Source organism: Equus quagga, chromosome 5, assembly GCF_021613505.1.
Source record: "Equus quagga isolate Etosha38 chromosome 5, UCLA_HA_Equagga_1.0, whole genome shotgun sequence".
In the NCBI taxonomy this organism is placed as follows: domain Eukaryota; kingdom Metazoa; phylum Chordata; class Mammalia; order Perissodactyla; family Equidae; genus Equus; species Equus quagga.
The window spans coordinates 34,054,169-34,123,227 of NC_060271.1; the positions used below are offsets into that span (position 1 = coordinate 34,054,169).

Genomic DNA, 69,059 nt, shown 5'->3' on the forward strand with positions numbered 1-69,059 from the left:
GGGAAACTAACAAACTCTCTGCAGAGTCTGGATCCAGAATCTTCAGGGCATGGTACATTTGAGTCTGGTCTGGGTTGACACTGCAGTATCCCCGGGCTGGATGCCGGGGATGGGGTGGCGGCAGCAGGTGATTTCCAGACTGTCCTTCCCAGTTGGGAGGATGAGAGTTGCTGCCTTTCTCCTATGATTTGTCTGCAGGTGGCTGGCCACTCTTGTTAACAGTGGGCTGGGGCTGGAGCTGACCCAGGATGTCTGTGGGTGGTACTTGATGTGGATCAAGACTGCCCCAGGGAGAGAAGCCCAAGGCGTCCTGGCCTACATGCCATCTATCATCCTCCGGGAAGTATAGGACGTCCTGGCCTGATGCGACCTGATTCGTATCCCAAGTTATACGACCACCAGATAACCAGACCCCACCTGCACCGATACCATTTTAATGACTTTTTTACATGATTCTTCCTTTGTCTTGTAAATAAATAACTCATACCTGTGCCTTACAAATTTAGCCCTACCCTCAACCCATTGCACTGCCCATGGGTCCTGTCCCCATGCTGCAGCCCTTCACTGCCCATGGGTCCTGTCCCCAGGCCTACAGCTCTTCACTGCCCATGGGTCCTGTCCCCATGCTATTCTCTGAATAAAGGAGCACTGCTACCAGACCTTGAGAGTCCCAGAAATCTTTCTTTCAACTCCTCGGCTCGCCAAGCCTGCATCAGTACTCACCCAAAAGAGTAGACCCATGATCCCTACCTCTCCTCAGAGGGCCGATGTCAGAGAGGCACGGTCCTCAGCTGGTCACAAAAAGGACCAAGGCCTTTACTGCACACACCTCTTCATTGTGAAGAACAGGTGCGCATGAAAATTATGAAACTAGGAGCTTTGTTAACTAGGCCAAAGGACAGCGGTTTTATTTGTCCTCCAGAGGAGAAATGCATCCCAATGCTGCATTTGAATCAAAGGAATGAAGGGAGGCAAGAGAGGGAGGGAAGGAAGAGGGGAGATAGAGATAAATAATGTATTATTTTACTGGAAGAAGGATTTCTTAAGTAACCTTGGTCTGTAGTCATACCCTTAGAGTTAGATGGTAATTGATTTCGTTTAACCTACACATTAAGTGAAATAGCAACCTTTTTAGTTGCATTTCTTCTTAATTAAAGCAATTAATAGCATTGGATTCTCTGTACACTCTGTCCAAAACCCTTCATGCATTTCCTTCCCATGAACATCGCTGCTGGGCAGTGTTTTTCCCCTGCCCACTACGTGTTTGTCTTGTTGCTGTCATGTTTGTTTGTCTGTTTTTGCAGAAAAAGTCCACATTGGTGATATGGTCAAGCTAAGTCCACTTGGGTAAATCCCAACTTGTCAAATTAGCTTGCTTTTTTTTCCCTAAGAAGATGAATTATGTGTCCAGAATCTGACCACTTCTCGTGACATCTATGGCTACCCCTGGCCCAAGCCAGCATCGTCTCTCCCCTGGTTACTGTCAAGGCCCAGTAGTTGGTCTTCCATTTTCCCCGTGAGCCCTACAGTCTACTCAACACAGCAGCCAGCGCTCCTCTGAGCAGGACCATCAGGATGAGGCTGCTTAATTGTGCCCATCGGCAGTTGTCACATCAGTTGTTCAACCTCTTGGGGTAGGATTTAAGTGTGTCCCAAAACACCTCCAGAGATCTGTTCTGCATCGCCTGGGAGCGCGGCTGCTTCCGAAGCTGTCGCAAGGCAGAGCAGCACAGAGGGACGTCAGAAAGGGCTGGCAGAAACAGCCCTAATCAGGAGAGGAAAATGTCACATCACCAGTGTAGACAAAATAAAACACCCAACTTTATTTTTGTAACATGAGTTACTGTCTTGTGTGTTGGCGAGTCGCCGAAAGTCCGCTCCACTTGGCTTGCCTCCTCCGCAGTGGCCTCTGACCTTCGCTGCTGATATAGTGGGGTTTGGGTTCGTTCTGGTTTCGGGGCGAGGCTAAACAGGCTCGAGAACTTTTATCTTCATTGTCGTGTGTTGCCTTAGGGGACGAAGAAAACAGATGGTCCTGCTTAATTCTCAGAACGATTTCCAAACCAATGCTAAAGTAAAATAACCACGTTTTCTTCGCAATTCTATTTAAAAGGTAGAAAAGTAGATGATCTTACCATATAAAGGGCTCATCTAAAATAACCCCCAAACCGCAGGAAACTGTGCATCTTTTGATCTCACCTTATTAGGAAGACCTCAACAGAAAATCACGTAAAGAGAAACTTCTTTGCCTCTCGGGGTGGGTTGGCTCTATATGACGTTAGAAACCCATTTAAAACGGTGATGAAAGCATGAACAAGAGCAAACTTCAGTGCCTGGAATGCCTACTTTTGCAACACATGACAGCGATAGTGATCTCTCACCAGTGTGTAAGGTTAATTGGAGCAGGAGCCTCAAGACTTGGTTTCTCTGTCTGTAAAGCATCTTACGCAGCAGGGAGCTCTGGGGTACTGCTGGCCACGGTCAGGTTCACCGGGTCTCTGCCGCAGGACTGCCCTGGCTTGGCGGCTGCTGGCTGGGTCTCCAGGTCCTTTCAGGGCAAGGACTGTTGTGTCAAAACCACCTGCCATCTGTTGGTGAAAACTTTTTGGATTCTCGATGAGTCACTTATTTCTTCTGCTGTTCCGCCTGCTGCCAGGACTACTTTACCTAGTGGACTTTCCCAGGGATATACTGGACTAACTCGTCATGAAGCTTTGTCCTGTGCAAAGTTCTGTCCCTAATGAGCAACCTCTTGTGCCAGCACGAGAAAAGGTGGAGACAAGTTCCCCGGGCACTTCCACGAGGTGGGGAGAAGACAGGGCAGAGAGCCAGCCTCATCCTCACGCCTTCCCGGTGAAGCTCCAGCTACTGCCTTCCAGTGCTTTGAGTTCAGAGTCCAGAGGTGTTTCAGATTTTCTTGCCCATGCTCTCTTGCTAGGGCACCAACGCCTGACACCAAGTGTGGCAGAGGGTAGGCCCTCAATGACTGTTGGTTAAATGGATGACTGAGGTCTGTGACCACAGAGTGGGCAAACTGACCTACCCAGGGCCACCAAGAGTAGCGCACTGGGCCCAGTTTAGCCCAGTAGGCCAGGGTGCCTAATTGGTGCAGAGCCACCAAGAACTCTGAAATTCTGATATAGTCTGTTCTTGCCAACTTCAAAAGGAGAGTACGTGGAATAATTCTGGGGAGAAATTCAGGCATCTCTTGCCACACAGACGAGCGTGGTGCTATGAGCTAAGCGGAAAGCAAGAGATAGGGGAAAGTGGGCATCTGCAACCCTGGGCAAGAGGACTAGGATTTAACGGCAGAGCCAAGTGCTTTGCCAAGGAGAAACCTGAGGATCCGACTCACGAGCCCCTCTGACCACTAAGTGTGGCAGTCGAAGTCTGGGCTAAAACACAAGATACGCTTCTCCACTGACTCAGTTTCACACAAACCGGTTTTTATTGTTAGTATCATCATCTTTTGTCCCCCCAAAAGCGTTTATTAAGGTGGTTCAAATCTAGCTTTATTCACATATCCTAATATGTTTCTATGCTTTATGCCTTCCGTTGTTTTCGCCACCCCCAAATTCTAAGGTAAACAGCAGCAGCAAACCCCGAAGTGTGGAAGATTCCAACCCCTTCAAACATGCTCCATTGCACTGAAGTTTTCTAAAGATTTCCTGCCTCGAGCAATTACCGAGTCCCAGGTGGGTGGGAGTTTATTCTTACCACACAGGAGGTGTGGGTCTGTGGGAGGCTCTTCCCCCTGCTCCTGCATCAGAGGCAGAGTTAGGAGCTTGAGTCCTGGCTGGGAGGTGGAACTCCTGTACCGGGAGGACCAGACTCGAGCCACCAGGCCCTTCTGCCAGGGTCACTGATTGGGAGAGGTGGCCAGTTGCGTGGGCCTGCTCAAGGCACTGCGAGCCCCAGCCGACCTTGGCAGGCAAAGGAGCAGCTGAACAAATGGTCTTAAGAAGTGGTATGAAGGATGGTATTAAGAAATTTCATGAAACATTTAGGAATAATCTCTTCTAGAGTGATCTGGCTGGTGTGGGATGCAGCCAGGACAAGGAGAGCCTTCTTCAGAGGAAATGATGGTGGTACTAATCTCCATGGCTAAGTATCGATCTGCTGGGAGTCACATTTCCAACCACATCCCTTATCTATGCACAAGATACACTTGTTGCTGAGGCAGCAACACTGAAAGCAACCCAGAAAGGACTCCTGCCTTCTCTGTGTACACAGGAAGTGGGGTCCATAGCAGTACTTGGGGCTTTGTGATGGTTAAGCTTGGGGGGACAAGTGTTCCCTACTCTGAACGGTGATTTGGCCATAAAGGGGATCCAGAGGAGAGGTGGCACTCTTGCTGAACTTACAGTACAAGAGAACTTTGGCAAACTGTCCACGTCACCACCGCAGAGTTGGAAAAACAAGACTCTGTGGTCTTCAACACAGCTCCAGGCTAAGGCAGTCAGAGGCACTTCACGCCCATCAACCAGACTCGGGCACATGGTCTCCCAGCACAGGGACAGCAAAGTGACACCAAACTGAGGCGCCGTCCTCCTCCGGAGGATTCTAAATCAGAGAACAGGGGCACTGTTGTCGCTTCAGGGGCGCCTCTGTGTTTGAAGTAGGCGAGACACTGAAACTGGGAGATAACACGATGTACCCACAACCAGATAAGCCAAGGAGGCCTTGAGTATAAACTTGCACAGACTTAGAGCCTTGTGCATTTTAAAAACAAAAGATTCCATTACTGACAAAAGCAAAGGGAATCAGATTACACCGGCTTTTCTCAGCTTTGGAAAAATTTTGCACACAGTGAGTACCTACCAAAAGTTGTAAAATCTCGTCAGTCTCTCTTAAAAAGTAGCTACTGTCTAATCCACAGTTGTGGTAGCAAGTGACTTTCCAGCTCTCAGACTACTTAGCAATGTTGATGTGCTGGCGTGTTTGTATTAGCAAAAGAGCTGCTCTTTCCTCTGAAGCCACCTCACACAAACAGTAATCCCCAAAAACCTCGACACGTCGAGCCCAGCAAAGGGGCTCCTTCCACGAGAGGGTCAACCGCCTGTTTCTCAAAGATGCTTGCAAGAAATACAAATGCCACGTCGACATTTCCTGAACCCTGGTTATTTACCAGACTAGAATCCTCTCTGGGAAGTGTTTAATCCCGCATCAAATACAGAAAGGCAAACCATTGGCTTCAAGAGAGTGAGAGTTCATTGTAAAGGCAAACAGGTGCTCCAGAGGGACCCAAAACTCTGGAAAGGAGAAGGCCTGGTCGCAGCTGTTTCAGGAACCGCCGCGGGAACTTGCCAGTTCATCCCAGTGGTGGAGAGAATTTAACAACTGGAAGAGAATCTTCTTAAGGCACCCAGTGCCTGTGCAAATTTCACTGCTTCAAAGGAGATGCTGTGAAGACAAGAGTCCCAAGCATCACAGCCACACCAGGTTCACATGGCACTTCGAACCAAGCTGCCTGGGAGGCCATGGCACCCGAGCACGCTCCTTGCTCAGAGACCCAGGACCCCAGCTGGGTGGCTGCAGACTCATGGCCACCCCTCCCCATCTTCCTGGGAGATGCCCAGCACCGACTTGTGGGGGATTCTGCACTCTTGCAGAGATTTGGTGAGGTCAGAGAAACGTCTCCTGGGCACCTCCATTGTTTCAACGCTGCAGTGTCGGTAGCTGGCCTTGTTCTTGTGCTCAGCCACAGCAACAACGGTCTGTAAGTTGTCGGTTGGCCGGAAATGGCGTACAAACCTTCGACCTGAGGGTGATCTGACAGCAAGCAGCAGCCTTGGCTCCTGATCTGATGGTTCCTCCAGGTCTCCAGGCCCGGAGGGGTTCTGTCTCTTGGTTTGGACAATGAATTTCCTCTCCGGGGAACGAGCTCGGGCTCTGGAATCTTCTGTGCTCGTCTTCCTGGTGCAGGACTCCTCTCGGTACAGAGCCTGGATGCCGCTCAGCTGCAGTGAGCCAGCCTTTTCGGCCACGGTTTCCACAGCCCTCTCCTCCAGGGTCTTCCTGTTGATGGAAGGAAGAACTGGGTATTTATTGAGGGAAGACGAACCCCCGAAGGACACCTGCTGCGGCAGCTCCGGGACCTCCTCAGGAGCTCCCTGATTCGGAGATTTGGGTGCGCAGGCTCCTGGTTTCTGGCTGCTTGGCAACTCATAGGGAATGGCTGGAGGCAGGGAAGGCGGTGTGCGCTGAGAGCCCACCTCTGCGCCCTGGGATTTGTGCAGACTGGGCCGCGTCCGTCCCTTGGCGGACTTGGGCCTTATGACGTGCATGTCTGGCTGCCAAACGAAGCTGTCAGCCGCTGTGCTGATAACAGTGCCGCATTCAGGGGGGGTTATGTTTACAGGAGCTTCTGTGGCCATTGCTTCTCAAGACCCCTAAAAAAGCAGGAGAAAAGAGAGAAGGTCATCGATTAAACTTTCTGGGACTTCTGGGTCCGAGCCCTTCACTCTCCAGGTGCCAGAATAACCAACAACCAACCAGCCGCTATCGGTGGCAGAAGGCTTCTCTGGATTTTTGGCATCTGGAGAGGGGCGTCAGTTGCAATTCATTAATTCATTTCAGCACTTGGAATTTACCAATTAACCAAAGTCCTTACAACTTAAATTATTCGAGTGAGGAAAGACCCACAAGTAAATCGATATTATCAAAGAGTAATAAGGAATGAGGAAAATAAACAGAACCTTGGGACCAAGAGTGACTAGGGTGGGAGACTAATTCTTATGCTTATTGGGGGAGCTTCCTTTAGGCTGAGAGACCAGAGGAATGAAAAGGAACAAGCCATGGTCCAGTCTACGGGAAGGGGTCAGCTAACTTTTTCTGTAAGTATCTTCAGATTTGGAAGCCACGTGGTCTCTGTTCCAGCTACTGAACCCTGCCACTGTAGCATAAGAACAGCCATACACAATACATAAACTAACGATTGCAGCTGTGTTCCGATAAAAAAAAAACTTTATTTCCAAATCTGGCCCACAGGCCATGGTTTGCCCACCCTTGACCTAAGGGGCAAGTTTCCAGGCGAGGGGAGAGCAAGGGCAAATCCCAAGGCACAGCCGGGCTTGCTGTGCTCTGAGGCATCTGCGGGCTCCGGGGGTGGGGAGCCCCCATGCGTGGCCTGTTCCCTCCCACTGACATGGAGGCAGAGAAAGGAGTGCTCCCGGTAGCTGCCTTTGCTTAAAAGAGCAAAAGCAACGCTGTTAAGATACTAGGCAGGGAAACAGACTCAGCTGCACTCGAGAGCTGAGAGGCAGATGACAACTTCTCCCCGCACCCCATCTAAGGAGCTTCTTAAACAGGCACTGCCAGCGGCTCCGGTCCAGGGTTCACTGTGGGAGAGGCACCCTCGGTGACTCCCATTTTCCCTTTCTCCCTCATTCCTTTTCTGACTCTTTCCCCATCTTCCCATAGCTTGCCCTTACTTCAGGTTCCTTCCTACTGTCTTTTCATTCAGCCTTGCTAGGTGGCTCTGAACAAATTACTTTAACACAACATCCCTCCACTGCCCTAACTTTGCCACCGGCGGGTTTCGGGGAGAGGAGCAGGAAGCCCCTCTGCGGACCCGCCCACTGGCCAGAACTCAGGGAGATGCTCAGGTTCCAGACTGGGGTCAGCAAACCTTTTCCGTAAATGGCCAGAGAGTAAATATTTTTGGCTCTGTGGGCCATATAGTCTGTCATAACTACTCAGCTCTGCCCTTGTAGTGTGAAAGCTGCCATGGACGGTATATAAATGAACAAGTGTGGCTGTGTTCCAATGAAACTTCGTTTACGGACACTAAAATTTGAATTTCATATAATTTTCATGTGGCACAAAATATTATTCGTCTTTTGATTTTTTTTCAACCATTTAAAAATGTAAAAGCTATTCTTAGCTCACGAACCACACAAAAATGGGTGGTGGGCTGGATCTGAGCGGTGAGCCATCATTTACCAAACTCTGTCCTAGCCCAGCTCCAAAGGGGACTCTGGGCACAGGCTAATTCTATAAATGTGCGAGCCAGAAAAGCAGAGCAATTGCCCCAGGGTCACAAAGCCAGCTAGCGGCAGAGCATGAAACAGAACCCAGGTCTTGTGACATCTGGTCCTGTTCTTGAGGACTGGGCTTGGTGTCTCCCCAGCACTTATCATTTTCTGTCTTCCCACCTACCTTGTAAACACTTTGGGGGCCTCCAGACTTGGATCTCCCAACAGGGTGCTCATTACCAGTGACATCACATGGAAGCATGTTCTGAAGTGTGGCGGGAGGCGTAAGCATTTCTCTATGCAGGCCCAGAACTGCCAAATGAGATCTCCCCCTCTTTCCTCGCCATTTTGGTGGGCCCTTCACTGACACGGTTACCACCAGCTCCTCCTCCCCATTCCTGGTTACATCCTTCCCAGGACACTGCCACGTCTTGGGCTCCCCGCCTCCCTCTGAATCCTGACCACTACTGTGACTGCTGCTCTCTCTGCCACAAGCTGACCAGGTCTCTCCCAGCCCTCTAAAGACCTTCTGGTAACTTTCCAGTGCCTCATGGTCCCCAAGAAGCAGCGTGTTTGGGTGCAAAGGACACAGCACCTGATGTCATAAGACCCGAGTTCTATTTCAGGTTCTGCCAAGAGCTAGCTATGTGACCACGGGGCGATCATTCTACCTTTCTGCTGCATCACTTTCCTCAATGACAGAATTGGCTATATCACCTAGAAGACGTTATTTAAACACCTCTGAACATCAGTCTCTTTATCTGCACCATGCAGACAGTAATAAGAAATAATGCAGGTAAGGCTGTAAGCACCAGGCTTAGGACACAGCCAAGGCTTAATTAAGTGGTAAGGCTTTTTTCCTTTTGTTTTTGTTTTTCTGTTTGTTGAATGCTTTCTATAATTTTAGGTCCAAAAGTCTTACTTGTTGCTTCAGAGCTTTTTCCCAGGGCATCCTTGGTGGCTGCATTCCTAGTCACCTCCAACCAGATGGGTAAATCAGGGCACTGGTGCCTACCCTGCCCACTGCGCAGAAATGCCAGAAGGTTGGTTTCAACGAGCTCCTGCCTATGAAATTGCCTCAAAAATGCGAAAGAAACGCTTTCTAATAAATTTCTTCTAATTCCACACTTTAATCCTATACTTACCTCAAATTCACTAACTCCAAGCTACCTCCATCACCCAGTCCTGAAGGATGTCATTCAAGCCTCTTAGCTTTGCACTCTAACATTACATTCTGTGCACATTATCATTACTGCCTAATTTTAGGAAGCATCCTCTTATTTCCCACTAAAACCACAACTAAACAACACACAGTAGCCCTACACATGCCTGAAGTCCTACTCAGTTCAAAATCTACCCTCTCTTTCTTAACTCAAAGGCCTGTTTCCCGATTCTGCTCACAGACTGAGTCTGTCCACATTTTCCACTTCTCCCAGTCTTTCACACCCAATCTGGCAGCTGCGAGTTCAGGAGTCTTCTCCTTGGCATCCAAAAAGCCTGCCCAGCTCCTTGTTAATTTAATCTATTTTCTCATCAACTGTGAAGAATGTGTTTTTTTTTATAAACATATTTTAGTTTTACTTGAGTTCTAAAGTCCCTCACTTACAATTAAGCAGCTCTGCACTTGAACTCAGGACGGCAGGAGCAGGTCCTAATTGTCCAACCGTTCTGCTAAGACAAGCTCCACTGGGAAAGCGCCTCCCCTCTAGGCCTGCCCTCCCCTCCGGGGAATGGCTATTAATTTGCCACAGCTTCGACAGAATTATCACAGACTTGGCTTCCAACTCCCACACAAGCCTCAGGAAGGCTTGACTGTCAGCAAGTTTGGTAACTTAGAAACCTCTTCCTTAACAACTTTGATAAGGAAAGTCATGTGTTCTCATAGGCTCTCTGCGGGGTTATTTTTAACAGTAAAACTTGAGTATGTGCATGTACTTTCTATACCTTTTGGTACTATATAATTATCCATGTTCAGGGGGTGTCATATTCAAGACACCCTGGTCATAAGATAACATGACTGGGAGCTGGCTCAGAGGAAAAAAAAAAAAAACCTCAATTATGACTAATTCCTATAAGCCCACTCATGGTTATTTAGAGACTAACACCTCCTTCAGGTAAAACCGTTCCATCGAACCTGCTTTCATAACCCACTGCCTCCTCTCGAGCGCGGGACCATCTGTTGCATGGAGGGAACACCAACTCTCCCCAGCCTCTATCTCACGGAGAGGGGAGGGCACGGAAACAGGTGTTTGGGGACCTGGACCAACTCACACCTTGGGTCCCTGACTCTGCCTGCCCCCCTCAGTCCAGGGAGGCTTCTACAGCACCCATCACTGTCCCTGCTCAGCTCATTTCACCACCTCTAGGCCTGGCAGACTCTCAACCACAAAGTGATTTGACAAGATCTGGGCGTAGGCATCCATCAAGCTGCCAGCTGAAGCAAGTGGCCTGTTTACTTAAACATAATAGCTGCACCCCCGAGGGCTGCTAGGAGTCAGGAAACAAACATTGATAACTGTTTCCAAGGAACCGCCAGAAGGGCAGGTGCCCACTCCTTCAGACTAATTGCCCAACCAACTAGAAAGAAGGAAACATTGATAGGAAAAGCTAAAGCCATATTCCTGCTTTCCAAAGGCACCCACCTCCCACCAGAGGGGCAGCTCACCCTTTCTCACTCACAACCTAAATCTAAATTGACAGTAAATGCAATAAAATACACCCACCCACATCCCATCTGCTGGTATATACCAAGGATGCATGCATTTGAATTGGTCTTTTAAAACTGTTCATCAGTTAATACCATCCCCTGCCAATGCCCCCTCCTCCTCGTGAGGCTCAGGATGAAAACACTCAGAAGAACCAACAGGAGATGGTAGCTGGCCTGAGAATGAGAAAACTTTGGTACCATTCCCAGTTCCACCCGGGCTAATGATTAGAAGGCACTGTCCTATGCAGAGTGCCACATTTAAAAGGGGGAGTGGAGAAATTGGACCACAAGCCACCAAGTGATCAAAGGTTTGGAAAAGGAACTGGGGATGATTCCAAAGGTGGAAGGGTGGGGGGGCAGCTCAATTATCTCCACGGCCTGGCAGCTCTGGAAGGAAACAAGCTTAAGCAGTAGAAGGACGGCTTTGGGGGAGGGCAAGAAAGGCATCCAGAAAGTGAGAGTTGCCTTGGGTGAAAGAGGCTTGGTCTGGGGGAGGCTCAGATCTGGTTCCGGTCTCTCCGTGTGACAGGACATCCTGCTGTCCCTCTGGATCTGTGCCCTCGTCTGTACTGCCCAGCCAGGAGGGCATGGCCCAGCGCTTTCCTAGGCCCTCTGGCTTCCGCAGAGCCCAGCAGGTGTCCTAATCCAGCAAGGGTGAGCTCTGGCCAGGCTGGCTTTGCCCCTGGGGAGTAGCCACTTCTCTCACGGGCCCTCGCCTGTCTCCTGGGGTTCGCCACAGGGCGGGGTCTGGAGATGGCCATCGGGGCGATGTACCGGGGGAGGTTGGGGGGGGGCTCGGATCCACCTCTCTGGGACCCTTCCAGGCCTCTAGAGGGAGGCCGGGCCGCGCTCACCTCGCAGCTCGGCTCCATCCGCCGCCGCCGTCGTCGTCGCCCTGCTCCGTCCTGCCGGTAAACAGCCCGGGTCTCCCGGGCAACCGCGCTGGTGGGGGGCCACGTGCTTCCGGTCTGGCAGGATTGGCCTGGCCTGGCCTGGCGGGGTGGGATAGGGGGCTGGGCGCGGGGGCGGAGGCCGAGGTGGCGACAGGGCGCCAGTTGGTCTCGCTTGCCTGCCTGGTTGCTCACCTCCGAGGGGAGAGATCATCAAGGAGGGGAGAGCCCTGGCCTGGGGGCCTGAGGGAGGGGAACGGTCTCGCCTGACTCAAACCCGGTTTGTGACCTTGAATCTTGAATCGGGCCCTGGTCCTCTCGTGTCCCCGGCTTTCAGATGAAGCTGCTAGACTGGTTTCTGTGAACCCTGGAATCTGAGTGGCTGCTCTTTGGGCATCTGAGTTCAGGATCACTTGTCTGCCTTTTCTGTCCTCAGTGCAACCCTTTCCACACCAGTCCCTCGTCCTCCTCCTTTCCACATCAGCCTCCCGCTGCCAGGCCACATCCGGAACCAGCTTATCAACCACATCTGCTTTGACTCTCCAACCATGACCTCTTGTACTTCCAGCAACTCTGGTCACTTCCACCTCATTTGTCTTTCAACATCTTCCAGACTCCAGTCCATGGCCCTCTGCTTTCTCCCTGCCTATCAGCCTGCTTCTCCCCGATCCTGTCCAGTCCGTGGTCGGTTGCCTCAGCCAGTCTCTTGAAGAATCCTCCATATGCCCTTGTCCTGCTGTCTCTCCATCCCTCCCGCCTGATGGAACCCCAGTCAGTCCACCTACACCCAGGTGCTGAAGAAATGGTGACCAGCCCCAGACGCTGAGGTAACGGGAACGTGATCTCCAACCTCAATTGGGCATACAACCCTATGCAGAAATCCTTCCACTTTCCCCAGCTCCGTTCTGTCTCCTTTCTCCTCAGTGGCTCTTTCAAACCTTGTCCTCTCTCCTGAAATTGCCCACCTCTGCCCCCTCTCTCCTCCCATTCAGAAGGCATCCTTCCTCCCCTCTTCAGAGAGAAGCTGGAAGCCATCGTATGGGAAGGCTGTCAGCTTTCTGCCAGGAAACTTACAGACTTGTCTACTTTTGTTTCCTTGCTTTCCTCCTTTCCTCTGTTCTAATGGGAGGGAACCATCCTCTGATTCTGTCCAAGACTGACTCCCTTCCACGACTGCCCTGAAGCCTGTTCCCTGCCACAGGGCCTGACGTACACACACCCTTCCCATACTCCAGGCATTTGCTCCTGCTGTCACCTTTGCCTAGAAGATTCTTCTTCACCCCCCCAACCCCTCCTCTCCTTCCTTTGCCTAATGCCCACTTGCCCTTCAGATCCCAACTTAGTGGATGAACACTTTCTTGCAAAATGGAATTAAGGTGGCTTCAGGAGTCCTAACTGGACTATTGTCTGCCAGGCGCTGTTCTAGATTCTTGGAATATGCAGATGCATAATTTAGTGACTATGTTATTGAAAGGTAATGTTAGTAGACATTCAAGAGCCGTATTATCAGAGGAAAGAATTAGGATTCATTACCTGGAATTGTGGCAAACTATTTGCTGTCTTGTCTATCTCAGACGCATGGACACAGGATTGCGACAGAGCACAACTCTGACCCTCCTATGAGATGTTCACAGTTGGTTGAGAAAACACATCTCATACCCATAGAGGGTTACAAATCAGAGTATTTTCAATACATTTGAGCCAAGGGTGGAAGAGCAGGCACGGGCTGGACGTGATTATGTGCCAAGTGATTGGCAATGGCAGAAAGTTCTTTGGGGCCTGGAAAGGAGAGAATCCTTTCAATGGTGTTGTTTCCGCCCATCTCAGGAAGGAGGCGCCTGATCCGTGGGAGCTGCTGGCGAGGGCCTGGGCTGGGCAGGGCTCATGCTGGGTGGCCTCCTCGCCTACCCTGGATGTCCAAGGAGGCATCTGAGGCCCCAGGAAGGTGCAGGAGCTGGAGGTTTGAGGATCTGATGGTTTTGCAGCTCGGTGCTGGTGGCTTATTTCTTGTAAATGATTCTGTCAGAAATATCTAAGCAATGCACTTCAGCCTTTCAACGCCCACCCAAAAAAGATGAAAGTGGATTCTTCATCAGCTATTTTAATATCACCTAAGAATTATGCAATCTTCTGGAAAATCAAATTGGCTTCTCATCCCTTTTGTGTGTGTGTGTGTGTATGTGTGTGTGTCCCCACATGGGCATGCAGTGAAATGGTACTTATGCCTGAGGCCTGTTGAATATTCCGCAGTATGTGCCTTTTGCTCTCCGGTGCCACGTAATGCACAGTCCCGGGGGCGGCTGGAGGGAAGGAAAGGAAGCTGGCCAGTCAATTGCTGTGCCCACCTGTTCCTTAAAGAGACAGCTGACTCTGCTGTCCTTGTCCCTCCTTAGAGAGGGTGTCTTCACAGGAGGAACCCGATAATGCCCGGTCTCTGGCACACACGCACAGTGGATTCTTAGTAAACGTGGCCAGAGGTCACTGCTCTGCCAGCTTAGATGTGGACTCACCCTCCTTTCCGGCCATGGTTCCCTCTGCTCCCCAGCTCTCTCCCTGGGCATCAGTCACCTTGTTCCCCAAATGGGCCCTCAGCTTTTCCGTCTCCAGGGTCTTTGCTCATTCCTGCCCCACCCTGCTCCCTTCCTTGAAGTTAATCCAAACTTACTGATCCTTCAAGGCCCATCTTAAAAGTCATCTCTTTCATGAAGGCCGTTTCTGACCAGCCCCTCTCCCTGTACCCCCAAAACTCATGTGCTTTTCCCGGTTCCTTTGGGTCCAGTAGAACAGTCCCAAGAAAGCAACTGAACCTCAGGGCCCCCCAAATTACTGAGTGGTAGAGCAGTTTTAGAACCCCACCCGGCTGATTCCAAAGCCCATCCTGTATCCCAGACCCCTGTCCCCACTCGGCATTCCTACATGGGACTTTATCTGTACCTGCCTGCTGCACAGGTCATAGGGGTTGCAGCCATGGCCTCTGGAGTCAAGGCTTGAGTTCGAATCCCGGCTCCGCCACTTGCTAGCTGAGGACCTTGGGTAACTGATTTAACTTCTCTGAACCTCAGTTTCCACATCTGTAGAATGGAGATGATAAGAATAGGATTGTTGCGAGGGAGAAATGAGATAACATGTCAAGGTCTTAGCACAGTGCCTGGCACATGGTAAAGGATTGGTGAAGGTTAACACTCATCCTCATCCTGTTTCCGTCTCCTTGTGGGCGGGAACTTGCCTGTGCCTGAGTCTCCTGCTTTGCCCACACAGTGCCTGCTTCGTGGTAGGTGCTCAGTAAATGAGAATTAAATTATGATGATGGTGATGCTGATTCCACAGCCGGCTTTTCTACTGAGAGATCCAGCAAAGCTGCCGTTGGTGACCCCACGAGGATTTCTGGCTTGAAGTCTAAATGACCTCCCCACAGGCCGGGCTGAAGGCAGAAGCGTCAGCTTCTTAGCAGCTTGTCCCCAAAGAGCATTTGGCCTCTTTTTGAACTAGTGACTTCTAGATTTTGGAGTCTATACCCAGTGTCCTCCTCTGTCTGTCCTCGATCCCATTAGACATGTTGATTGAGATGATGGATAACCTTCAAGCGGAAGGTCGACTGGATGGATACTCTGGCAGAGAGGCCAAGAGGCTGGCACAGTTAGTCGTGCCTCCTGGTGGATCAGCGTCCCGAGGGGACCTGCAAGGGGAAAGATTCTGGATAATGAAACTTACCCCTTGAAGTACCACAGTTAGTTTTTTATTTATTATTTTCCCCATTTTGTGAGAAAATATCCAAACTATATTGCCTACTGCCCAGTCTTCTTAAGCAGAACATATCAAACACCGCAACTCACCTTGGCTACTGTTGACCAAGTGCTTTCGCCTTCAGGAGCTTGTTGAGTCTTGCCTATGATCCGTAGGGGGCCAGGGTCATTGTCTCCACCTCACAGATGAAGAAGCTAAGGCTCAGGGAGCATAAATGGCTCTGCCAGGAAGTGATGGAGCTCTGCTCCAACCCTCTTCTCTAATATAGATCCGGAGTTATTTGCTCTCCACCTTTGCAATCTCTTGCACAATGCAACATTTTCTTGGTCACTAGAAGTCAATAACTGTGCTCCAGATGCAGGGCTGGTGCCGTGGCTGGAGCTCTCTGCCCCTACACTCAACGGCCCCAGGGTTTGTAAGCTTGATCAGTTTTCGTTTTAATCATTGCTCCCTCCCCTTTGCCTTCCTACTACGAGCAGCCACTCTAGCTTCACTCCTGTTCATCTTCTGGGTCTGAGAAAAAGAGGCTTATGCCTCATTAGAATTGCGTCTAAAAGAAGATGCTGTGGTGTCTGCTTGCATGCTCGGTTTTTGGATGTGTTTCTCAGCTGTGTTTTGGATAAGAACAGTGCTTGGCTCACCACCCGCAGGTGAGCAGGAGGACTGCCAAGGGGTTAGGGTGATGCCTTTGTGGTCAGACACACCTGGGTTAAGTCCTGTCTCTGTCAATGTGCAGAGAAAAGTACTAACTTCTGCCGGCCTCTGTTCCCTCATCCGTAAACTGGGGTTGATCATCTACTCCTCACTGAGAGTATTGAAAGAAGATTCAAGGAGATAACCCATGTGCTGTGCTTAGCCCTGTGCTGGTTCTCAGTAGGTTGTAATTTTTGTTTTTATTTCTGTAACTTGAAGCATGATAGGACTCTGATCATTCATTCATTCATTCCTCAAACCTTTATGTACTGCCCGTCTCTCTGTGCCTAGTTTCCTTATCTGTAAATTGAGGATAATGTCTATCTAGCTGGGGGATGTAAGGACTTAATGAGTAAATGTATGTAAAATGCTCAGAAACTGTGCAAGATATAAAATAAGTGTGAACGAGTGTTACCCACCATCATCATCAGTACTAGTTGTGCTAGATAGATGCTAGGTGGACAAAATAAATTGACCTGTGGCCTACGGATCTTGCAGGCTCTTTCCTCCTTATTTTGTCTACAGGAAAAAAGCCAACCAGTGATTCCTCACTGTCTACATAAGATGGATTGATGAGTCTGAGAGGGCATCTTAGGGACCTGCCAACTTGCTGGTTTAGGGGAGTCCATGCCCCCATCTCTACCACGTTCTCACCCCTCATCCCATCTCTGTGCTCTCGGTTTTGGTTGAGCACAATCCAAAGCACCCACAAATGGTTAGTCAAGTGGAGAGAACCATGTTCATCTCACCTAACTCATAGCCGTGAAGGTCAGTGTCTGTGAAAGTGCTCTGCAACCTTCAAAATGCCACACGGACAAGAGGTCCAGGCAGGGAGCCTGGCGTGGTGCAGAGAGCACTGGATCTGCAGTTAGGTGCCAGAGGTTGAGTCCTGGCCCTGCCACTTGGTAGCTGTGTGGATCTTTTTCAAGTCACTTCTCCTCTCTGAGCCTTGGTTTCTCAACTCTCAAATGAGAAAGTGATAGTCCCCACCTGGTAGGGTGTTGTTGTGGTGAGGTGGGAGCGAGGAGTAAATAGGAGCAGAACACGAATTTAAGGTTCAAGGCCCCCACAAACGCTGCATCCTTTTGGAGGTGAGTTCACTGCTCCTTCCACTGAGCTCAAAGGCATTTATTTACACAACGACTAGAGTAATGCTCATCACTACCCGGGCTTAAATTGTCCTTCCTGGACATGGACTCTGAGACAAAGAAGTATATTGCCGGGAAGCTTCCAGGAGAGACACCTGTCAGGAAGTAAGGAAGGCAAGATTGAGGGGAGGAAGAAGATGACCCACAGAGGGAGAAGCTGACACACAGAGAAACTGACGCTCAGAGAAACTGACACTCAGAGGGAGAAGCTGACCCACAGAGGGAGAAGCTGACACTCAGAGGGAGAAGCTGACCCACAGAGGGAGAAGCTGACACTCAGAGGGAGAAGCTGACACACAGAGGCAGTTGCTGAGGCCTCAGCTGGTCCTCCAGGGAGCTCTGGGGCTGGGATGGCCTTTCAGAGCTGTCCTGAAGGAGAGCAGGGATTGCGCCTTAAATCTTCGCCTCAGCCAGGCATTGGCTACTCCTCCCCTCCTCACCAGGAGGGGTCATAACCTTTGACTAGACTGTTCCCTGGAGCAGAAGCAACTCCCAGGAGCAGCTGATATTCCAGCCCTGGAGAGGGGACCTGCGAGGCACTGTGCTAAGCATTCCAGAAACAATGGAAAACCAAACGTAGAACTTCTGCCCGCATGGGGCTCGTGGTCCACATGTTTTCTGTTGACCCATTTCGTCTCTCCAGCAGCTCGGAAGCCCTCCTTGGGCCAGAATCTTGTCTCATTGGATGAGCGGAGAGTTGGTCCTTAATAAGAGCCCGTAAAATTTCATTACCGGTAACGCACCTGGGTCCCTTTGTTTGTCTCCAAAGTGTCTTCACCTGCCAGTTTGAAAGATGTGCGTCCCTTCTTCATGGACTAAACCGTCACATGCTTATTTTTTCAGACTCAAAAGAGAAAAAGGAAGCCAGCCTGTAGAGATGGAACCTAATTTAGAAACATCTCGCACAGCATTTGAAATGAAGGCTGGCTGGGACCAGGCCTGGTCAGGGCCCAGAAGCTCAGCATCCACCAGAATTTTGCCAAAGAGGGCAAAAAAAGAGCAAAGGTGTCTGATGAACTCTCCAGGGCTCTGCGGCAGGAGGCTCATTCTGCAGAGTGTAAATCTAGCTGGAGCTCTGCACCTGCCAAATCCTCTAGGCTCAAGTGAGCCATTGTTCACACTCCAAGTCCTGAGTTATCAGATTTAGTCTGATGTATGATGGGCGCATAAAGACCACCTGTATTTGAAGAGAGCTGTTGACTGACCCGTGGGGCCCCCGCCCAGTGACGTGGGACCCGGAGCCCACGTTCTCCTCTGTCCTCCTGTGGTAACTGTGCCGAATACGGCTACCACTGCCGTTGCTGACGGCAATCAGAAGGGTGTGTCTGCCTGTTCCAGCATTTATAGTACAAAGCCGTTTACTTGTGTGGTTTCAGTTGGTCCCCCAAGTCTGTGCAGTAGGGCGCTACGTGAGCGCGAGGAAGTTGTCCAAACTCTCCGGGCCTCAGTTTCTCCACCTCTAAAATGATTATAGAGCTTCTCGAGTTATTGTGAGGATTAAATGTTGTAATACCCGTGAAGCCCTTAAAGAAAACAGCACTTGGTGTATAGCAATTTCTTATTAAATGTTTGAAATTACTGGTGGGTAATTTTAGTCTCACTTCATGGGAGAGGAAACGGAGGTTCAGAGGGGCTAGGTTTATGAACAAGACGCCTGGGCATCAAGGAAGGAAAACATGAGGACCGACGTGCAAATGGGGCTGGACTTTCCTGTGCTGGATCTCCATGACGAACCCTACGCAGTCACGTGCGGCATAACGACATTTCAGTCAACAACAGGCCGCATCTACGACTGTGATCCGTGAGATTAGTACAGGTGTGCAGTAGGCTATACCGTCTAGTTGTGTGTAAGTACACTCTGTGGTGTTCCCACAACGATAAAATTGCCTAACGATGCATTTCTCAGAACATATCCTCGTCGTTAAGCGACACTTGACCGTATACGCCTTTAAACTTGGGAACCGGGGGAATACTGACTCCTCAAAAGAAAAAAAAGGTGAAGGGATAGTGTTGCCAAAGAAAGAAAGTTAAGAAAAAAAACCACTTGTACTTTTCCAGCTATTGAGCCCTTTTTATCTTTATATTGAGGTCTAAATACCAGAAGGGGTATCATATTCAGAGACAATTAGTTTGAGAAAGCTCTCTTTGCTCTGAGCCCTCCACGGGGGGGGCTTTAGAAGCCCTGCACTGTGGTGGGGGCTTTGCATCCACACAGCCTTGCCTCATTTTGGTCATTTCCTCCCCAAACAGGAGTTCAACTGGCAGACCCCTCCGGAGCAGAGGAAGGGGTGATCCTGGCACCTTGGCCCCGTGGTCTCCTCGGGAATGAAGATCATTGGTGTTCTCGTGATCTTCGCCTCCTGCTGTAAGTGGCAAGCAGCCGGGAGAGCTCCAGGGTGCCCTCCTGCCATCTGGGTGCCAGTGTCTGGGGCAGCCCCTCCTGAGGCGGCATGGGGTGAGGGAAAATCATGGGTCACTGAAAAGAGAATCAGAAGTGGAACAGGCCCCCACGAGTCCTCCTGCTTCTGTTTCTTCTGCAAAATAGGCTGATTCGAAGTCTTGGGAGCTCACAGAACTTTTGGAAAATCGAAGGTTACTCACCGTTTGCTTAGAAAGGGGGCATTTGACTGCCGTTTCACCGCGCGCAGCCCCTTCCGGAGTCTTTTTGGTCCTTTGGATGCTGGTTGCCTTTATTTAAAGTAATGTAGATTCTAGAATTGAAACGCAGGCATGTATCTAGCTAATTGAGGAATGATTAATTCTTGACTTTCTCACGGTGACTTATGGAATAATTGGTAATTATAAGTCATTGCTACCAGGAGATCAGATTACAGACCTCTGCAAAGTGAAAGAGAACTTACTAGGAAACAGTATTGGGTCTGTTGGGAAACTCTTTGACTCTGGTTTTATTAGTTTAGTAGAGATTTGTCTAAATGCATTTTTCTGTCTGTTTCGGCTGCATAGAAATAATTTTAGGTCCCTAAGTCAAAATGTCAAAAATGGGGTTCCTATTTTCCCTTAGTCAGTGGTAGACTTCAAGTTTTCACGATCATAGTGTGGGGGGACCTGTAGGCAGGAGAGCCGCCTCTGCAGCCCCCACAATGTGCCCTGAAAATCGGTGCCTGACTTTGTTTCCAGGGGCTGCTCAGGCAGCAGTGACCACTGCTGGGCTGCGGCCCCCTCTGCGGTGCTTTGTGACGACAAGGCATCCAGAACCACCGTGTGAGATGAGAAGGCTCCTGGGAAAATTTCCCCAAACCTTCTGTCTCTGGTTTTCTTCTTCAAGTTCATGTTTTTATTTTATTTTTATTGCAAAATATATATGCTTGTAATTAAAAAGTCAAATAAGTGACTATAGAGTCCTTCGCAGACCCCAATCTTTTTTTTTTTAAAGATTTTTTTTTATTTTTTCCTTTTTCTCCCCAAAGCCCCCCCGGTACATAGTTGTGTATTCTTCGTTGTGGGTTCTTCTAGCTGTGGCATGTGGGACGCTGCCTCAGCGTGGCCTGATAAGCAGTGCCATGTCCGCGCCCAGGATTCGAACTAACGAAACCCTGGGCTGCCTGCAGCGGAGCGCGCGAACCTAACCACTCGGCCACGGGGCCAGCCCCCGCAGACCCCAATCTTTTGCCCACACCCAGATGTGGCCATTCTGAAGAGTTTGATATACATGCCCCTAGGCCTTCGCACATACACATTTCGAACATTTAATAGAAAAGTAATACACGCTCAGTATAGAAAAAAATCAAATTGCATTAAAGTTTATAAAATAAATGCTGCCTGTTATTTTCTCCACCTACTTCCCTAAGCCCATTGCCTAGAGATAGTGCTATTAAAAGATATGTTTTTAAGACATCATTTAGTTATTATCCTCCTGTCAGTGGATGTGTGGGTAGTTTCCAGTTTTTTGATATGACAAGTAAGCTGCAGCAAACATCCTCATATATATTTTTTCTCCCCACTTGCATAAGCATTTTGTAGAAGTAAAAATTGCTGGGTCCATGTATATTTGCCATTTAAAAAAATGGACTCAGGGCATCTTTTCTGCCCCTTAAGTATTTTGTTTCTCCAGAGAGATTGTAAATGCCCCATTATATCTGTAGGGACTGGCATTTCTGCTTTGAACTTTTCCCGTTAAACTTTCTCATCAGACCTGGGGTGTTTCTGCCTAAGATGGTGTTCGTTTGTTTGTTTTTCTTAAAGATTGGCACCTGAGCTAACGTCTGTTGCAAATCTTTTTTTTTCCTTCTCCCCAAAGCACCCCAGCACATAGTTGTATATTCTAGCTGTAGGTCCTTCTGTTTGTGCTATGTGGGACGCCGCCTCAGCGTGGCCTGACAAGCGGTGCCATGTCCGGGCCCAGGATCCAAAACGGTGAAACCCTGGGCCGCCGAAGCAGAGCGTGTGAACTTAAGCACTCAGACATGGGGCCGGCCCCCTGTTTTTTTACTTTTGAGGGGAAGACTGTAGTTGACAGTAGACTGTTGCCCTGAACATCGTGGAAACTGGGTTCTCATCCTGGGCTAGCAAGAAGCCAGCTGTGTGATGCTGTAGATCCGATTCTGTTTTCCATTAAGGAGGCTGATGATCCCAGCCGTGCCCATGAGCCGTATGGGGGGGGTCTCCTGATGGGCCCGAATGCAGAGCCCTCTGGTCAGGGGATGCCAAGGTGTCATGGTTCTCATCGGGTCTTTCCTTCTTCCTTATTTTCTCGTTGGCAGTGATGGCCCCCACCCACAGCAGCTTCTGGCAATTTCAAAGGATGGTCAAACACATCACAGGGCGGAGTGCCTTCTTCTCATATTACGGATATGGCTGCTACTGTGGGCTTGGGGGCAAAGGGACCCCCGTGGACGACACTGACAGGTGAGTGCAGAGGCTCCAAGGCCTCCTGTCATTTGATTCGTGTTGAAATCCATGCTTGAAGTGAGAGCGACAGATTGGGACTCTTGCATGGCAAGTAACCAATTCAGGTGAGTGTAAGAAAAAAAACTGAATGGGAGTGGGAGGAGGGGCTTGAGGACCCCTGGGCCTGGGCTGGCCTCCCTTATATGCGGCCCGTGCAGTTGCAGAGCTGGGATTCCTAAGGTCCCACACGTGGTTGACTGCTCTGCTGTCACCATCCTGAAATTCTTAATAATGTTTGAACAAAGGAGCCCTGCATTCTCACTTTGCACGAGGCCGTGCAAATTATGTAGTCAGTCCTGCTCAGAGCTCTAGAAACGTTTTCAATCGTCGGTCCTCATGGCAAACATGGTCCTCTCTCAACTCCCCATTCTTTAGGAATATAGGCGCAGCAAGGCTGACTCGCTGTCTCCCAGTCCTGATTCCGAATTCCGGGAGAAAGAATCCAAGGGGCTCACTTTGGAAAAGTTGTCCGTCTGGGTGAGGTCACCTAGCACAGACTCGGCTGCCAGGCCTCCTCCTGAGGATAAGGGAGAGGGGAGGGAGTTTCTAGAAAAAGTGGAGCTTGGTGTAATCTAGCCAGGGGAAGAACACACAGGGTAGTTGGCATGTTGTTTCATTTGGAGAAATCAGAAGCAAAATGTTCCTTGCCACTCTAAATCTAGTGTGGATAAATATGTGCCCACTCCTGGAGCTGGATTCCTCTGGGTTGGGCTCATGAGACGGTGGAGTGTTCCAGCTGGAAGGACCCCGGAGCCCTGGAGGGGAACTGATGAAATGCCCATCATGTGTCGAGCACCAGAATTTGCACAAAGGGCCTAACTTAATCCTCGCAGCAAATGGCCGAGGCAGTGTTACCATCCCCATTTCACTGGTGACAATGATGAGGACCCACGAAACCAAAGTGGCAAAGCCCCAAACACACAGCACCTGAGTGGCAGAGTCAGGATTCGAACAAGAATTTGCCTGTTTCTAAGTCTGGGCCATTTGATGCTCTGAGCCTGTCCTTCTAAGTCCAAAGCCTGCTGAGAATTTTGACACTTTTAGCCAAAGATGACAGTCAGCAAAGAGCCCGCTTGCCGATGGAGATGGTGAGAGAGGAAGATGTTTTCTTTTTCTGTCTTAGAATCCAGTCGCAGGTCTCTGCACGCCTGGCCCTGGAGTGCTGGTTTAGGAAATGAGCTGAGGCTGTTCCCCAGCTGTTTTCTCTCCTTGCATGTTCCCCCTTCCCGACCCCGGCCGACTCTGATGCCATGAGAGCGAGGACTGAAGGATTCTGTATGTTTTTGCTGACAGTTGTCTCCTGAGAAATTATCACAGAGCCTGGCACATAGTAGGTACTCAGTAAAACGTCATTAAGTGAATGCCTGAGCCACACAGGCCCAGGTTTGGGTCCTGAGTCTATCATTTTCCAGCTGTATAGATAATTTGGGGAAATTCAGCTCTCTGAATCTCGTGGCCGCCCCTAGAAAATGGGGACAACGATAGCACTTCACAGAGTTACTGCGAGGAGCTAACAGGGTGGCAGGAGGTCCCAGAAAGGGCTCATTCCATGTTAGTGGTTGTTTTTGCTATTTTTAATATGATCAGGAATTTACCTCCCTACCGGCAGTGCCTTCTCGCCCAGGGGAGGAGGCAGGTGAGTCCTTTCTGGTTCTCACCTGTGGTCCTCCAGCTTATTCCCCAGGGGCCCGCCCCCAGGTGTGCACCGTCTCCCTCTGCTCTGGCCGTCAGGTGCTGCCTGGCGCATGACTGCTGCTATGAGAAGCTGAAGCAGCTGGGCTGCCAGCCGGTGCTGAACACCTACCAGTTCCACCTCGTCAACGGGACCGTGGCCTGTGAGTAGCCTTCTCTGCGGAGAAACGGCTCTGAACCTGAGCCTTTCCTTCATGTCTGCCTCCCCGTGGACCCAGAGAACTTTTAGGGAATGAGATTTTTCCGTGTTGGGATGGAATGGGCCACTTCCAAGGATCAGAGCTTCCTGAGAGTCCTTGCTCGGTCTCCCTCGGCTCTCCCCTGTCTACAGCTGTATCTCCAGCACCTTCTGGGAGCACGGAGTCTGGCATATAGTAGGTGTTCAATAAATAGCTGTTGACTTGAGATTATGTTGAATTTTGCAGCTTCGCTTGGCAACTATTGCTGTTGAGAACGTTCCTCCTTATGTCTGTCATGTGTTAACAAAGCAGCTCGGCTGTCTTTCAGTTGAACAAACATTTGTGAAGGGGACTGCATGCCAGTGAATAGGAGGCGCCCTGGAAGGCAAGTCACATGGCATCGAGGCCATGCAAGGAGGAGGGCAAAGGACACGGCAGGCAAGGACTGAGTGTCCAGCACGTGGGGAGTGGCCCCCAGTATCCCAGCACCTGTTCTGGGCTGCTGGGCTGGGGGGGCGGGACAAGCACATTGGAAGGCGCTGGGTCGTAGCTGTCTTGTGAATGCCATTCATTCCAGTGGAGCCAGTGATTTGAATGCCCTTAGAGCGTGCGTCTCACCTCTTGTCTGGCCTGGTGGAGTTGCATAAACCACTTTCCCCCGGCTGTATTTGTTCACAGCTGGGAGTGTGTCTTAGGGTTCATCTGTCTCCTTGCGGGGTCGGGAACATCCCCCTTCCCCTCATCTCCCCCCTTATCATGGGTGCTCAGCACTCAGACCCCAGGTCTCCCCAGCGAGCCCCACCCGGGACTCCAGCTCACGACACACCAAGACCCGCCAAGAGTTAGGACTGTGCAGTCTCGCTGGTCCCCATGGTGAGACCTGAAATGTGGTGGCCTGAGGACTCCGGCCCCTGCAAGAGGAGGGCCAGCCCCAGCTCTGCTTCTGGGCCTCCACAGCCCCATGGCTAGGTACCCTGTCAACGGGGAGAGAGCCCCCTTTTCTCCGTGTGAGCTCAAGGAGACTTCCTGTGTTGGACTCTCTGGCTGTGACCAGCCTCAGGCCTAAAGCGAAGTGTCTTCTGTGAGGCCCCAGGGCCACGTCCAGGAGATGGGCAGGGATCAGGGCCGAGAGGCGGGGGGGGGAGGAGGCACTAGAGGAGGTGGTCCCCGAAGTATTGTTTCCTTATGCATAAGATGCCTTCCAGAGGCCAGGGACCGAGGTGCTGACCACCTCCTCCCACCCCTTCAGCTGCACCGTGGGGGCAGGGAGGGGGGCACGGGGCAGTGTGGCTGTTGGTTGGTGAGGGAGGGGGCATGCAACAAAGGTACCCCCAACTCTTCTCAGCCTGACTCGTGCCCTCACTTTCACGTGGTGTCTTTTCCCCTCTTTTTGTCTTCATCTTAACATCTGTCATGTCAGGTGTTACCTTAACATGGTTGAAAAGGCATCACTTTTAGAGAAAACATACTCAAGGAGTTCTTTCCTCTGACGCCCCCCAAAAGTGCAGGGGCCAAGGAAGAAGGGAAGAGTGCTCTGAGGAAGGAAATGGAGTGTCGGTAGGTGCCACGGGGCTTCCCGCACTGCGGTCTGGGGCTCAGACCAAGCCTCTGCCCTCAGCTCCTGCGGGCTGGCTTTGCTCACGAGGGCTGGCCTCGCCACTCTGTGCCTGGAGCAGCTTCTTTATCAGCCTTATTCACTCTCCATGTGGGGACCAGAGCCACAGCCCAGGACCCCAGAAGGTGGAGGAGGTGGAGGAGGGGGACCTGGGGCAGAGCCTGGAGCCCTGGGAGGTGGCACACGGAAACAACCTCACCTCAGCACATGCAAGAGGTGCCGGCAAGGGCTGGAAGCTGGACTAGAAGGTTCGTGGCCTGGGCGGTGCTTTCTGAAGATGCTGCTCCCTGCCAAGCAGCAGCAGCCCCTTGCTCCTGAAGCTTGACCGGGGCTCCCAGAGTCCAGAGCCCCGCTGAGGAAGGTAGCATGGGAGACACTTCCCCATCACCGCCAGGACATCAGCAGCCCCCTCCTCAGCTGACCCAGCCAGTGAGTACCCGCCCCTGCCTTGCAGAGCCCCTGCTCCCAGGAGTAGGGCTGGGAGCTAGGTGAACTGGGTTCTCATCCTGGGTCTGCTGCTGCTATGTGCTGAGACCTCAAGGAAGACCAGCACATGTCCGTCCACTTGCCCAGTATTGACTGAGTGTCCCTTGCGTGCCCATCCAAGGCTAGCACTGGGCCAGAGGCCAGGGGCACAGAAGAAGCAGCCTCAGGCCCGGCTCCCTTGGCATTCTCCAGAGCTGAAAGCGCCCTTAGGGACCATCCAGCCCAACCCCTCATTGTAGCGATGAGGAGACTGAGGCCAGAGAGGGCAAGGGTTTGATCCAAGTAACAGGCAAGATTAAAACACGTGCGTCTTGAGCCTTTCCAGTGCTCTGGAACACCCTGCCTGGCCTGGGTGTTCCAGGCCTCAGTTTCTTCATCCATAAAATAGGTGCAGCAGCAACAGCTGCGGTTGCTGAGCATCTGTGACAGATGCTTTACACACGCACCTTGAACCCCCGTGGTAAACCTTGGAGGTGGGTATCATTCTCCCCATTATCAGAGAGGACCCTAAGGCTCAGAGAGGTTAAGTGAGATGCCCAAGATCACACAGGCAGGGAAAGAAGAGCTGGGATTCGGACTCAGGTCGTCTGACCCCAGAGCTGATGTTCCTGCCTCACGCCACCCTGCCCAGGGGCAGCGGAGGTTGGGAGGGAGGTGGAGATGTGCTTGATCGGAGGGTTCAGACAAATGCGAGTTTACTGTCTGCAGCACGCTGGTCAGGATGCTCGGCCCTGGTCCAGGCGGCAGGCAGAGAAAGGCAGATGGAGTTTGCTCCTCTGTAGTGCCCCAGATCTTTCTACTCTGGCTCTGGGTGCCCTGCTAAGAGGCCCGGGGAGAGCACATGCTTTGGAGTCAGGCAGAGCTGGGTCCAAATCCCACCTTCCCCCCTTCCAGCTGGATGACTGCACGACCGCCCTAGGCCTTAGCCTCCTCTGTAAAATGGAGACCATGATCTACACCTCAGACGGTCCTGGAAGGGTTGCCCAAAGGGTCTGGCCCATAGCAGGGGCTTAGTGCCCTTCCTTTTAGAAGTTGAGATGTCTTTCTTCATCTCAGTTTTCTTTTCCCGTTATTTGATGGAAAAGCCCTGGGATTCTTTTTTTTACTGTTGAGAGATCTCTTTGAAGCACCTGCTCTGTACTCGCATCCCCACGAGCTAATGTCATTCACCCATGACAGAAGAAACCTCTCCCCAACCCCAAGTCACCCTGCCATTCAAAGAGCTGCCCTGCAAGGGTTAACCACCTCCCCAGCCTCCGAATTCTGAAATCTGCACCCAAGCCTGGTCCCAGGTTGCCTAGCAACCAGTGGCTGCTGGGGATGAAGTTGGTGAGCAGGGGAAGAAAAGGAAAAAAACAGTGGGGTCTGTCCACGGCTCTAAATGTCACTGGGAGATCAGTGCAGGGGAAGGCCTGTAACCCGAGCCCTGGGGCCGGTGGGGACGGCCATTCTTGGGCACCCAGGGAGGTTGTTATGCCTCCTCTGAGTGGGCTTACATAAGCACTTGGCATTTGCAAGGGACTTTAAGAGCAGCCAGCGGTGACACCCCCTCCACCCACACATGCATGCATATGTTGTGCAGGGAGGAGCCCGGCTGTGGGAGGCAGAGACTGGGTTCCAGCCAACGGTACCACTGTCACTTCCATCTCTGAGCCTGTGACTTCTCCCTCTGCCAAAGGGGGAAGGTGAACATGGTAACGCGTGGAATTTGCAGTTTGCAAAGATCTTTCTCCTTTTGTACTGAATGTGTTCTTCACAATGCCTCCACCCACTGACCGTTCACTCTTTCTCTCCTAGCATCTCTAGCTGACGGTATCTTGTTTACTTGTTTACTTTTGCATCGACTCCCTCCCCAGCTAGGATGTGAGTTCCGTGAGAGCGGGGAGCACGCCTGCCTTGTTGAGGGGCACTCATGCTCACAGGGCCCACAGGGAAGGATGCCCTGGGGCTATGTAATGTGGGGTCCGCTTGCTCAGACCTCTACCCCCACCTCCTAGCCAAAGCCCAGGCACATGTTAGGAGTCCAGTACCTGTTTGTTTGATGAGTGAATGAATGGGAAAACTCAGGAAACAGTCAATGCAAGTATCTTTACCCCCGTTTGAAAGCTGAGGAAACGGGCTCGGAGAGAAGCAACTTGCCTGAGATCCTAGAGCATGCGAGTGGCAGATCTGGAACTGAAGCCTGGCTTCGTTTTTCCTGGGATGGGCTCCCCTCACTGCCCCACAGGTCGTGTAAGTGCAGTAGAGGCAGTAGAAATAGCGAGGGAGCGATTGCTGTGTGTTCTGGGCTGAAGATCTGCAACGAAAAGCAGGCTCCCTGCCAGGAAGGATCTTGTGTTCGAGGAGGGAGACAGACCATAAAATATTCAGAAATAAAGATACATTTGGGTCGTGACAAGTGCTATGAAGCATCTAAAACAAGGTGACAAGCTAAACAATGACAACAGTGGGGGAAGGAAGGAAGGCTGCTTTAGGTGGCCGAGGAAGGCCTCTCGAAGGAGGTGGCATTTAGCCAGCGTGGTAGAAGCAGAGGAGGCAGGAAGAGGGGGGGCTGCCATTGGGTCCCGCGGGGCTGGGCTGACCGGGTAAGGAGCTTGCCTTCTACTTCAATTGTAGGGGGAAGCCATCGGAGCATTTGAAACAGGGAGCAATATGCATTAATTCTGCTTTAGAAAGATTACTCTGGCCACTGTGAAGGGCAGTTGCGGAGCAAGGGAGGAGAGAGAGGGAGCCGTGAGTGGGCAATGGGGAGAAGTGGGCGTAGCTTGGGTCAGAGCGGTGAAGTGGAGATGGAGAGAAGCGTCGGAGGCTGCGTGTGTTTGGAGGTAAACTGACAGGGCCTGCAGATGGACTGATGTGGGGTGTGAAGGAAGGAGAGGCTGAACCCGAGGTTCTCGGCCTGAGCAGCCGTGGATAATGGTGTCACCCGCTGAGTTTGTGCGGATGGCAGATGAGCAGACTGTGAAGACAGAGCAAGAGCTTGGCATGAGCCAGGTTGAGTTTGAGTGGCGTGTCAGACACCCAGGGGGAGTCCAGTGGACATAAGCGTGTTGGAGTCTAGAGGTCAAGGAACACGTCTGGGCTGGGATGAGAACTGGAGAGTCATTGTGCTCAGATGGTACCTACGGCCCTGAGACTGAACAAGACCTTAGAGACCAGGACGGAGGCCAGGGGCGCAGACGGTGAGAGGCCTGGCAGGCGGTCTGGGTTAGCCGTAGGCAGGATTGTAGACCTTGTTTTGTCTCCTTTGAGGAAATATATTTCCTGGAATGAGAAAGAATATCCTGAGGCTGTCAGTTCTATTATTCCTGCCTCAGTTTCCCCATTAGCAAATTGGAAGCTGCAGGATGTGGACCTAGGCTTGTTTTGAAAAGATGGCTTCCGTAGATGGTGTTTCTTGGCCTAGGGCGGCCTCTTCTTCCAGGCAGTGACAGGCTTGATCCTCCTACGGCTCCAGATGCCTGTGGAAATGCTAGTCCAAAGCCACAGACCACTGCTCAAGGTCAGTCCCAGAAGGTCTGCGACCAGGTAAGCCACGCGAAGTGGAGCTGACTGTCGGGAGTGAATCATACTCCATGCGCTGGAAAGGATCTGAAGACAAAGCGAGAAAGGGAGAGGGACGTGAGAGAAAGCAAGGAGGAGATTTGGAGAACTGAGACGGAAAAGAAGAAGAGAGGAGCTGAAGACAAAGAGATAAACGGAAAGAGAAGGACGAGAAAGAAGAAGGGAGAGGAGGTGGCCGAGGTGGGGCGAAGAGCATCTCCTCTCAGGTTTCCAGAGCGACAGCGCCTGGTGAGTGGCAGCACGGGGCACCAGGCCCTTCTGGGAGGAGAGCGAGGTTGAATGGGGTGGGACCCTGCACTCAGGTGGCCCTGTCCCCTGAGAGGACCAGCCGCTGGACCAAGTGGGCCCTGCACACCATGCTTACTGCCCAGGGAGGGAAGCAAAGGGCATGTTGGGTACAGCTGAGGCGAGAGACCTGGAAGAGGACGGGGACGGGGGCCGCGAGGGACTTCATGGGGGCTGTGGGGCTTGATGGGCTTCCACAGATGGAGAAGAGGGAGCTCGCGGGCAAGGGTGACCCAGGCGCCGGGAACAGTGGGCGCTGCAGGAGCTGAGAGCCGGAGGCGTGAACATCGCTGGCACATTTCATGAGGGTGAACGGGGAGGGGCAGCTGAAGCGTCGGGTGGGTGTCAACACGTCCTGAGAAATCAGGTCTCCTGGGAGCTGTGGGAGGACAGCTTCCTGCGGGAACTGTGGACTCCAGAGATGGACAAACAGACAGACAGACAGACCGCAGCCAGGCTCTTCTTTGTCCTCGTGTGTGTGGCTGAGGTGCCCCATCCTAACACGGACAAGCATTTCCAGAGCACTCTCTGTGCCGGGCCCATCCCACAGCTCCATCTGTAAACAGCTGCGAAAATCCCCACAGCCATCCTGTGATGTAGAAACTGTTATTTATTCTTGACACTTTTATTTTTATCACCATTTTATAAACAAGGATCCTGAAGCTGACTTGCCCAAGGTCAACAAACCAGGGACTCTGGCTGCCTCCCTTCCTGACGGCCGACCCTCAAAAGAGAGTGGAGCTGGCATGGAGTTATCTAGAAAGAGGAAGGTGTGCTTTAGACACCCCCAACAAACACACACACACACACACTCACACACATGGACACACAGACACCCGGACACACAGACACACAGGCAGGGCTGCAGCTCTACCCACTAAGTAAAGCCATGTAGTGGTGACGTGGTCAAAGGGCAGACACCACGTCCCAAAGGCCCATAGAGGCTTCACTCGTTTATTCACAACTGTTTGTCGAGCACCCGCTATGGGCCAGCATTTGTTCTGTATCCTGGGGTCACTGTGATGACAAGACAGACAAGGTCCCAGCCTCACAGAGCGTACGCTCTGTTGAGGAGAGACAGACACAAACAAGTAAACTAACAAGAGAAGTACGAGGTTGTGGAGTCTTTGGAATGAAATAAACAGGGACGTGAGGGAGAGCGACTGGAGAGAGCTTGAGATAGGGGATCAGACAGAGCCTCTCTGAGGAGGGGAAATTTGACCAAGACCCAAAGGATGGGAGGGACCCGGCCACGTGAAGATCCCAGAAAGATGTTTCAGACAAAGAATAGCAAGTGCAAAGGCCCTGGGCAAGACATGTGACATAAAGAGGCCAGCGTGCCTGGAGCAGGGAGACTGAAGGACAATGAGGATGGAGAGGTTGGCGAGGGCCAGGTCATGGCAAGGATTTGGGATGTCTTCCCCAAATAGGAGGAAAGCACAGCAGGGCTTTGAGCAGGAGAATGGAGCTAATGCAGGCTACAGTTTAAGAAGCTCCCTATTTCCTCCCATTAGGGGAGGAGAAGCCAGCCCTGGTGGCCTGTGGTTAAGATTCAGTGCTCTTACCGCTGCGGCCTGGGTTCGTTTCCCAGTCAGGGAACCACACCACCCACCTGTCAGTTGTCGCACTGTGGTGGCTGCATGTTGCTGTGATGCTGAAAGCTATGCCACCCGGATTTCAAATAGCAGGGTCACCACGGTGGACAGGTTTCAGCAGAGCTTCTAGACTAAGACAGACTCCTGGCCACCCACTTCCCAAAGACTTGGCCATGAAGATCCTGTGAACAGCAGCGGAGCGTTGTCTGATAGCTCTGGAAGGTGAGAGGATGGCACAGAAAGACTGGGCAGGGTTCTGCTCTGCCATCCACAGGGTCGCTAAGAGTCGGAATCCACTCCACGGCGGTGACAGCAACAGGGAGGGGAGAGCTGGTGATGACGGGGATTGGGGTAGTGGCCAAGAAGATGGCAAGAGGAGGGCAGAGCACGAAATATTTTAAACATAGAGAAATCAATGGAACTCTCTGGTGGACAGGATGTGAAAAGTGAAAGGAGAGAGGAATCGAGGTTGGCTGCTAGTTTTCTGGCTCGAGTAGGAGGTGGTGCCATTTACAGAGCCGAGAGTGTGGGTGAAGGACAGGCTTGGTGGGTGGAGGGAGCATTTACATCAAGTGTTCCCTTTTGGGCGTCTTAAGTTGGAAGTGCCTGAGATGTCCAAGTGAGATGTCAAGCAAGCTGTTGGAAATAGGAGATGAGTTCTGAGAAAATGGGTCCCGCTGCCTTCTTCTGTGTGCTGCCCAGGTGCACGAGCTCAGGGCGCCCTGCGTGCAGCCCACACTTCCCCTTTCTCTTGCTTCCTCCTAGGCTTCTCCTCACTCCAGTGCCGGGGCATGTCCACGTGTGATCGGGGAAGGGCTTGAGGGTGAAGGGAAAGGATGTCCAGGCTCTTTCCTTTCTGTTTTCATCCCTTGATCCCTGGCAGTGAGCAACCTGTTTCTCCCCAACCTTAGGACCAAACCCTGGGGGTGGGCCGGGAGCCCCCAGTGACCCTCTGTCTCTCTGCAGGTGAATGTACCCTCGGTCCTGGTGTCGGCTGCCTCTGTGGGCTGAGGGCCTGCGAGTGCGACAAGCGATCTGCATACTGCTTCAAAGAGAGCCTGCCCACCTACGAGAAAAACTTCAAGCAGTTCTCCAGCCGGCCCCGGTGTGGCAGGCGTAAGCTCCAGTGCTAGGGAGGCCACAGGGCCCCCTTGTCGGTCACACCTGCTCCAGCATCTTCCAGGAAGCCTCTTACATCATTTCCACCAGGCTCCAGTTCTTGCAGCTCACCTTTCAGCGTCCGGCCTAGGGTACTCCTCCGTCCCTCGGCATCGGAGGGCTGGAGATTAGCAATGGAAAAAACAAAATCCTGGCATTCTCTGGAGGGAGACTGACGCTAAATATACACCCAAATAAATGATACATTCCACCAGTAATATATGCTGGGAAGCAATCAAACAAGGTGATAGGGTAGAGAGATGTCCCCAGCTTGAATCCTAGGAAGTTTCCAGGAGGAGAGAGGCCCCAGGATCTACCCTACACTCTCCCTCCACCCCACCCCCAAATCAGGATGCAGGACGCACTTGGGAACCAGGCCCACGACCCAGATTTAGCTCAGACTCAGGCAGACATCCCGGAGAACAAGGTCTCGGCACCCGTGCCGAGGACCCAGGAGGCTCACTTGCAGTTTGCTTCTCATTTTCTCAAGTTCTGCCTTCTGAAAACCCTCAGGTAGGAGAAAACTGATGCCATTTTCACCTCTCAGGAGACAGAGCATCATGAGAACCTCAACACCCGCTGCCGCCATGTGGATGTCCTGGCCAGGAAGACGTCAAAGAAATGGAGAAAGAGGGCGTGGGAGAGGGCACCAGAGGGATCCAAAATGTCTGTCCAAATCTAGAAGCTCCTGGTTCTATCAGACTTAAATTCGAATAAATATTAAAGTGATCCAACCTGGGTGCATTCTGATCTTTATAATGCCCAACTGGCATTCTATGGAGGGAGACTGACCGTGAAATACACAAGGCAAAAATGGCCGCAATTGTTCTTACCTCTCTGTATCCTCGCCTCTCACGATGTAACACTCAGCTTTTCCCATCGAGGGTGCAGTCTATTTTCCCCACCCCTGGAATCTGGACTTTGAACTGACCTTGTGACCTACTTTGGTCAATAGAATGTAGTGGAAGGGATGGTCTACCGGTCTCCGAGCCTGGGCCTCAGGGGACGGCTCTCTCAGGACGTCCACGTCCACTGTGAGAAAAAGCCTGGGCCGGCCTGCTGGAGGAAGGGAGCCCACCTGGATCAGAGTCCGTCAGCCCAGTTGTCTCAGCTGAGACCTCAGGCATGGGAGGGCGCTCAGCAAAGATCAGCAAAGCCAACTCAGAGCTGACCACAGACACAGGAGAGAGCCTCACTGAGACCAAAACAGCCACCCAGCTGAGCCCAGGCTAAATTGCCCGCTTGCAGAATTGAGAGCTAAATAAAGGCTGCTGTGTTGAGTTTTGGTGTGGTTGTTACACAGCATAACCCACTGACATGATGGGTCTTATTCCTTGAGACTCCTGGGTTCTCAGCACTGTGCTGCACTTGGAGGCCGTAGAAACACTGTGGACACGACCCCTGCCCCTTAACATTATAGATGTGAAAGGAGAAAGGCCATAGTCATGTAATAAGGGGGAACACACAGAGGGCTGTAATCACTCAGGCATCCAACACGAATTGAGCCCCTGCTTTGCAATGGGCATGGTGCTGGGCAATAGGGAGTCAGATTTAAAGAAAACAAACAAAATCACATCTAACTATCATGGGGAGAACACTGAGAGCCATAACAGCTGTTACAAGTTCAAGTGCAGACACTTAAAGTCTGGATTGAGTGATGCTGGCACTGGCGTGCTGACAGATAGGGAAGCCAGAGACAGCTGGTCGGCAGAGGGTCTGGGAACCGGGGCTCCTGGGCTCTGCCTGGTTCAGCTCTCATGGCCACGCGGGAACTGCTTTACCGCTGCCACCTGCCTCGCCCGCACACTGTAGTAACTGCAAGTGCAGAAGGGAAGCTTGAGGACTGTGGGCATCCTCCACGGGGGTCTTAAAGGCCTCTGAGGGGAGTGGTTGCAGAAAGGCAGATACGGAACCAGGAGACTGCGCCCAAGCTGGGCACCTCCCCTCCCTGGGGGTTCCTGGCCACAGCAGAGACCAGCTCAGGACCGTGGAGGTATCTGGCTGACTGACACGGAGGAGGGAGAGGGGCTGGGGGACAGGGCTTCCAGTGTGAGATCCAGGCCATCTTCCACTGCCTGGGCCTTGGCTCCTAATCTGTAAAAGAGCGGAAATGGACCCGTGATGATAGCCAAGCCCCACTTGTGTCCGTGCCCTGATTCTGAGAGGAGCGAGGTGGGACTGTGGGGTGGGGGCGGGGTCACTGACTTCCACTGGGAAAGCCTGCTCTCCTGGGAGGGTCATCATTCACCCCCTCAAATACACCTTGAGGGCCTGCTCCAAGCCGAGAAATAAAGAAGCATCCGGCCCCAAGTTGCTCTCAGACCAAGGGGCACACAAGTCAACAGGCGATTACACAGCAGCCTGGGAAATGCTGCAACTGGACTTGGGGAGAAATGACTGCTATCCGAGAGGGTCAGGCGAGCTTCCCAGAGGAATGGGGCGCTCTGACAACTCCTCCAAAAAATGAGGAGGAGTTGGGAAGGCCCAGTGGGGTGTACAGAGCCTCCCAGGAGGGGATGGAAGGTAACACAAACACAGACGCCTCTGCCACCGCCTCTCCCATCCCAGCCGAGGGGCCTCCTCCATCTGCGGGTCCCCCAGGCTGCAAACCCGCGTGTCAAACTCTTTTTCTCACATCCTGCCTCCCACATTCAATCTGTTGGCACTAACTTGAAAATGCATCTAGATTCCATATTTATAAAATACTTCATCTATCAACCGACGAATGGATAAATAAAATGTGGTGTATTATTTGGCAATAAAAACAAAACAAAACAAAAAACCCAAAGTTAATGGAAAAAGCATTACCTTCAAGAATTATAGCTTCTTAAAAATCAACCAGATGGAATCAAAACACGTTCTAATTGTATTATAAAATGATCTTCTTTATATATTTCTGGTTTCCATAACAATAAAAAAGCTTTCGTCATTGAAAAATATATGTAAAATCAAACGCTGATGAATGATGAAATATTTTACATCGTTATTTATGGAGTTGGTTATTTGTAAACATTCTAAATGTCCAAAAAGAGAATAATCCTTCAAAGGATTGTGGTGTATCTGTACCCGGAAAGTTATGCATTAAATTTCTTAATACTTTTAATAACATGTGGAATTGTTTATCACGTACTGTTAAATGACAGAAATAGGATTTTTTAAAAAACTACAGCATAACTCCAATTTAATTGTCTATCTCTACATGTTTATATAAAAGTCAATATAAAATATTAACATGTTAAAAAGTTTTAAAAATAAAATACTACAGTACAATGTACACATTAAAAAAATAAAATAAGAGGGGAAGGATCTAGAATCTGACCCGGTTTCACCACCTTCACGGCTGCCATCATGGTCTGCGCCACCAGCCCCTCGTGCCTGCTTCTTGAGGCTGCCCCTCAGCGTCCAACCTGGACCCTGCAGTCTCGCAGTCTCTTCATGCAACGTCTGACCTTGCCACTCCTCGACTCACACTCTCTGACTTCCCTCTGAGTAAGAGTCAATATCCGTCTAATGCCCGGAAGGCCTTCTTGCACCTTGACCACCTCCCCTCCCCTCCCCTCCCATCCCCTCCTCTCCCCGTTGCTCACTCCCCCCAGCCACCCTGGCCCCCACTGCTGTTCCTGGAACACGCCAGGCACGCTCCCTCCTGAGGATTCTGTCTCCCTCCTGAGGACTCTGCCCCGGCTGTCCCCTCTGCCTGGAAGGTGCTTCCCACATGGCTCACTCTCTGCCTCCTCCAAGTCTTTGCCGAAACCTCACCCTCTTAGTAAAGTTGATGCTGACCGCCCTGTTCAATACCGCCCACCCTCCACTGGCATTTCCCTCTCCTTCGTCCTGTCCTTCCAGTTCTTTCTTCTGCCATCCAACCCACTATACATTCACTTGTATTCATTGTTCGTTGTCTGTCTAGCCCTCTAGAAAATGAGCTCATGAGAGCGAGGAGCTTTGTCCTCTTTTATCACTGACGTGTATGTTAATGACGTGAGGTCAAGAGAGAATGTGGAATGTGAAGGAATTGCAAGTAGCCCAGAGTGGAGAGCACGAAATGTGGGCGGTGGCTTTTAGGGCAAACCAAAGAGACAGGATGGGCAGGGCCAGATCAAGGAGAGCCTTGTGGCCACTCTGAGGTCTGGCTTGATCCTGGGAGCAGTGGGGGTCCCATGCTCTGAGGAGCCCACCACTTTCCACCTGCGTGAACTTGGCAGCTCAACCTCCTCGAGCCCCAGCATCCTTGTGGGCAAAACGGAAAGCTGAGACCACGGCACGTGAGAACTAATATGCGTGGCGATCATAGGGACTCAATGTTCATTCCCCTCGCCACTTGGCACTGTTGTTGGCTCGTGCGACCTGCCCCAAAGGGGACAGCCTTTGAAGGAGAGATATTTCTACAGCAGCTCTCTAGATTTCCACCAGCCATGGTTCCTGCTGTCTGGTTGTAGCCGTCAGACATTGAGGGAGGAGGCGCGATGGGCACCTCCACCAAGGGCTGGTGTGTTGGGCTCAGTGCCCCATGGGGGAGAAGCTGTCATGCTTTGGGCTGACTGTGTGCATGTGAGCTGAGGCAGGCAAAATCATTGTCCCCCGTTCCCATTCCTGGGGTGTCTGCAAAGCCATGAAAGGCACGGAGATGAGCAGATGTGGGGAGTGTGGTGTGAGGCAGCTTGGGCACGGCTGCGGGCCGGGGGCCAGGGGTTGGGGGGCCGGCGGGGGTGTGGCAGGGAGGAAAGTGACTGGTTTTCTAGGTCAGTGAGTGCTTGGGCTTCTGGCTCCTGGGATGGGCCAGGCATTACTGTGTCCAGATGGGAGAACAAAGAGAGCTGGAGGGTGGGGTCCAGGCTCCGAGAACTTGAGTAGGGAGAAGGGGAGTCCAGACGCGCCCCCAAGCCTTAGTTGCTGGAAGGAGCAGCCTCCAGATTCTGAGCACTCACCTTGTCCAGGCACAGGGCTACCTTCCTACATAGTCTACCTGAGCCATCTTCAGACATGTGCTGTTAAAACCCCCAGTTTGCTGCGGCTCAGGCCACACAGCCAGCGGAGCAGGGACTTGAGTCCAAGACTGTCTGACTCCCTTCACGCTAAAAGTCCCCTCCGCAGGCTTGTCTCAGAAGGAACCCAATACTGGGGAGTCTTAGGGGAGGCAGTAAGCAAGGAGGCTGCTCCAAGGCTTTGAACGCTTGCCCCGGAGGGAGGCCCGGGTTCTGGTTCTGGCTAAGCCGCTAAATTGTTGTGTGGTTTCACTCATGCATTCATCCGCCTGTTGCACAAATATCCAGGGTGCCAAGACTGGGCTGGGCTCTGGGGATCCCGTGGGAGTAGGAGAGGTTGCCCCGCCTGAACTCACAGCCCAGGTGGAGACAGAGTGGTAAACAGGTGATGACGGTGCAGACTGGGAAGCCCCGGACGCAGGCACACCTGGGTGGCACCCCACCCAGACCTACTGGTCAGCGAAGGCTTCCGGACCTGAAGGTTAAGTGGGAGTTGGCAAGGCGGCAGAGAGAAGGGGAGAGTGCCCCAGGCAGAGGGAATGGGCTGAGCAGAGGCCAGGGGGGAGGCGGGGGAGAGAGAGGCTGGAGAGAAGGCCCAGGGCTCCGTGAAGGAAGCTGGAGTAAGGCCACTCCACACAAGTCCCCTCCTCATTCTGGGCCCTGGTTTCCTCATCGTCATAAAGAAAACCCTTCCTGACCTTCTTTCTCATTCATTGTCTTTTTGGTCATCAGAGGGATCCCAGGAATTATTCATCCCCATTTCACAGATGAAAATGGAGGGTCCAAGAGGGCAGGTGGGGCTGGAATGGGAACCCATGTCTTCTGATTCTAAATCTTTGTTTCCCAACCCCATTCTCAAAATGAGGGAGTTGACTGGGTGCTCTCTGAGACCGAGGCTCTGAAATTGGGGGTCAAACTCTGCTTCCGTTGCATGACCTTGAGTAATTTACTTGGCTTCTCTGGGCCTCAGCTTCCTCCTTTTATAAACAAACTATTAATAACTCCACTTCACGGAGTTGCTAAGAGGGTTAAACAGATGGCACACACAAACCTCGACTTACAGCAGGTGCTTAACAAATCCTGCTCTTCTTACTGGGCCTTGATGTCCTGAGATCCAGGACTGCCTGCCGGGGCGGAGCATGGGTGTTTGAGCAGGGTTGCTGTTGGCGGGGCCACATGCCTGTGCCTTTGTACTGTACGCCCCTGCCTCCTGATGCCCAACTTTGCTTATTGTCATGCTTAGTGGCATCAGCTGTTTGTTAGAAAACCACAACTGGGGAAGCTGACAGCCAGTGTTGCTGTGCCATCCTCTGGGGAGGAAACAGCCGCCTGTCTGCATTCATAGTCAGTCCTGAGCGCAAGGGAGCGGCGGCTCCTCGGCCGAGCCAAGGCCAGGTGGGCAAGGTGCCAAGTGCCCAGCTGTGGGTTTTGGGCGGTAAGTGCCCCTGGAGCCTCCTATTGCCTCCTTCCCCACCTCCTTCTCCTGCCTCTCTCCTCACACCCGCCCGCAGGGGGCCAGATTTTCTCGCTGAACCACAGCTTAGCTTCTGCCAGGTTCCCATTTTGGGGATAATGCCACGGGCTGTCCACCTCCATCTGCTCCTCCTTCCTTCTGCCTACCGCCGTTTGCCAATTTGGCCCTGAGGACCTTTGGCCCAACATGCGGCCAAGGGCCCCAGTCACCAGCACTGACAGTTTCCATTCTCCACACCAGGCCCTGTGCTAGGGATGTGCTCATCCGTGGCCTCATGTAATCCTCAAACCGTGCACCGTGCTCTTCATTATTACCCATTTTTTACGGAAGGGGTAAACCGAGCCTGGGAGGGTGAAGTGGGGGCCCAAGGCCACGTGGCCCACGAGTGGCAGAGCAGAGGTTGCACCCAGTCTGCTCTTTGTGAGAGGCGATGTTGGCGGCAATGATAAGATGGTGGAGGTGACGCTGATCATTCCCCACACATTGCCAGCCTGGGGCGGGTTCTCTCATTTTAGGTCCAGAAGCAGAGGAGTAGGAAGTGTGGATCACAGCATTGGTGGTGACCTATCATGACCACTAGGTGTCACCCAAGTTCTAGAAAAGAGTTGGCGGCTGCTCCCTGGAGGGGTCTGAAGAGTGGCCGGGTTGGGGGGTGATTCTCCAAATGGAGAGGAAGGACCTCGACCTGGGCAGAGACGATGTTGTGGATAATCAGAGCTGACAGAAGTTAAAGTGGTAAAAACAGATTTTATTCAAGAACTATCACAATAGGGGAAAAGAGGTCTCAGTACAGAACCGGGCTCAATTCTGAACTGAAGAAAGAAGAGTGGGGTTTTATAGCTGAGGAGCAGGAGGCGGTGGGGGCCTGTCAATGGATGGAAAATTGCTAAGAGGGTAGGGGACTCTTGACCTAACAGGATTCTCTGAAGGCAAGTCAGGGTAACCAGATATGGTGGAGGTTGAGGAATTTGATCAGATATTGAGGGTGGGTGGGGATTCTAGCTAAACTGACATAAATGGTAGGGTTCTTGCTAAAACTGGGCAATGCAAAGATGGACACAGAAGCCCAAAGGTTGAGGCCTAGCTGAGAAGAGGTCTCAGAGGAGCCTGACTGATGTTTGGTCAAGGAGGGAGTCTTTCTCAGTCCCCCTCTTGCTGTTTCTAAGTCCAGAGGGCAGCCAGTTGAGATTTCTAGTTTTGAGCTGGAAGCATCTCTAGATGGTGAAGTGAGGACCACAGGGGCAGGCCAAAAGACTTCCCGGTTTGTAGTTGGAATGTCTTTGCTGATGGCGCAGTCATCATTGTCACAGTCAGGTTTGTTTCTCAGAGAAGAATGTGGAAGCGTCCAGCTTCAGCTCATAGGGACTCTTTAGATGGTCCCAGTAAGGATCGGGGCAGTTGGGTTTTAGTTCTCAATGATTCCAAGTCAGGAGGGTGGGAGGAAAATTGTAAATGCTGATTTGGGGAGTTGTAGCCAGATCTTGGAGGAAACTAGAAGAAGTGAGAAAATGTGCAAGACGGCAGGATCCAGTCCAGTTTACAGGCAGATAACAAAGTAGAAAGGAGAATGGAGTTTAACCAAGAGGTGAAAAATAGCTCAAAGACAATGAAGAGGACTATAATTTAATAACCCACAAGGGTGCATTATAGTTTCCCCTTGAAATGGAAAATTTCTCTCTATAATCACCTCCCTTTTAGATTCCTGTTTACAAAATAAGTCTAATCTCACTAGATTTGGCATGAGTATTTACCTAAGGGCAGTAAGAATGATAATTGACCACATAGGTCTTTTTGAGTTTGCTTTGCTGGAACCTTTCATAAGGAATCTCAGACTAGACTTTTAAAAATCCCCCAGGGCTAGGAAGCCAAGCCAAGAACTCACCACCTGATTTTTCTTGCAATACCTATAAATCAGGTGAATTCCTCTGCTCCCAAGGACCTCAAGGTATCCTAACCTTCCTAGGCGGGCCAGGAAGTGACCTTCCTGACCTGTAACGCTGGGAGTCTGTAAGCCAGATACCAGGATGGTTTTTGCAAGAGGGCTTGGTAAGCACTAGTGCCATAAAGTCAACCCTTGTTGCTTAAATCATATTCCATGCACATCATTTTCAAATATGATATTCCAGTCAAAGCCTTGGTAACACAATCAGTGTTTCCAATTACATTCTAAGGAAGCATATTCTTATTGAACTTATGCAAATAATTATATTGATGTGAAAATAAGAATACTCAAGAAGAGTTTCCAAATTCTGGAGGGATCAGGCAGGGAGAAAAGAGAAATGTCTCATTTATGTTTACAAAAGTATAATCTACTAAATTCTGATGAGTTATAGACAACTTAAGATAAAAGGGAAAGGAGTTTCTTAAATCCAGACACTAGAACATTAAAGAATGAGCAGTGTTCCACACAAAACTGAAATCATCCTTCATTGGTTCATTCAGTCCCACGTAATTAATTTTTGACCTGCTTAACCTTGGGTTAGCAGTTTTATAAACCCACTAGCCTCTCTACTAGTTCTAGCAATCCTTAGTCATGGTATGATCAGAGTTATCCAGTGTCATCAGAAGTCTGTTCCCCAGAATACCTGTCATTGTCCTTTCCCTGGGTCTCTGAAATAGTCCTTTCTGATGAAGACAAAGCATTTTACCAACTAGCTGATTGCATTAGTTTTCAGGAAAGCATCAGAGGAAAACAGTAAGTATCTGTGAATGACAAAAGGCTTAAAATGGCTGTGGTTAAAGATCTGATCAGAGTTCATTACAATACAATTGACAAGGAAGTTTGGTTGTCTCTCTCACATACAACATATTAAGATAATAACTGGAATTATGACTGATGATATTATGGTAGAACATTTCATGGATAGCAAGGGCATTGACAAGTTTCTATGAAGTTCATGTAATTTCTAAAATATTTATATTAATTAAAAATATTTACCCATGCAAATATAACAGAAAAAGTTTAAGAATCTCTTCTTATTTGACAATGCCTGTCATGCAATTCAACAGGTCAAGGAAACTAAATTGTTTTTAACATCACTCTTTGTACAAGGTGAAAGAACAAATCCTTTGAGATGTTCCAGGGGCCCTCTGAAAAGGGCCAGATCAAGGTCAGTTTGAGATCAAGATTTCATTTAGGATTTGATTTTGGGAAGGTGAAATTGTCAAAGATGTAAAAATGAAACAAAAAAAAACCCTAGTGTTTTTTTTTTTTTTTTTTTTTTGAGGAAGCTTAGCCCTGAGCTAACATCTGCTGCCAATCCTCCTCTTTTCGCTGAGGAAGACTGGCCCTGAGCTAACATCTGTGCCCATCTTCCTCTACTTTATATGTGGGACATCTACCACAGCATGGCATGCCAAGTGGTGCCATGTCCACACCCGGGATCCGAACTGGCAAACCCTGGGCCACCAAAGCGGGCCACCAAAGCGGAACGTGACAACTTAACCGCTGCGCCACTGGGCCGGCCCAACCCAAGTTTTTTTAAAGTGCGAAGTCTGGGTTTTCTTAAATAATCAATGATGTGATATGATTAATATAAATTAATCTGTTAAAACAGAAAACTTTTGTGTCCTAGGCAGTAAATCAAAAAGTAAAGAAAAACCTTGTGCAATTTCTTATTAAAAGCAGACCAATAATCCAAGAAAACTTTGTTGTTTTAACAGAGTGAAAACCAAATTCTAGTTTTGTATCAGTATGCTACTAGGCTCATTTTTAAAAACCTTAAAAACAAATCACTCTTAGCCAGCTTGACTGCCCATAAAATTCTTTCTCCATAAACTCTCTACAATTTTCTATATCCACTCAAATTTTTTCATCCTGTATTTTCCTTTCTCATTCTAGAACAACTTTTAAACAACCTCTAAACAACTACTTTAAGACAAGATTACTCTTTTTTTCTTAACAAAAATATATCCTACATTCTTGCCTATTTTACATATAGTTTTTTTCTTCATCCTTATTATTCCTTGTAGTTTCATTTACATATATTGATTAGAATTCTTAACCCTTAGTAACCTTAATTTTCAGTGAAAATTAGAAAGTAGACAATTGCTAACTGTCTTCCACATATCAACATTCTATAGTAAGTTAGCAAGTTTTATGGGTATACCATATCACGATTTCTAGAAACGAATGCTTCCTCTGGTACAACTTTCCATGTTTATTAACATACTCAAATATATTACTCTATACCATATAAAAACAAGAAGCCAAAAGTATGTAAGCTTAAACTTATGCTTAGTAATTATTGTTTCAGTAGTTTATCCTACTTAGAAGTGATCTAGAACTCGCAACCCTAGAGTTGTGCTAAATTAAATGAAGTAATAAATATTTACTTTAATTTTCATTTAATTTTCATTTCATATTAATTTTCATTTAATTTAGCACAACTCTAGGGTTGCGAGTTACTAACAATATTTGGGAAACTGTCCTTAGGCAGACATAATTACAACGTTAAACAAAGCTAAGCCCTCATCTCAGGCTATTTCCCTGTTACCTGTTTTTACAACCCACGCATGTTGAGCAAGTTTCATAAAAGTAAAAACCTAAAAAAAGTTAAAGACGTGGATTTCCTGTTTTACCGCTTTGCTTGATCTGTACGATGTGTTGGACGTTAAGCAATTCATTTTTACTGCCTTACCTCATCTCTACATTCGTTCCCAGATTGAATTTATAACTTGAATAATCGTAAACTTCTAGTAGGTGTGACACTACCCTACTTAGTTACTAAGCCCAAGTAGAATAAAACGTGTACTCACGTGATACTTTAATGCTGATAATTCAGAAGACATAGCTGTTTTCATTAAACAAGTGATGTTAAACTGGTCTTCTTCATCAAAGATTTGCTCAAATCACATGAACTTGAAAAATATTTGGATTAGTTTCCTTATTTCTGGGTGTTTTAGGAATACTTAATTTATTTAAATGCTATTTATCTCTAAGCCGTTTCGAATAGAACTCCTTTAAGAGATTTCATACATTAATTTGGTAATACAATCTTGAGTAGAAAAGTATCACATATGTGTTACATGCGTATATACATATACCTACTGACAGATGCAAATAGAGATTGAATAGGTTTCATTCTAAAATGTTAACCATGAATGAGTAAAACAGAGTGACGCAAACTCACTGGTTTATATAAAACAATTGGATCTCATCTTTGCTCCCCTTTATATTTTTATCTGAATTGTGTTTCTACCAGGCGGGACAAGTTGAGGGAACATACTCAATGCGAGGCTAAAGCTTTGTGCCAATATTTGTGGAGGAGACTTTTAAGAGTTGCATTTGCCCTGATAGGTCACCTTAAGGAGGCTGTGGCCTGCATCTGAGACAAGGGACTGAGGGGACATCCAACAGCCACCCAGATGTCTCCAAAGTCCATCTGAGTGGACACAGGATCCAATGTGTTTCCAATGAGCTTTTTTTCCCTTTTCAGCTTCAGGTAGTTGCTCTCAGGGGCCCCTGAGTCCCTGGAGAGCCCTGAGGGGGGAGGAAGGAGCCTAGAGTTCAAATGCCTGTAGGGAGTTGAGGGGCTGGAGCGGACAGGGAAAATGTCTGGCAGGGGCAGAAAAGGATGGATTCAAGGACTCGAGGATTCAGATTCCTCCTCCTCCACCACATCAAAGGATTCAAGGGAACTGAAGGGAAGGTGGAAGGTGGTAAGCAGAGGAGATGGGAGGGAAGGGGTCTTACAGGAGCCACTTTGGGGAGATCTCAGGTTTCCCAAAGAAGCCAGTGAAGTTCCAAATTCAGCAGAAGTTCGAGAAGAGGGTTTTCAGTCGGCCGAGAAGTTCTCTCGGGAGAAACCGAATCAAATAGAGAGAACAGAGGCTTCCCAAAGAGCCAGGAAATTGTTCTGGCCCAGGGAGTCAGGAATTGAATCCTCACTCAAAAGACAGAGGCAAGAAGAAAGACTTCCAGCCCAGTGGATACCTTTCAGACAAAGCAGCCTGGAGCTCTAACCCAGCTTCAGAAAGTGTGCGCAGAATCTCAAGAATCAACAGCTGCTCTCACGGTGCCTCAGCAGACATCTGTCCAGAGCACTGGCTCAGAGTCAGACTCATCAAGGGATCCCTGATCAGTCAGTCAGGAGCCATGACAGAGGCGTCAAAGATGTGCACTGGGGTCCTGGGTCAGAGGGCTGGGGGCCAGTGATGAATCTGATCCTGGCCGAGTCATGGGCCTCAGCCCATGACTCTCAGAAAACCAGAGCTGGACGCTAGTTTGAGTGATAAAAACAGATCTTTTTCAAGAACTATTGCGATCCGGGTCAATATAGAACTGGCCTCAATCCCAAATACAACCATTCCAAATTCTGACTTTTCTTAAGTGAGGACTCACAGCCAGGGAGCAGGGAGGGAGGTTGGTGGATGGAAAATTGCTACGAGGGAGGGGATTCTTGCTAACCTGACCTAACAGGATCCTTGCTGGAGGCAGCAGGTTTGATGGAGAATGAAGAATTTGATCAGATATAGAGAGTGGGTGGGGATTCTTGCTAAACTGACATAGCAGGATTCTTGCTAAAACTGCGTGATGCAAAGATGGACGTGGAAATGCAAAGGTTGAGGCCTAGTTGAGAAAAGGTCTCAGAGAAGCCTGACTAAATTTTGGTCAAAGAGGGAGTCTGTTAGCGGCAGCCCCCAGACCAGAGCATCTACGGCCCCCTCCTCAAGCCTCAGCACAGACTCATGCCTTAGATCTCACTAACTTGGAAGGAGCCCTGAGGAAGGAGAGGCCCCCCGGACTATAGAAGTAAAGAGCCCCCTTTCTCAGAAAATGTGACCCTTGCTCCTCCTCTCCACCTCCAGGGACCTCAATACACCATCCCAGCTCTACCCCCCCCCCCCCCCCCCCCGCCGTATCCTCTTAGGAACCTCCTCCAGGACTGTCATGGATGCACTGGGGCTTCATCCTCTGCGCTCCCCTGACACCACCTGGCACATGTGTCAAGGCTGTCAGTCCACATGGCTGCCTCCCCCCCTAGGCTGTGGGCTTCCCGCAGGCAGAGGCTGTGTCTGATTAGTGGCATCCACCCTGAAGCCCAGCACCATGCCTGGTCTATAGGAGACCATCGATAGAGGTCCGTTGAATGAATGAACTAATGGATGATCAATCATGTCCTAGGGTTTTCAAACTTTTAAACAATTTTAGCTGAAGAGTCTCTTTTCTTCTCACAGTAACTCAGGTGAAAGCTCCACATACAAGACAGGGACGGCAGGGCTGCTCCACTGAAGGCTGAGTTGAGGGAGGCAGGGTCCCATCTGCTCAGCCTCCCCTTCCCCGGAGATCTCCCCTGGATGTCTCCAGGGAAACTCATGGCTTGGGGAGCATCTGAAACAGCCGCTGTGCTCACTCTGCACATGGGGAAACTGAGGCCCATAACAGGGAATAGACTCGAGTCAGAGAAGGGTCCAGGACTGGGACCCAGGATCTGCTGGACTCCCAGTCGCTCCTCGCACTGCCCCCAGCTGCCCAAGTCATCATTATGAAGGTGTGAGGAGGGGCGGTTCAAAGTCCGATGCTGAGGATTCGGATCCCAGCCCCACCACACGTGACCTGTATGACTTTGAACAAGTTACTTTCCCTCTCTGGGCCTCAGGGGTTCGACAGCGAAGGGCGGGGTGGAGGGAGAGCATTGTGGTGATTGACGCCTGACAAACATTCAGCCTAGCAGTTGTTATCATTGTCTGACTGCTGGACCACAGTGACTGTAGCCTCAGTGCCACTTTCCAACCTTCCCAACATTTGCCTCTGCTGGAGCAGGGCCACTTCGCTCAGGCCAGGGACAAGAGGGGACAGGCCATGCTGGGTGTCAGCCAACCTGCTTTCCCCGGAGCTGGGACCCAAGAGGGAGTCACTGCAGCCTCCCCTGATGCTGGGCCACTGAGTGCATGCCAAGGAGGACCCAGCAGTGGGGAGTTGAAGCAGGAGGCCTTTATTCGTTTGCGGAGGGGGTGCCGAGTCCTGTGGAGAATCTCTGGGGGTTGCAGCATCCGGGAGGGTCTGAGGTGAGATCCAGGCCAGCAGGACTCCTTAGCAGCAGAGTCTCATCCCGACACACTGGCCAGACTCCCAGGAGATGAGGATGTGTGCACGTGCGGAGGGGCACAGCAGAAATCGGGCTCCCACAGGTGAGGGGCCGAGGCCTCCGCAGTCCTTGCTCCGGGGGGATGCCTGGTGCATGGTGCTGGCTCCACGCTTGCTTGGTGGGGGCTTTGCTCAGTGATGATGGGCCAGCCCAGAATGGCGAAAAGAAGGTAGTTTGTTAACTGGGCTCCTGAGAGGGTAGAAGAAGAAGATCTCAGTGACTGGACAGGTCAGGTCAGGGCACATAGAGGACCCAGCCATCCCACCATGGCCGGCCGGCAGGAGGTGAGCGGTGGAAGGGCTTCCTCCCACACACTGACAGCTGACGTCAGCCAGCAGCCTCACCCTCAGTACCCAAAGCCCGTGTTCTGTTTCCGTCCAGTCCTGCCATCTTTTTCGTAGAAGTTCTCTCCCCACCCCCACTCCTCTCCCTGCCTCCGTCCTTCTTGGCTGCCCCTCCCCCAGTGACAGTGGTCTACGGGGCACCGGCGGGGTGGGCTGAGCTTCCTGGTGGCTGTTCATGGAGTCCAGGAGGGTCGCAGCGCTGTGTCAGTAGGTCCTCAAGGTTGACACCAGATGAAGGCAGAAGGCGGGGGTGAGGCAGGCACACTGGCTACTTGGAGGCCACAGACCCTGAGGTCAAGAGATGAGGCGAGAGGGACGGGGGAGGCGCACCTGGAGAAACAAGTGCTGGGCAGAGACAAGAAAGCTGGCCCACTGAGGCCTGTCCTCCTCCACCCCTGGCCACAATCCCAGGGGTCCCTGCCCCCCAAATCTCCTCTACCCCGCTTCCCCTGCCAAGACCACTCTGGTCTGGATGTCCGACCCTCACCTCGTCTCACCTCTCTCCCACCTTCTCCTCTCCCTTCCCTCTTTGCATCTTGCTCCCTCCCTCCTGCCTTCCTGAATCATCCATGCAGCCTCCTGCCTGGACCCCGTCTCTTTGCTTTGGTTTGCTTCCCTCTTCACGGAGGAGGGTCCCAGCCCTCAGCCTCCTTCCTGTCGAGAGGGCTTCTGATGCTGGGTTGCAGCCTCGCCTCTCCCTGCCCAGGGAGAGCAGAGTCTGGGGTCTTCCCACCCACTGGCCCAGCAGCTGCATGAGAAGTGCATGGGGAGGGGCCTGGGCCTTGCCCTCTCCCATGTTTGTCAGGGACCCGGGAATCCTAGGGTTGGGGTGCCCCTCGGAGCAGTGCAATGTTGCAGGGCCAGGATGTGACTCTTATGTGAGAGGGTCAGTGGGGGAGGCAGAGGAAGACCTGTGAGTGTGGGGGGCATTGCGAGTGTGCCCCATCTTGGTCCCTGTGCACCGACAGGTGCACATGTGGGTTCCGTCAGTGCCAGGAGCCTGCTCTGAGATAACCGGGATAACTGAGGCCAGACTGCAGAGCTGGGTCACTAAGCACTGTTGCTATCCTGTGGTTTCTGGACCTGGACTCCTGGGCCACCTTGACAAAGGCCAGGATAGGCCACCTGCTGTCTAATGGGGCTCAAAAGAGCCACAAAGCCCCCAAAGCAGGGATCATCCTGACTCATCCTGCAGGAGCAGCCAAGGGGCCCCCAGAACCCAGGCCTCGTGACCAGCAGTCTGTGTGCCTGGGAACCTGGTCCTCAGACACACCAAGCTCTGGGCCTATGCTGGCCGCTCAGGGTCTGGGTCTCTAAGACACCAGGGCCCAACCTTGAAGCCCAAGCTGAGCAAGTCAAGCTAGGGCCAGCAACAGAAGCCCCCGGCCTCCTCTCTCTCAGGCCTCCCCTTCCACACTCAGGAGAGACCCGAACAAGCCACACGCTCCCTGCCAAGTCCAGGATGCAGCCACACCCAGTGCTGGGCTGAAGGAGCTAGGAGGCCACAGTCAGGGCCCAGGCCTTCCTGAGTCCTCTGGGGGCAGGTCTCGCTAGAGGGCAAGGTGAAGGCAGCCCGTGGGCTCCCCATCTGCCCTCAACTCCACCTGCTCCATCCCTCTGGTCTCCAGAGCCTGAACCTCCACCCCTCTTCTCCTTCAGACCCCAGAAGGCACTAGGGAGGTGCAGAGGGCTCCGGGGAGATATGTATGGATGCTGCCTCCTCCTGGGGCGGCTCGTAGATGCTGCAGTTGGGCGTGGGGCCATGGCAGTAGATGTTGAGGTAGTTGCGATGCTCCTCGTTGTACGTCTGGCTCTGGAGGCACAGAGCCAGGCTCTTGTCACACTCGCAAGTCTGCTTGTCACACTCTGTCTTGTTGAGCTCACCTATGGGGAGGGGAGCACATGGACCCTGAGGTTCCAGGGGCCCTTGGAATGTGGTCCTGGGGCCAGCAGCATCAGCAGGCCCACCCCAGACCTGCGGGGCTCAAAAGTTCTGGGCCGGGCCCAGGAGTCTTTGTCAGTAGCCCTCCAGGTGACTCTGGAGAATGTTAAAATTGGAGAACCACTGAAGTCCACCAGGACATTGTATAATTGGGGAAACTGAGGCCCAGAAAGGAGGATGGATTTATCTATGTCCCCCAGAACCACAGGCAGAGGTGGGACAGGAACTCAGGTGTCAGGAACGCCCCATCCCCGGGCCGGTTACTTTCTACCACCCCAGGCCTCCTCTCTTAAGTCACAAAATCACAGAACACCCACCCTGGAGGGAGTTCGTGGTGAGGATGAGTGAGAAAAGCACCTATAAAGAGCTTGGCTCGGTGCCTGCCATGAAGCAAATGCTTAATAACTAGCAACTGCCATTGCTGTTGCTGGTGGTATTATTATCAGCCTTCAGAAATCACCTACCCGATAGTTCTCATCCTTAGGTGCGCTTGGAATCAGCTGGAAGGCTTGTCTAGACTGAAACTGTGGACCGTACCCCTAGAGCTTCTGACTTGGCAGGTCTGGGCAGGGCCTGAGAATCTGCATTTCTAACGAGTTCCCACATGATGCTGGTGCTGTGGGTTCGGGGAACACCCTTTGAGAATCACCCACTAGCCCCATGGTTTGCAAACTTTTCAAACTTCCCATCAGCAGAATCCCTTCTCTTAAACGAAACTCCTTGCAGTAAGGCTAATATATCAAATAAAACAGAAAGAGAAGCCACTTAAACGATAGCATATGTTACAGAGCCCACTGGACCACTCAGGGACACCCCTTCCAATCTCGCAGCAGCTGACCCAATGCCCCAGAATCCCCAGAACCAGCATGAAAACCACTCTTGGGTTCATCCAGGGCCTGCTGGGGCGGGGGACAGATTTCTCTCCTTGAACTGCTTTCCTGGGGTGACACCCCCTCTCTCAAGCCAGTCCTTCACCCCACATTCGAGCAGCAGAATACGAAGACCACAGGGCCCTGGCTCCCAGGGAGCCCCAGGCGTGCCCAGTTCCCCACCAGACTCTTTCCCAGAGAACAGGAGAGTTTCTTTGCAAAGCTGGCATTGCTTGTTCGCTATCAGTGAGGGATGGACGACGTACAGAGAGACAAGGAGACAAAGGGAGCCCCGGGCCACCCATGGCAGCACGGAGAGACAGGGCAGGGACACCTGGGCTATTAGATTGGATGCCGCACCCCACAGCTGGGGGACGACCATGAAGAGCTCGTGGGAAAGGAGGGACCCCACCGGGCTGGGCTCCCATCCCTCCAATGCCCAGAGACCCTGCGTATCCTGGGGTGGGGCTACTGCCTGGTGGGGCCCCAATGACAGATGAAGAGGGGACAGATCTGCTCTGATCCACACCCCCTCAATGTACCCATGGGGAGACTGAGGCCAGGCGGGGAATGACCCTGCCCAGGGTTACAACATGAGGAGGTGCTGGCAGGACCCAGGTTGGAACCCAGGTCTCCTGACTCCCAGGTAAGCGGGTCACAAAGTCTCAGAGTCACCTGAGGATCTGGCTGAAAGCAGATTCCTGGGCCCACCCAGACCCGCTGAATCAGCATCGCTCCCCAAAGCTTAAGAATCTTGGGGACTGGAGAACCAAGGTACCAATTCAGTTTGCAGGACCAGAGCACATCACAGAGAAGTGCTAGAACCATGGCGAGGGTTGTTAGATGTAGCAGACAAATAAACAAAACAAGAGCCTGGTTCATTCAAATTTCAGAAAATGATGAATATTTTAGCATAAGTACGCCCCAAATTTTGCACCGCACATACTCATGCTAATTCTCCATTTTATACTAATGAGTTTTATGCTAACATTTTATTTTTAGTATAAGTATGTCCTGTGCAATATTTGGGATAGCCTTATGTGAAAACATTTTTTTGTTGTTCATCTGAAATTCAAATCGAACCGGGCATCCTGTATTTCATCTGGCAACCCTGCACACAGCCCCCAGCACAGGCTGGCAGGGCTGGCGGTCCACGACCTTCTCTTGGGACTGGATGGCGGCTGCGGGACACTCACTGCAGACAATCGTGGCGTTATTCTCGATGGCGTGCTCGTAGTGGTCCACATAGGGGTGGCAGCCCTGGTCAAAGAGCTTCTGGTAGCAGCAGTCATGGGCGTGGCAGCACCTGGGGGCGGGTAGAGGAGAGCAGACAGGTGTAGCCAGGCTGGCCCCTCTCCTACGGGCAGAGATACTGATCATCTGCTCCAGTTCCTCATGAGTCAGACCTTCAGACGAAGGCTCAAAGGGGGCCAGTTGCTTGCCCGAGGTCGCAGAGCCAGGCAGAGCTGGGCCTGTGCTCCAGGTTCTTGTCCACAATCCTGCCTCTTTGTCCTACGCCCAGGCTCCCAGCTTTATAAACTCTTGGATCCCTGGCCGCAGCTGCGGCGGGGGAGGTCAGGCAATGTGGTCCAGGTGGGAGGGAGGGTTAGGGTTAAGTCATCAGAGGAGACCAGCTATCTGCAGAGGTCATGCTTAGCTGTGCACGATGGCCAGAGAAGGATGAAGGTCTGGAGGGTTGAGTGGGGCTTGGGGGTGGGGGACAGGAAGCAAATGTGATGTAACTGTCCCCATCCCCTCCAGTGGAGGGAGGGCAATTAGTCAACATGCATTTATTAAGGCCCCAGTGATCTAGACGTGGTGCTGGCTTCTTTTGGGGAAGTAGGAGCAGAAGACAAGCCATGGCTTCTGGGAAGTCCCAGTCTGATGGAGGAAGCATGGTCCCCCCTCTAGAGCCTCCAGTCGGAGGGGGTGGGGATCACAGCCTTCACCTTCGTGGAGCATGAGCTGGGTGGCAGCTGCTCTCATATGTGTTTGGGAGCAGATCAAAGTTTCCTTCCCATGAGAATGGGAGTTCAAATGTCTCCAGGCCCAAGACCTTGGAGATGGACAACAGAAAGTGTCTACAGGCCAGGCTCCTGGTCACTAACTCATCGAACGAGCCCCATCCTCTGGGGAAAGGGCCCTCTCCTGCCTCCTAGAGATGGAGATCAGTCTGACCTTCGCGGCCCCCACCCGGTTCCCAACGTCAGCCCAGGTGCCCTGGAACCTACCAGTCCACCTCATCCATGGGCAGCCCGCGGCCCCCCAGCCCGCAGAAGCAGCCGTAGCCCACGAAGGACAGGATGGCGTTTCTCCCCGTGATGGCTTCCACCATGGATTTCAGGTTGAGCAGGCTGCTGTGGGCAGCGGGCAGGACTGCAAGAGAACAGGGGTGCTGTGAGCTCCCTGCCATCTCACTGACCGGCCCCCCACACCCCAGGGCCAGGGAAAGGGGGAGGGAGGCAGAGCAGGAGGAAGGAAGGAAGGAACCTACAAAGCACGGAGTATGGTGCATTACCCACATTCTCACATTAAGCCCTAGGGCCCTGAGAAAGGAATCGTAGTTACCATTTGGGGAGGGCTTCTCCTGGCCGGGCGCTGTCCTCAGCCGCTTCCTGCATTAACTCACTGAGCACTCACTGCAACCTACCAGGTGCCATTATCACCTCCATTTTACAGATGAGGAGATTGAGGCCCGGAGTAACTTGCTCAAGAACACATTGTCCAAAAGCCGTGGAGACAGAGCTTGGACCCGGGCAGAGAGAGCCCAAGAGCCCGGTAAACTGTAAGGAGCTTTGCAAAGGCCACGTGCTCTTCTGAACACAGGGGCTTGTTCTAGGCCCTTCCAGCTTGGCCTGGTCCCTCTGCCCCCATGGTGATTCAATGTCCCCATCACAGTCCTGGGGCTGGTGCATCTCAGGATTAATCTAGAGACAATAGGATGCTCTGGTCATTCAATGAAGACACACACACACCCCCACACACACACGAGCGTGCGTGCACACACGCCTCTCCCTTTGTCCCCGTCTCACAGGAAACAATAGTGTAACTGAGCTTCCCATACCAGCAGAATCAGCTTCCCGGTGCCTGGCAGGCCTGCCTCCCCTGCCTGCTCCCTGCCTCCTGGGCTGGCGGCCCGTGCTTCCCCCACATTGCCTCCTGGCTCACTGCTGAGTGAACACGGAGGCTGTGCTTAGATCCTTACCTGGGCGAGGCCTCCCCACACACAGGCAGGAGAGCCTCTCTCGCCCCATTTTACGGATGAGCAAACTAAGGCTCAGGAAGGTAAAGGTTTGCCCAGGTCATACAGCCTGGAAGTGGCAGAGCCCAGCCTTGAACCTGGCTTGCGTGCCCCAGGGCTGGGATGCTAACCGCCACGTGGTGCAGCTCCCTCCTGCCTCCCCCTCCCTGGGGCTCCACCAGCTGTGCACAGGGCTCAGTGCCCAGTTCAGCATCCTGGCCCCTACTCTCTCCACCTTCCCCACCCTCCTCCATGGCCCCAAAGAGGAAATGTACTGTGAGAGGGAGGAAACCAAGAATTTCAGGAACTGGCATCTGGGTAGAACCCCAAAGACCGCAGAGACTCACTTCTTGAGATGTGGTTGTCCAACATCTCTCTTGATGCGGAGCTCACCACCTCAACATGCCTTAGAGGGAAGAGCACAGACTTTGGAGTCAGACAGACCTGGGCCCATAACTAAAACTCCCGGGGGCTCTGTTTTCCCCTCTGTAAAATGGGAATAACAATCCTGACCGCCAGAGATCAGGCAGGCCAATGCCGGCTCAGCGTCTGGGCCAGATGCTCGCTCCCTCCACGGCGCCACCTCCTGGGGTTTGTGGAGACCCTGCGCCAGGGCTGCCTTCCCTGTCAGTGGGTTGACTTTGGGAATCCTGCTCCACTTGAGTTTTCCTGTCTGTTGGCTTAGGGATTTTCATCATTACAGAGAATAAGGAACAAACAAGAGAGGAAATGAGGCAGGAGTAGGGAGAAACGACAGATCAAAGAGGATGGTTGAGAGCCATCTAAATGTGTACGTTGGGTCCAGGGCAGGGAGAGAGGACCTGCGTCCAGGGGCCGGAGCGTCTTGAGCTGCACACAGAAGATGTGGCCTGATGGCTGTTGAAGGAGAAGGAGACAGGGGCCAAGGGGACCCTCCCGGGCACGTTGGCTCCTCTCCACCCTTTCCTCCTGCTCTGTGGGGCTCTTGTTGCTGCAGGAAAATGTACGTGCGAGCAGCTTGGGAGGCAGACAGAGCCGGGTTTGGCAGACCAACAGGTTTCTCCATCAGCACCCTAAGGCCGTGGGCCATTGCATAACCTCTGTGACCTCAGTTCCCAAGTCTGAGGACGGCCAGTAAATGACACTCCCCTGCAGGGCACCCCGGGGAGGGTGCCTGGAGGAGGGACCACCCCCGGTGAGGTCCTGGCCTCCTCGCTCCCCCAGCCTGAACCCTCCACCTCCGACCCCCCACCCACCTGCTAACTGTGCAGGTGTTACCCCCGAGGGGCAGCTTCAGCCCCCAGGGTCCCCCAGTGATCGGCTCCCAGGCTGCGAGAAGAAATTCATCCAGGCATACACAGGGTGGACACACATATGAGCACATGCGTGCACACACGCTCTTACACTCACACACGCACACAGACATAAACATACTCTCACCCACCTCACACTCTCCACACACTTGTACACATGTATGCACACACTCATCACAAACGCACACAGACACACACAGCACCCAGAGTGGAATCCGTGGCCTAAAGCTGAGGCCACGTCCGCACTCCCACTCCAAGCAACAGGAATGACATCTGCGTCTAGTCAGGCCGAAGGCTCTGTCCCCGCCAGTGGTTTGGGCTGAACTCAAGTGGTTATTCTGTAAATAACAGGCTACACTGCCTGAATTCAACCAACGCGTCTGGCCACATTTAACTTTCTTTTATTTCTGGACTTTCTTTCCTTCCCCCAAGCCCGGCCGTGCTCCGGTGATGTTTACCAGGCTCCGTGAAAAGTCAGTGAGGGGCTCGGTTCACCTTGCGCCCACCTGAGGCACCTGTTTTGGAACATCTGGATGTGGGCAGGGTCAGACTTGTGTCAGGAGCCTCAGCTTCCCGGATCCACATGCCCAGGAGCACCACGCCTGGGAAAGGAGTCCCCAGACCTGCTCCACCGTCTTCTTGTACACTCACACATAGTCACCGCTGCTACGCACACTGTCTGCAGGTATGTGCACCCCTAGGTTCAAACGCACCCTAGAGACATACACACGGCAGTTAACACACACTTAGACATCTTATTGACATGTTTACACAGAGACATCACCATATGCTCAGACACACCTGTTCACACATAGATACATGTGTGTATCCACACACAGACTCATTAGCTCCTGTCTACACAAACACACATATGCAAACATGCATTCCCATCTACGCAAACACCCAGGTTTGCTGTGGTGCCCAGACGCCCAGCGAATGGCACCACTTTATGAGGCTTGCTCAGCTCTGAGCCCTGCCCACCTGAGGCTCATAAAAGCCGGCTGCCCCTGGCGTGTTTACAGGTGGCTGGAGGAGTAAACAGCCCCGGAGAGAGGATGAAGCCTGACAAGGGGTTGAGCGGGGAAGTGGAGGCCCAGAGAGAGAAACGACAGGCCCGAGGTCTTGCCACCAGTCAGTGGAATGAGAACCTGGGCGCCCAAGGTCATGGGAGAAAGGCTGAGGGGGGAGAGGAGGTGGAATCTCCCCAGAGCCTTTACTCACCGCAGCCGGCCAGGAGGGCAATGGCGCAGAACTTCACAGCCAGGCTAGATCTGAGAGACGAGGAAACCCAAGTCCTGAATCAGTCCCTTCCACCTGCCTGCTGTTCTGGGCCTGCTGCTCCCTCCTGGGCCTCATTATAGGTGCCATCAATGCTGTCCCTTGATGCCTCGGGTCCTGCTCCCCTGCTGTCCCTCTCTGTGATTAGCACCTCCAGGAAGATCTGAGCACCTCCCGCCTGCCCGGCACCTCCGGGAGGAACACCCCCAGGATGGCAGAACCAGGAGCCACCAGGAGCCTCCTCCCCTCCCACCCTGAGCAGGAATCCCCTCCGTGCATCAGCGTCCAAGACAGGAAGTTCACTGTCTCACGGGGTTGGGCCACTGTCGCAGATGGGAACCAACCTCTCTTCCACATGTGTAGCAGGGAGTCACGTGACCCAATCTGGGGGCTAGGTCTTGCACCTGGAGCCAAGAGACCCGGTTCCCTGGGTTCTAATCCTGGCTCTGCTTCCAAAATGCTGTGTGACTGTGGATAGATCCCTTAGCCTTTTTGGGTCTCCAGTGCCCTCTGAGGGTTGACTAGATGATGCCTAAGGCCCTTCTAGAGCTAAAGCTGCAGTGACATATCTTAGCCATCGCTCAGAAACTCAGAGCTCTCCTTTCTGGAGAAAGGGATTCTGGGAGTCAGTTCCCCACCCCATCCCTGCACCACTCTATGGAGGTTCCGTCCCAGGATAGCAGGCACGTACCTGGAGGTTCTCGAAGGCGAAGAGGCCCTGAGACTTGGGCCCCTCCGCCCAGAGGGGTAGCTAACCAGCACCTTCTTCCTGAACCCTTTGGGGTTGGCCTGTGCCCCATCTGCCATGTTCTGGGTTCCTAGAGGCCAGCAACATAGGGCTCGCAAGGTCCGCAATCTGCTCCGAAGGCCCTGGGGAGCAGGCCCCAGCTCGCTGCCACGCACACTGGCAGAGTAGTGCCGGGGCGATGCCCCTGGGTAGGAGGCAGGTGACACACACCCTAAAAAAAGGAGGCTCCACCCCCTTCCTCCCACCACCACCACCCTGCCCACAGCGACCTGGTCCAGTCCTACCAGGGTGCCCTGGCCTGCAGGGAGTACGAGTTTAAGCACCTGACCAGGAGTTGACCGTTCCCCGGGCATCTGGAAGGAAATTGGCCCAAAGGCCTCTCTATTTCCATCTGAAAGGGGTGGTAAAGAAAAATTATTCAATGACACTTGCTGAAGCACAGTAATACAGTGATGCAGACTCTGTTCAAGGGGGGCCGTCGGATGTGTGTGGGGACCACTACAACGGGGTCTGGCAGTGGGAGAGAGAGATTGGGCTCATCTCCAAAGACAGCGAGGAAAAGTGGGGGTTCATAGCCAAGGAGCAGGTGAGGGGCAGTGGATAGAAAACTACCAAGAGAAAACATCGGTGGCAGAGGGGATTCTGGCTAAACCCACCCACCAGGATTCCTGCTGGTGGTGGGTCGGGGTGATCAGACAACACCTGCGGTGGGTGGCGAGTGAAGAACACCACCAGATGTTGAGGAGGATCCTGGCTGAGCTGACAGCAGGATTCTTGCTAAAATCAGACAATGCAGAGAGGAACCCAGAGTCCAAAAGTTGAGACCTAATTGAAAAAGAGATCGAGGAAGCCTGAGTAGAGTGTGGTCCAGGACAGAATCTTTGTCAGGGAGGCCCTCCGTGTGGATGTGCCGTGTCTGTAAGGCACCCCTCCACATCTGGAAGGGCTTTAATCCAGAATCTGCAGAGAACTCTCTGCCCACATCTGCAAGCATGCTGGTGCCCACATCTGGCTGAGACTGGAGGGGCCCGGGACCACTGTCCTGTGGCCCAACACCCCTCTGTTGGAGGGCTGTCCTAGGCATCCTGGGTGCTGAGCAGCATCCCTGGCCTCCTCCACTAGACCCCGCAGTAGCTCCCTCCCCATGCTTCTCTCTCCCCACACCTCTCCAAGTTGTGACAACTAAAAATGCCTCCAGACATCGCCCACATGTGCCCTGAGGTGCACAGTCACCTCTGGTTGAGAGCCTGGTGGCCTGGGAGTCAGTGCCTTTTGCCTCTTGTTGGCAGGTGGCATGTGTGTGGGAAAGACAGACAGGAGAGAAGCAGGGGGCGCTGGAGCCCCAGGGCCCCTGGAGGTTCACACTGTCGCGCTGGCAGGGACTCTGATCCCAGCACCCCTACTTCTTGGCTGTGAGATCCCGGCAGGATCATTCTCTTCCCTGGCCTCTGTGTCCTCCGCCGTAGCACGGATGGGACCAGGCCTCCTGAGTGAGGATTATGCTAACAGGTGGCAGGTGTCCTGTGGCATGGGGCTTGTGATGAGTAGGTGTTCAGATAAAGATCTGATAGTTGTCAAGCGTAAGCCCATTCTCCAGCCTTGAGGTGAATTGAGGTGGTGGGAAGGGGAACAAGGGAGGGGGAGAGAAGGTACTCTTGGAAATTAAAACTCCAAACAATCCCCCCCTTCACACTGGCCCTTCTCTCCTAATGTCCCCAACTTGCTGACAAGGACAGAAGAGACCCCCTGGGACTTCCCATCCTCCCTCTAGCTTTCCCAACTTCCTCTTCTGGCCCTGGCAAGACAGCCAGGTGGCCGATCCCACCGGTCATTCCCCCTTCTCCCAGGCCCCGTCCTTCCCCCGCCCAGCTTCCTCTCTCTGGAGCCAGGCCCTTCTCTTTCCCAGGAAGTTATCCTAGGAAACCACCCCCTGCGTGCAGTCACGCCCCTGCACGGAAGGCGTCAGTCTGCACTTGCTTGTACGGCCGCTCGTAGGTGACTGTACACATTTTGGTTTGTGGATCTTGACACTTCACTCAGACTGGGGCTCCCGGAGAACAGGGGACAGTAACTTCCTTCCAAAGCCCAGGGGTTCCCCATGGGACAGAGGTTGCACCTGCCTCGTCAGACTGGGAACTCCCTGAGGACTGAGAGTGATGGACGGGCAAGGCTGGGCTCTGCCTTCGCTTGTCTGCACAAAGCTTGGCTTCAGTCTTCACCTGAGTTTTTGCACACGCCTCTTAATGACCTCACTCACTCCAAAGGAGGAGAAACCAAGAAGTGGGGCCCAGTACAGCCCACACACTGCAGATACAGCCTCCAACGTGCAGGTAACCAGGAGTCACTTAGATCTACGCCAAGGAGGGCACGGCCGGAGCGCAGGACCCCTGAGAGCCCTTGAGAAGCCCTGTTGCCATGTTCTTATCTCGCATTCCCGCTGGCTGAGCTGGTTGGACCGGTCTGCAGAGAGGTAGATCCCTGAGGGGGGATGCGTTCTTCCCTCTCCCCACCCTCCCCCTACCAGGTACATGGTGCTCAATACCAGAAGTCAATAGTAAACTGGTCAACCCAGTAATTCCACTTCGGGAACGATAAACCGAGATGCAAACCTGAGTTGTTCCCAGAGACAGATGAAAAAGGATGCAGACTGTGGCATTCTTTACGTACTCCCCCAAATTAGCTAGGCAAATTATTAACCATCTATCCATAATCATGTTTTCAAAGCTTTAACAAAACCAAACCAAAAAAAGTCTGGATATTAAGGTGGGGGGGTAGTGAGGAGGTTGGTGTGCACACATGTAAATATTATGTGGAAGGATACACAGCCAAATATTAGTAACGGCTATTTTTAGACAGTAGGATAACTGGTAGTTTTATTTTCTTATTTGTAATTTTTTTGTTTTTAAATGAATGTAAGACAATATATTCAACAACGAAGATGGAATGGTCAATTTCCTTGAAAGATACAAACTCACTCAACTGGAAATAGCCCCTGCGTCTGTTAAAGAAGTGCGTAGTTTAAAACCTTCTCATAAATAAACTCCAGATAACTTCACTGGTGAATTTAACCAAATACTTAAGGAAGAAATAATACCAACTGTAACAGTTTGCTAGGGGGCTGCCGTAACAAAGGACGACGACCGGGTAGATTAAACAACAGAAATTTATTTTATCACAGTTCTAGGGGCTGAAAGTCCAAGATCAAGGGGTCGGCAGGTGCAGATTCATTCGGAGGCCTCTCTCCTTGGCTCTCAGGTGGCCCCTTCTCACTGTGTCCTGACATGGTCTTTCTCTGTACATGCACATCCCTTCTGTTTCTTCATGTGTCTAAATTTCCTCTTCTTATGAAGACCAGTCATATTGTATTAGAGACCATCCTAATGACCTCATCTGAACTTACTCACCTCTTTAAAACCTTGTCTCCAGCTGCAGTCACATTCGGAGATGCTGAGGCTTAGGCCTCCTACATACGAATTTTGGGGGAGACACAATTCAGTTCATAACGGCAATTATACACAAATTCCTGCAGAAAATTTCAGTGGAAGAAATGCTTTCCAACTCATTCTGTTAAGCCACCATGATTCTGATACCAAACCCAGATAAATACATTACAGGAAAAGAAAACTACAGCCTAATATCCCTCACGAACTTAGATGCAAAAATTCTTAACAAACAGAATCCAACAATAAGTAAAAAGGAAAGCATACCATGGCCCAATGGGGTTTATCCCAGGAACAAAAGGTTGGTTTTATATTGAACTTGATCAATGTACCGAGACATGGAAGGAAAGTAAGTGTCTATCAGCGGATGAATGGATAATGAAAATGTGGCGTATATATACATATACATATATGTATATATACATGCAATGGAATATTATTCAGCCATAAAAAAGAAGGAAATCTTGCCATTTGTGACAACGTGGATGAAACTTGAAGGCGTTATGCTAAATGAAATACCTCAGACAGAAAAAGATAAATACCGCATGATCTCACTTGTACGTGGAATCTTAAAAAAAAAAAGTGAAATCATAGATACAGAGAACAGATTGGTGGTTGGGTGGGCAAAATGGGCGAAGCAGATTGAAAGGTACAAACTCCCAGAGATAAAATAAATAGTTCCTGGAATGTACTGTACAGCGTGGTGACCATCGTTAATAATACTGTACGGTATGTTTGAAAGTTGCTAAGGGAGTAGATCTTAAAAGTTCACGTCACAAGAAAAAAGATTTGTAAGTATGTGTGGTGATGGATGTTAACTAGACTTCCTGTGGTGATTATTTTGCAATATATACAAATATCGAATCATGCTGTACACCTGAAACTGCACATGACAGTCCATGTAAAAAGTCCTGTAGAATCTGCAAAAAACCTGCTAAAACTAATAACTGAGTTTAGCGAGGATGCAGAATATAAGCTGAAAATACAAGAAAATAATTTTACTTCTATATGCTAGCAATGAGCAACCGAAAATTGAAATTGAAAAAAATACATTTACAATAACATCCAAAACTAAGAAATATTTAGGCATAAATCTGACAAAATATTTGGAAGACTTGTACACTGAAAACTATAAAACAATGTTCAGAGAAATCAAGGAAGATGAAAATAAACGCAGGAATATACCATGTTCATGAATCAGGACTCCATATCGTTAAGACATCAGTTCTGCCATTTGCTCTACAGAGTCAGTACGCTCTCAGTCAAAATCCTAGTAGGCTTTTCTTGTAGAAATTGATGAGCTGATCTTAAAATTCATATGGAAATGAAAAGGACCTAGAATATCAAATCAACTTTAAAAAGAACAAAGTTGAGGACTTACGCTACCTGATTTTTAAGACTTATAAAGTCACTGTAAGAGACAGTGTGGATTGTTATAAAGGTAGACAAATAGATCAATGGGCCAGAATAGGTGATCTGTAATTAGACCTACACATATATGGAAAATTTATTTTTGACAAAGATGCAAAGGCAGTTCAATGGAGAAAGGATCATGTTTCAACAACATTGTTAGAACAGTTGGCTATCATATGAAGAAAAAAGGAAAGAAAGAATTTCCATCCATATTTCTCATCTTTCATACAAAAATTAATCAGAATGGATCATGGTTCAACAAGGGCGCTAAGGCAACTCAGCAGGGAAAGAAGACTTCAACAAATGGTGCTGAGACAAGTGGATACCCATATGCAAAAGAATGAAGCTGGATTCCTTCCTCACACCGTACACAAAAGTTACCTCCAAATGGATGATAGATGTAAGTGTAAGGGCTAAAACTATAAAACTCTTAGAAGAAAACATCAGAGTAAATCTTTGTGATCTTGGGTTAGGCAATGGTTTCTTATATATTATAACAAAAGCACAAGTGACCAAAAAAAGATAACTGAACTTCATCAAAATTAAAAATTTTTGTGCTGCAAACTATACCATCAAGAAAGCAAAAAGAGGGGCCGGCCCGGTGGCGCAGTGGTTAAGTTTACACAATTTAAAAATAGGTAAAGGATTTGAATAGCCATTTCTCCAAAGAAGATAAACAAATGGCCAAATCAAAAACATAATGAGATACCACTGCACACCCAGGAAGATGGCTGTGATAAAAAAGAGAAATGATAACAAGTGTTGGCAAGGATATGGAGAAATTGGAAATCTCATTGCTGATGAGAATGTAAAATGGTTCAGCCACTTTAGAAGAGAGCTCGCCAGTTCCTCAAAGTGTTAAACGTGGAGTTACCCTATGACCCAGCAATTCCGCTCCTGGGTCTCTACCCAAGAGAAGTGAAAACAGGCATCCACACCAAAAAAATTGCACGTAAATGTGCATAGCAGCATTATTCATAATAACCGAAAAGTGGGAAAAGCCAAATGTCCATCAGTTGATGAATGGATACACAAAATGTGGTATACCTATACAATTAAAACGATTAAACGATTAGGATTAAAATATTGATACATGTTACAACATAGATGAACCTTGAAAACATTAAATTAAATGAAAGAAGCCAGTCACAAAAGGCCACATATTGTATGATTTCATTTATATGAAATGTCCAGAATAGACAAATCTATAGAGACAGAAAGTAGATTAGTGGTGGCCGAGGGCCAGGGTGAGGGAGCGTGTGGAAGAGGGGTTTGGGGAGTGACTGCTAATGGGCAGGGTTTCTTTGGGAGATGTCGCAAATGTTCTAAAATTAGATTGTGATCATGGTTGCATAACTGTGAATAAACAAAAAACCATCTAATGAGAATTTTACACTTGAATGAATGAATGGTATGGCATGCAAATGATATTTCAATACGGCCATTTTAAAAATGGATCATATTATTCAGCTTTAAAAAGGAAGGAAATTCTGACATGCCACATGGTTGAGCCTTGAGGGCAGTGAGTGAAATAAGCCAGTCATAAAAGGACCAATAATGTATGATTCTGCTTATATGAGGTCTCTAAAGTAGCCAAATTCAGAGACAGAAAGTAGAATGCTGGTTGCCAGGGGCTGGGAAGAGGGTAGAATGATAAGTTACTGTCTAAGGGGTACAAAGTTTCAGTTTCGCACCATGAGAGGTGTCCCTCTCATGGACGGAGGGATGTTGGTGATGCTAACACAACAATGTGAATGTACTTAATGATGGTTAAGACGGGAAATTTTGTTATGTGTTTTGTTATGTATTACCAAAATTTTTAAAAACAAATATGAAAAATGTGGATCATACACCTAGATGTAAAACCCAAGGCTTATAAAATTTCCAGAGGAAAACATAGGAGAAAAATCTTCGTGATTTTAGATAAGGCAGATTTCTTAATACAACACCAAAAACAAAATATGTAAGAGGAAAACAACACAATAAATTGAACTTTGTGAAAGTTAAACATCTGCTTTTTTAAAGACCTTGCTAAGATAAGGAAAAGACAAATCACAGACCAGAAGAAAATATCTACAAATCACATATCTGATAAAGGATTTGTATCCAGAATATATAAAGAACTCTCAAAACTCGATAATAGAAAAACAACCCAATTTTTAAAAATAAGCAACAGATTTGAACAGACTCTTCACCAATGAAGATACGTCTAAATTCTAAAATAAATCAAATTAGCACAAAGAAAAGGGGCCCTGTATCATTAGCCATTGGGGAAGTGAAAATTAATACCATATGAAATTCTACCGCATGCCTGTTAGAGTGTCTAAGATTAAAAAGACTGGCCATACCAAATTTTGGTGGCAAGGTGAAGAAATTAGAACTTTTGTATTTTTGTGGTGAGAATGGAATGTAAAATGGTACAACCATTTTGGAGAAAAGTTTGGCAGTTTCTTATAAAGTTAAACATACACCAACCATATGACCCAGTCATTTCACTCCTAGGTATTTACCCAAGGGAAAAGAAAGCATGTGTTCATACAAGACTCATTCACAAATGTTCATAGCAGCTTTGTTTATAATAGCTAAAAACTAAAAGCAATCCAAATATCCATCAGTTGGAAAAAGGATAAATAAACTTAAGTTCATTCGTACAATGGAATATTACTCAGCAATGAAAAGGAATGAACTATTGTTACATACAACAACATGGATGAATTGCAAATGAATTTTGCTGAGTGAAAAAAGCCAGACACAAAAGTCTACGTGCTGTGTGATTCCATCTACATGAAATTCTAGAAAAAGGTGAAACTCACCTAGAGTGATGGAAAGTGGATCCTGGTTGCCTAGGGCTGGGACTCAGAGTAGAGTTGGCTTCCAAGGGGCACACGGGAACTTTTTTGGGTAACAGAAATGTTTCCTATCTCAATTGGGCAAGTGGTTCTACAAGTGTGTACATTTGTCCAAACTCACCAAATTTTAATGGTTACATTTTACTTTATATAAATTATACCTCACTAAAGTTGACTTTAAAAGAAACAAAACAGGTTTATAAGAAACACCTATTGTTAAAACATTCATAACAAAAATTTTTATATATACATATATAATGATTGTTTTGCCAAATAATTCCTAATCATTAAACAGTTGACTCTGGGGGAGGGAGGCGTCAAAGGACATTATTGCCATTTGATGGAGGAGGAAACTGAGGCACCGAGCTGGGAAGCCACGTGTCTCAGCCTCATGAGTCAGGAGGCCCGAGAGACCAGGCCAGTCCCTCAGACCAGGTCTCTGTACTGCAGGGACCGTGTGTGCACTGAGGGGGAGGGGAGGGGAGCAAGCAGAAGAAAGAGACAATGACTAGCAGCCGCTCACCTCCTCCAGGAAGCCTGCCAGAGCATCCCTTATTTTTTCTGGGCTCTCTTAACACCTATGTTAGTTTGCTTGTGTTGCCACAACCAAGAACCACAGACTAGGTGACTTAACTATAGAAATGTATTTTCTCAGGGTCCTGGAGGCTGGAAGTCGGAGATCATGGTGTCAGCAGGGCTGGTTTCTTCTGAGGTCTCTCTCCTTGGCTTGTAGATGGCTGTCTCCTCTGCACGGTCTTCCCTCCGTACCTGAATCCGAGTCCCCTCTTCTCATAAGGACACGAGTCATGCTGGAGTAGGACCCACCCTAATGACCTCATTTGAACTTAATTACCTCTTTAAAGATCCTCTCTCCAAACGCGGTTACATTCTGAAGTTCTAGGGGCTAAGACTTCAACGCACAAATTTGGGGAGGGGTACACAATTCAGCCCATAGCAATAGGCGTATGGCCCATGGCTGTGGCCCATTGGACCAAAATCAGACTTGGGAGTGCGAAGACTTAGTCTGCTTGGTCCTCTCCTTGAGCAGTGGCTGACCCTTTGGAGCCACGCCAATCCCACGTGCAGACGTGACAAATAACACCCACCACCGTGTAGGCTGTGCTTTGAGGAGGGAGTGAGATCAAAGGCTGGGTGTGAGCCTGACCATGTTGTTTCCCGCAGAGTCAGGGGTGTATCCCTCCGGGCTAGCCCCTTCCCAGCTCTCAAGAGGCTGCGGCCCCCCGGGGGATCAGATTCACAGTAAGAAACACCTCTGGGTTCTTGTCCAGCCCACACAAGTCAGCACCTCCCCTAGGCCCCCAAAACAAAGTCTTGCTGTTATTTCTGGGAGTCTGCAGAGAAGCCCTGGGAGAAGCCTTCTGCCCTGCCCCCCCCCCCCACCCTCACAGAGGACTCGGCGCCCCAAGCTGCAGGCTCTTGGGGGCCTGGTGGCATCCCCCCACCTTCCAGCCTCAGAGCATACTGTGCTCTGCACAGAGGAGGGTCGTGCTCTCAGCCCCATTCCCTGCCATGTTTGCACCTGGCTGGCCCCTGGGCCCTGCAGAGCCCCTCCGGGTGACCCTAGCCTGTGCCTGGAGCTTCTACAGGGCTCTCTCCGCAGGGCTCAGGCTAAAGCCACCAGACAAATATCCTGCTGTCCACACTCATTCCCTCACTCTGACTGTTCAGGCAGGTCAACCCACCTCCATGCAAATCCACTTGTGCAAATCAGTGTGAGCCCCCCCCCCCCACACACACACACCCACGGGACAGGCCACCGGGGGTCTGCACAGCCCCGGTTCCAACCAGCCTGAAAGTGACTGGTCTGACTGCTTCCTCTCTGCACTGTACACAGGGTGCTGGGTCTGCCTAGGGGCTGGCATGTAGTAGGCACTCCGGAAAGGCCTGTTGAATGGAATCATTTGCTGGCTCCTGTGGGATTTCTTGGAAGCGTAGTCTTTGCCTCCCGTAAGCTAATACTAATAACAATACCACACATTACCATCACTGAGAGCTTGCTGTGTACAAGCCAAGCACGGTGTATGTTGCCCCATGTCTCAGAAGCCTCAGAGGAGTCCTCACAACTGGGCCTTCCCATTTTCCTCCACCCCATTTAACAAATGAGAAAGCAGAGGGGGAGTCAGGGTCCACATCAGGTCCGTCTGACCCCCAAGTCTCTTTCTGAACGCCCGGGCTTTGCTGCCTCACAGCCCAAGGTGACTTGAGGAAGGCAGCGGCGGGCTGGGGCGTCTCAAAACAGGAAGAACCTTGGGCAATGACCATCTGGAAGCTGCAGGGTGTGCGAGTGTCAAGTGATTTTGAAAGTACATTCTGTGGCCTCATGTCTGAACTTGGATCCCTCTGAATGAACTGAGAGGTCAAAGTGCAAATCCCCCTGCGGTGGGGGACCAGCTCCGTCTCCTTCAGAAACAAGAGTCTCTGGGCCTGAGGCTGGGGGGGATGTCCACCGGCCCAGCCTCTTGCTTTGGTCAGAACTTTCTACTCTTTCCTCCTGGTAGGGGGGAGGTCACCAGGTGCCAAGCATTTACTGACCACCTACAGTGTGCCAATCATTCCACTTGAAATCATGACAACAAGCCTGCAGAGGATCCATAACATTGCCCCATTTTTCAGATGGGAAACCTGAGGCTCAGAGAGACAAATGTAATGTAATCAAGGCGATGCCATTATTAAGCTAGAATTCAAAGCCACATCTGCCTGATATCAAAGCTGGGCTTTTCTTTCTGCTACATAACCTCAGTTTGTAATCTGGAAGGCTGTCTGATCATCTAGAAGGGTATCTGAAATACTTCCTGCTGAAGTTTGAGCCCATTTGCTTTTATCATTATTGTCATCATTACCTAAATGTATTGAAGTATAAAATATAGACAGGAAAACGCACAAATTAAAATAGCTGGATGAATTTTCACAATGTGAACACCCCAGTGTAACCAACACCCAGTCAAAGGAACACATGAGCGGCACCCCCAAAGCCCTCTTAGCAAGAGCGGAGTGGCTCTGCCATCATTTATCCATTGTGCAGGTGACAGACATTTGGATGGTTTCTGGTTGTTTGACCCACTGGCTTTGGTTCTGCCTGGGTGCAACTGGAGAAAAGTGGGTCGTTCTCCACAGAGGCGTCTCAAATCTCTTCCTCCCTCCTCTTCCCCTGCCAGCGTGTTTCAGATCTGAAGCTCAGAACGCCTGGGGAAGCCCAGCTCCTTTTACTTTCCCATATCCTGCAAACCTTCAGTAATTCTGAGCTTCATCTCCAATACCCTCTGGCAGCTGACGTCATACACGGAGTCCAGGCAGTGGGACCATCCAGTAAATGGGGCTTTGCAGGGAAGGGTGGGTCGGGGGAGGACTCTGTCTGCTGGCTGAGAGGACGCGCTCCCACCCATCGGGGTATCTCGATGATGAGCGTCCTGTTTCTTCTCTTCTGCAGTGAGGATGGGGGCAGCAGGCTTCCAGGCTCTGCCAGCTCTTCTCCTTTCTACCTCCATCTATAATGAGAGGGCAAGAAAGTCTGGCAGAGCCCCTGGGTACAGTGACTCATCTGTAAAATGGGGATTAGGGCAGCCTCTACTCACATGTACTATGTGGGACCACTTAGAACAAGGCCCAGCCCAGAGGGAGGGCGAGCTCTGGCCGACCTGTGTTCTAACCCAAACTCTGCTGCTTACTTGCCATGTGATCCTGAGCAAGTTTCCAATCTCTCTGAGATCCAGTTCCCTCACCTGTAAGACGGGAATAGCAGTATCTCCTTCATGGTGTGGTTGTGAAAATCAATCCACTGTTGGACATGTGGTCAAGGCGCAGCCGATCGTGACTATTCTTAATAGAATTTGTACTCCAGCACCTAAGCTCCCTCCTGCTCCTTCCCATCCATTACCTGGAGATCTTGACAGATTGTGGCCTAACAGTATCATCATGTGTTTTTTTTTTCTAGGGAAGTAAAAACACACAGACTTGCTGACAAGTCTCAAGGACCCACCACATCCAAGGAGTACCCACGAGCTGCTGATGGAGGCAGAAGCAGACGGGCGTCTAAGTTCCCACAGACTTCAGAGAGAGGAAGACCCTTACAAGTCCTATCTTCTGACCCAGCAATTTCACTTCTGGAATCCAGCCTAAAGAAACCACCCTTTCAAAATAGACAAAGCTGTATCGTCATAGTGCTATCCATGGCAATGAGTGTTGGTGACCTAAAGTCATAGTGAGAAAAAAATCAATGACTAGAAACAGACCCAGAAGTGGCCCAAATGATGGAATATTAGTAGATAAAGACATTAAAACAGTTATTATAACTGTATTCTATACATGTAGGAAGATAGAGGAAAGCTTGAGAATGTTAAGTAAAAACATAGAAGATGTAAAAAAGAGCCAGAGCAAATTTCTAGAGAGAAAAAATACACCTCCTGAGATGAAAGATACAGCAGATGGGATTAACA

At 50.6% G+C, this 69,059-nt stretch overlaps 3 protein-coding genes across 23 annotated transcripts; 1 reads left to right on the forward strand and 2 right to left on the reverse strand.

Annotated features, from left to right (window-relative positions):
- Positions 1–3,425: 3,425 nt before the first annotated feature.
- Positions 3,426–11,586, reverse strand: UBXN10 (UBX domain protein 10). 4 transcript variants are annotated; one of them, XM_046663576.1, is made up of 2 exons: positions 11,538–11,586; positions 3,426–6,392 (listed from the first exon to the last, which is right to left on the reverse strand). In XM_046663576.1, the coding sequence occupies exon 2, from the start codon at positions 6,375–6,377 to the stop codon at positions 5,541–5,543; it is 837 nt and encodes a 278-aa protein (XP_046519532.1). In that variant the 5' UTR covers positions 6,378–6,392; positions 11,538–11,586; the 3' UTR covers positions 3,426–5,540. The 4 variants fall into 4 exon arrangements, with proteins under 4 accessions (XP_046519532.1, XP_046519535.1, XP_046519534.1 ...); XM_046663579.1 differs by lacking the exon at positions 11,538–11,586 and adding an exon at positions 9,583–9,603; XM_046663578.1 differs by lacking the exon at positions 11,538–11,586 and adding an exon at positions 8,899–9,551.
- PLA2G2C (phospholipase A2 group IIC) lies at positions 10,935–33,348 on the forward strand. 16 transcript variants are annotated; one of them, XR_006888883.1, is made up of 8 exons: positions 11,062–11,337; positions 19,409–19,523; positions 21,880–22,024; positions 22,442–22,543; positions 23,798–23,901; positions 29,445–29,830; positions 31,479–31,704; positions 32,449–32,575. XR_006888883.1 is itself a non-coding variant. In XM_046663581.1 (7 exons), exons 3-7 carry the CDS (start codon positions 19,484–19,486, stop codon positions 32,613–32,615), a joined length of 558 nt encoding a protein of 185 aa, XP_046519537.1. In that variant the 5' UTR covers positions 10,957–10,991; positions 11,213–11,337; positions 19,409–19,483; the 3' UTR covers positions 32,616–33,348. The 16 variants fall into 16 exon arrangements, 11 of the variants coding, with proteins under 11 accessions (XP_046519536.1, XP_046519537.1, XP_046519542.1 ...); XR_006888882.1 differs by having other exon boundaries at positions 31,573–31,704; XM_046663581.1 differs by lacking the exons at positions 29,445–29,830; positions 31,479–31,704 and adding an exon at positions 10,957–10,991 and having other exon boundaries at positions 11,213–11,337; positions 32,449–33,348.
- A 13,672-nt stretch (positions 33,349–47,020) lies between these two features.
- On the reverse strand, positions 47,021–57,075 carry PLA2G2F (phospholipase A2 group IIF). Of its 3 annotated transcripts, XM_046661378.1 has the most exons (6): positions 56,847–56,885; positions 56,099–56,148; positions 55,384–55,591; positions 52,576–52,720; positions 51,541–51,650; positions 47,021–49,417 (listed from the first exon to the last, which is right to left on the reverse strand). In XM_046661378.1, the coding sequence occupies exons 3-6, from the start codon at positions 55,460–55,462 to the stop codon at positions 49,206–49,208; spliced, it is 546 nt and encodes a 181-aa protein (XP_046517334.1). In that variant the 5' UTR covers positions 55,463–55,591; positions 56,099–56,148; positions 56,847–56,885; the 3' UTR covers positions 47,021–49,205. The 3 variants fall into 3 exon arrangements, with proteins under 3 accessions (XP_046517334.1, XP_046517331.1, XP_046517332.1); XM_046661375.1 differs by lacking the exon at positions 55,384–55,591 and having other exon boundaries at positions 56,847–57,075; XM_046661376.1 differs by lacking the exons at positions 55,384–55,591; positions 56,099–56,148 and having other exon boundaries at positions 56,847–57,075.
- Between the last annotated feature and the right edge of the window lie 11,984 nt (positions 57,076–69,059).

What these genes read in the sequence shown, in the direction of transcription:
- UBXN10 (XM_046663576.1), bottom strand. Translation starts at nt 6,377, where the DNA reads ATGGCCACAGAAGCTCCTGTAAACATAACCCCCCCTGAATGCGGCACT.
- PLA2G2C (XM_046663580.1), top strand. Translation starts at nt 19,484, where the DNA reads ATGAAGATCATTGGTGTTCTCGTGATCTTCGCCTCCTGCT. An exon ending in CCCGTGGACGACACTGACAG is followed by an intron (nt 22,025 to 22,441) that starts GTGAGTGCAGAG and finishes CCCATTCTTTAG; the next exon opens with GAATATAGGCGCAGCAAGGC. An exon ending in TGGAAAAGTTGTCCGTCTGG is followed by an intron (nt 22,544 to 23,797) that starts GTGAGGTCACCT and finishes TCTGGCCGTCAG; the next exon opens with GTGCTGCCTGGCGCATGACT.
- PLA2G2F (XM_046661375.1), bottom strand. Translation starts at nt 56,962, where the DNA reads ATGGCAGATGGGGCACAGGCCAACCCCAAAGGGTTCAGGAAGAAGGTG. An exon ending in TCGCCTTCGAGAACCTCCAG is followed by an intron (nt 56,149 to 56,846) that starts GTACGTGCCTGC and finishes CTCGTCTCTCAG; the next exon opens with ATCTAGCCTGGCTGTGAAGT. An exon ending in CCCATGGATGAGGTGGACTG is followed by an intron (nt 51,651 to 52,575) that starts GTAGGTTCCAGG and finishes ACCCGCCCCCAG; the next exon opens with GTGCTGCCACGCCCATGACT.